Source organism: Punica granatum, chromosome 2 (genome assembly GCF_007655135.1).
Source record: "Punica granatum isolate Tunisia-2019 chromosome 2, ASM765513v2, whole genome shotgun sequence".
Lineage (NCBI taxonomy): Eukaryota > Viridiplantae > Streptophyta > Magnoliopsida > Myrtales > Lythraceae > Punica > Punica granatum.
The window spans coordinates 12017707-12089795 of record NC_045128.1 but is presented as its reverse complement, the minus strand read 5'-3'; the positions used below and the strand labels follow the sequence as shown (position 1 = coordinate 12089795).

At 37.3% G+C, this 72089-nt stretch overlaps 4 protein-coding genes and 1 pseudogene across 4 annotated transcripts; 3 read left to right on the top strand and 2 right to left on the bottom strand.

The window, feature by feature from the left end:
* Positions 1-4395: 4395 nt before the first annotated feature.
* On the top strand, positions 4396-6825 carry LOC116196311 (profilin-1-like). Its single transcript, XM_031525968.1, has 3 exons — positions 4396-4677; positions 5313-5450; positions 6357-6825. The coding sequence occupies exons 1-3, from the start codon at positions 4411-4413 to the stop codon at positions 6489-6491; spliced, it is 540 nt and encodes a 179-aa protein (XP_031381828.1). The 5' UTR covers positions 4396-4410; the 3' UTR covers positions 6492-6825.
* Positions 6826-7229: 404 nt separating this feature from the next.
* On the bottom strand, positions 7230-8807 carry LOC116193658 (anaphase-promoting complex subunit 11). The gene is made up of 3 exons (XM_031522399.1): positions 8740-8807; positions 8272-8390; positions 7230-7638 (listed from the first exon to the last, which is right to left on the bottom strand). The coding sequence occupies exons 1-3, from the start codon at positions 8805-8807 to the stop codon at positions 7523-7525; spliced, it is 303 nt and encodes a 100-aa protein (XP_031378259.1). The 3' UTR covers positions 7230-7522.
* A 22404-nt stretch (positions 8808-31211) lies between these two features.
* On the top strand, positions 31212-34994 carry LOC116196680 (annotated as a pseudogene).
* Positions 34995-43250: 8256 nt separating this feature from the next.
* LOC116194252 lies at positions 43251-44900 on the top strand. The gene is made up of 2 exons (XM_031523015.1): positions 43251-43714; positions 44208-44900. Exons 1-2 carry the CDS (start codon positions 43473-43475, stop codon positions 44494-44496), a joined length of 531 nt encoding a protein of 176 aa, XP_031378875.1. The 5' UTR covers positions 43251-43472; the 3' UTR covers positions 44497-44900.
* A 3469-nt stretch (positions 44901-48369) lies between these two features.
* On the bottom strand, positions 48370-50629 carry LOC116194471 (protein IQ-DOMAIN 14-like). The gene is made up of 3 exons (XM_031523282.1): positions 50062-50629; positions 49321-49524; positions 48370-49225 (listed from the first exon to the last, which is right to left on the bottom strand). Exons 1-3 carry the CDS (start codon positions 50467-50469, stop codon positions 48614-48616), a joined length of 1224 nt encoding a protein of 407 aa, XP_031379142.1. The 5' UTR covers positions 50470-50629; the 3' UTR covers positions 48370-48613.
* Positions 50630-72089: the final 21460 nt, after the last annotated feature.

The window sequence follows — 72089 nt, the reverse complement described above, 5'->3', positions numbered from 1 at the left end:
CGGGAGGAAACTATATGTCAAGGTTGCAGACAGAGCTCCCAACACCGGGATGGTTACGTGTGGAATTAGCCCGACTCCGGGTGGAAACCATTTTGCTAAGCTCTTGAAAGTAAAACTGGGAAAAGCATGAGCCTTACGTGTTGTTTCCCACAAATGGCGCCAATTTTAGGACCACAAAATTCGGATCCAAACCACGAGTGATTCACGTGCGTCTCGTTGATGAAAAAACTTGGATCCACAACCCACATTTAACCTCGAACACTTGCACAAGGGGAGATCCGGGGTGGTGCTCAATTTTCCTTTTCGATGCTCAATAAACGAAAAAATAATGAATTGTTGATCAACCCTAAAAACATGTAAAGTGCATATATTCAGAGAGAGTTTAAAGATAGATTACGTTACCATCATGATTTTATTATAACTCTTACTTGATAGGCCCTTGCAAGTGAGCCCGTGAGTGGGCCACGCTGGGAGGACTAAACTCGTCTTGTGAGTGACCGAATTGGACCTTGTTAGGGCTCGCCTAGGTCGCTAGACCTTACGAGTCATATGGGGTCGTAGCTCGAAATTCTATCCCCAACACATAGTATGCAAGTTACCTCTATATATTCGATCATTCCAAAACTTCAGAGACGATTAATTAAAGGAAATGAACAACCAGTTTTGATAACTACATTTTAATAAGTTTTGATAAGTTTTAATCTTCCAGAAAATGGGCAAAGTTCGTAGAACATGAACTTGTAAGTATAAAAATCAAGCGGTCCAAAGATGTCAAAGTCCAAAGCGAGGCATCCCATTTTCAATTATATAGTGGAGAATCTCTTCAATTATACTGAAAGTTAAAACATGGATCGCTAGTATGATGAAGAAAAAAAAGAAATAGATACCTCCTAAATATAAGAAGTTGCTTACCTGAGTTAACAACAAATGAAAAGGATAATGGATCTGCCAACATAACACATAAGAAATCAGTTAACAAATTACCTGAAAGCAATCAATTGAAAATTGAGTAAAATAGAACACACATATTTACACTAAGTGAAGCTCATCTCAATGAAGAAAATGCGATCCCACAATGGATCAAAACGGGTGGGTGTCATGCAAAACTAATCTTGAACAAACAATACTTAGAAGCAAATCCGCAAGAAGAGCTTCTCAATCATAATTGGCTCCGTAGATTTAGGACATACAAAGCTGAACTCACCTAGATCCATAATATGTGTGATATACATTAAATCAGTCTCCCATTGGCAATGATGGCATTTATTAGTAAGCTCTTCTAAGTATAGGAGAACAACAAAAATAAAAGATTCAAGATGCCCCTTAGGTATTTGACATCAGATTTTACTCTAGATATTTGATATCGAATGGTAGAAAGCCAACCCTAAAAGTTTCGATTGAAAATCCATAAAAACTAATCTAAGTCCATAAGGCTCGCCTTTATTTGTGATACATTCCCTGTCGAAGGATTCACTTGGAATCGTCACCACCATCACTCTATTCCAAGTAGCAGTGGAAAACGACTAAGCCAGCAAATATGATGTAATAAGTTGTTAAGAAGATTCGGCTAAAAGAGACAATTGATTCATTCGATATAGACGGCACATCTAGAGCTTATAGCATTACAAAGGGCTCGGTCGCCCAATACATATTAACGATTACATGGAAAGGACCTCCAAATGAACGAAATTCCTCTTATTAACAAGCTTTGATACATATGGCTGCTTGAGCTTGCGTTGAATCTACCTATATGCTTTCCAAATTGCTGTCAATTGTTCTATTCTTTTGCAGAAATAGACAAATAGAACAACATATATAAGTCATTAAATACAATTTAATCATGAAAATAGAATTAAGCTCACCATTGACTATAGAAATTAGAAAGGGAATACTATGTAAATATTATCATGGGATTTCAATTTATTCAGCAAATTGCAAAATTCTCATCAATCATATCTAAACCCAAGTTAACCTTAGCTGAAATCTCAAACAGAGAGGGAAGGAGGAGAGGAAGGACGTATAGCGATGAAAGTTAGAATCACTGTAGGCGTGTGAGTCGAGTAGGTGGGGCGCTGATGTGGTTGTAGGGGGTTGAAGAGCAATATCGCTGCTGGGCGTGCAAGCCTACTATACGGGACTCCTGGCTGTAGACATGTTGAGATCGAGTTGATTGCTAGAAGTAGAGCCAATGATTGGAAGAACATCTGCCTCTTCAACAAGGATTACGACTAAGCCATGGGACGGAGAGAAAGGGCAAAAACAGCTGAGGGCAAGCGATAGGGAAAGCACTGGGGAGAAAGAGTCGAGCACGGGGCAAAGAGAAGTCTTCTTTTGTTTCTTGACGGTGAAATAAGGAGACTTCACTGAAGAGTTTTGGTAACTGATCGGAGAGAATATGGGAAAACTAAAAGAGAGGATCGTGGGGAAGGATGGCATTTTTGCAATTTTCGATCGAAAGTAACCTGCAATTTTGGTAACTTTTGCAAGATAAACATTACACAAGAGTAAATTGACAAATTGGTCATCCATAGATTGAATGTACATCAAATTTACCTCGAGAAATTTTTTACATCAGTTTAGACCTCCACCTAATAATTGTACATCACGTTCATCCTTTCGTCCAATTACCGTCAATCAGTGGAGGGCTAAAGTGATGTAAAAAAATTTTGGGGGTAAATATGATGTATATTCAATCTCTGGAGGACCAATTCGTCAATTTATTGAAATTTGTCTTTAAATTTTTTATTCTTTTCTACTGTCTCCTCCGATCCTCCCTTGCTTTTCCTCTCCCTCACCTGTTTCAGAAAAGTGTGGCAGAGGGCGAGAAAACGAAACTCAAAGGAATTGGCTATATGGGTAGGATTAGCCATCAAATTAGCCAAGCATGTGATAGCAGCATATATAGGGAGAGGAATAAGCTCAATTCCTTTGTTGTTAAGCATTTCGATTTTTGGATTTCATAGAAGATTGAGCTAGGTCCTATGTATACAGAGGTTTGGTGTGCTACTAGCTTTAGAAATCTAAAGGGGTAGGGTTCCGTAGTTCTTCTGGCCTTTCTTCACGCAAAGTCAAAAACACTCCTTGCCATTGCCAAAGATGTATGTTGAAGTCTTGATCAAGGTTTTTCGATAGGTGCTGCCCCACCTTTACTTCTCGGGGAAAGCCTTCGTGAGCCTTTTCTTGCATTGCTTTAGGACGGCCAATCTGAGATCTTTTTTCAGACAATAGACCTTTAGCTGTTGATTGTGTGGGCAGTAACAAGGTAGCAACAATATCTTGGCCGGATACTGAAGAAGAGAAGTTTGACTGGGAAGATATGAATCTATCAATATATAGAGGCAGCACAAATCAAAGCATGGCTTCTCGCTTTTCTCAAGAAGCAAGGATGTTTGCCGACAATCGTTCTCCGACTTTGCAACACAATGTTAACTGAGGAACCAGAAGGAATTTTGCAACAAGTTCCTGGGTTTCCTATGGTCTGGCACTAGCCCGAGCTCAAGCACGGATCTCATCTCCGCTTTGATCCGTTCCCGGCTCCAACATGGTCTCACGGACTCCCTCCTCCTTCAATGGCATCAACGGTTGCAGGAGCTTGGCTCCTCCACCTCGATCTCGAAGCATCAACTCAAATTCCTAGAGGTCCGCCACGTTACCCCAGCTCCTCTTGCTCCACAGCCCACGAGCTTAGTCATGCTCTTCTGCCTCTTCCCTTTCCCTTTCCCTTTCCCTTTCTTGCTCCCTTCTGTCTCCATTCTCTGTCTCTTGCATGGTCGGGAAGGCAGCGACGCTTGACAGCACTCGCGATTCTATGATCGCCTCGACATTTGAGAGAACTCTTCAGTGGGAGAGCGAGAGCTACAAAGAGAGAGAGTAAACTGAGGAAAACAAAGAAGAAGAAAGGAGGACAGAGTAAATAATACAAATTAGGTCAACGTCGGATGGGTCCATTAAGGATTTGGACGGAATTTGACGGAATGATGAATGTGATGTATAATTATTAAGCGGAGGTCTAAATTGATGTAAAAAATTTCTCGAGATAAATTTGATGTACATTCAACTCTGAAGGACCAATTTGTCAATATGCTCCATTACACAAATTAAGAAAATGGTTAGAACTTGAAAGTTTTCTTAAATAATAGTATTAGATTAGTATACTAATTATTATTATTGTTATTATTATTATAATATGTTTTGGTTATATCATTGCAAATTTCACTAATATGAGGCCGAAACTGAATGGACAATTTTACGCTTGAAAATTCGATAAGAACGCCCTGTAATGTCAAAAAGAAAATTATAATGAATAATAAATGGACTAATAATAAAAGTAATATTTTATTTTTAAATTCTTTCTCTTTAAAAAAAAAAGAGAAAAAGAAAACTCCCTGCGTATGCGGTCCCTATGGCTGAATGGTCAGTGGAGCCTTGTTGGCTTTAAGAACAGACCAAACCAGAGCTTTTCTCAATTCTCAGCTCAACTCAACAAAAGATCTGCAAAGTCAGTCAAGGAAGGAAGGAAGAGGAAGAGCTTCAAGCAAATCGAAGGAGAAGAAGATGTCGTGGCAGACGTACGTTGACGATCACTTGATGTGCGAAATCGAGGGCAACCACCTCGGCTCCGCCGCTATCATCGGCCACGACGGCAGCGTCTGGGCCCAGAGCGCCTCCTTCCCTGCGGTACTCACCCCTCTCTGCACTACAACCCCCCAAGCTCATGTTTTCAGTTCACGATTTCGCGATCTTTGATGGCTGAGTGAGATCTGGGCATGGCCATTTCTTGCGCGTTTGCTTCTGGGCACGGTTCTCTTTGTTTAAGAAGATTGGATTTGCAGGAAATCCGTCTGATCCGATTCGATGTCGGAGACTGTGTTCTGCTTTGAGATGTGAACCGATTCGGTGCAAATTTAGGTGTTTTGTTTTACTTGCTTTCAATTGATGATTGCTTTCTGGAAGTTTATTTATTGATCCGAATTTTGATCGGATTTGGTGAAGAAGGTAGTGGTTTATGTTGATTAGGATCCCTTGACTAGTAGTTTTGAGCTTTAGATTCCCAAGAAGAGAAAAATCGGAAAGCTTGGAACATTTCCGTAACCATGTATGCATTTCGCATTTGCCCAAAATCGGAAAACCAATGGTATGACAGCAGGCGGTGTTCTTGATATTTTGATCAAAAGGCGCTCTATGTTACGTTCAAAAGGGACAGCTTGTGGTCCTCTGTAATCTGTATGCCTTTGTTGAGCTGAATTTTACTGCTCCGTGAACTGGAGAAGAATTTGAACTGATTCCTCTCTTCTTCCTTTGTGATCTATCAGTTCAAGCCCGAGGAAATTACTGCGATCATGAAGGACTTTGAGGAACCCGGTTCTCTTGCTCCAACCGGACTCTACCTTGGTGGTGCTAAATACATGGTGATCCAAGGCGAGCCTGGTGCTGTTATTCGCGGCAAGAAGGTATACAAACTCTATACCTTATCTATTTCTCGCAATTGTTTTTGCATGTCTCTCTTTAGATATATTTGGTTGAAGAATATGCCTCAGGTCTTAATGAAAAGTACATTTATGAATATGGAATGAAAATATTCAATTAAAAGCCTGCTGAATGTTAAGGTAAACTTGGGCACATAGTCCTGTTCGTCTTCATTAGCCTGTTGGAACAGCTCTTCTTTCGTATCTCAGACATTATTTAAGTTTAGGCATATAAAGATTTGGTCTCAATCTAGTCTTCACTACGTAGTATTCCTAAAATACTTAAAAGATAACCGAGTATTCAGAATATAATTATCACAAACCTCTTATGATTGTTTAAGTTTTGGGCAATTCAGTCTAATTTTGTTAACCAAAGTTCTGACATCCTGTCGGAGCAATTTATATTAGATTGTTTAAGCCAACCTATGATTTGGAGGTTTATTCCCTAAACAATGGCAGCAATATATTCTTTTAAAATTTAATAGAAAGAAAGATTCTATGCCAGAACCTGAAGTCATACATGCACCCGTCTTTCCACTTTCTAATGTTGTTTGTAGTTAAGGCCAGCTGATTTCAAAGAAATGCAAAGCACGCTGCAGTGGGCAGGAGTCATATTTGTTTCACACAACTAACAATCATTGTTATTAATATCAGTGTTTCTCAACCCTCAAGACTAGAAATTATCCAAGCTTGTCTATGAGCGGAAACTTTCAATAATATCAACAAAAAATCCTTGTTTACGTAACATATTTTGCTTCTTCAACAGGCCATTGACATATAAACTAAAAAGGAATTTCAGGAGTGATCCAATATGACTATGAAATTGTAGTTTGTAGTAGTAGCTGATATGTATTCTTTTTGTCCCCCAATTGATTCCGAGTTCAATTCCAGGGTCCCGGAGGTGTCACAGTCAAAAAGACCACCGCAGCATTGATAATTGGGATCTATGATGAGCCTATGACTCCTGGGCAATGCAACATGATTGTTGAGAGGCTTGGTGACTATCTCATCGATCAGGGTCTCTAGGCATTTTCTGCACTTATCAATGGGTTTTTATTTCTTTGTTGATACTCGAAGTAAAAATTTAAGTCATGGATTTGGTTACTCTCTGGAGGTTTGGTGCTTGGGGAAGTGATGAGGATGATATCTTGCTTCTTGTATTTGTTCTCTAGTTCGACGCATACCTGATGACGGTGATAGAACTGCAAAAGCCAAGTTGGATGTATGGATATTGGGGTTTAATGTGATGGGTGTTTTGAGTTGATTGAAGAAACTTATCTTGAGTTTTGTTGTATCTACTGAAACTGGTCAGTTGATATATATCCTGTCCCCCTTTCTCTCTACAATGCTCATTATTCAAGATCGTAAGTGTGGTTATAAACATTATTGCACTACGTTTCCATTACATTGTATTAGCAGTGCTTTTGGTGCTGGTACACTGTAGAAATGAGAAACTCTAGTAAGAGTTTGGTGGCTGCACTATGTTTTACATGTTATTGTTTTAGGATATTTGCTCAAACACAGGAATATTCGTATTGAGAATGCCAGTATTGAAAGCACTAGATAATATATCAAAGCATATAACGATGTCTCTCTATGTTTAGCATAGAACTAGGAAGATCACATTCAAGGTTGGGAGGTAGTTAGGGAAAACAAAGATCATATTCTAGGGTTTGGAGGTAGTTACAAGAAGTCGGATGTCAGAGTAAATTGAAAAATCTGAGAAGTAACCCTGAAGTTCCGAGTAAATCGTAGACACAGATATCGATATCCAAGCTCCCGTCAACATGCTATTATATATAAGAAATGGATGAGAAGATAAGAGGTTACTGGGGCACAAATCAAAGCTCAGAAGAGACATGGCAATAGAAATCCCCTGCGAAGAATGACCATCTTACAATCACTCCACCATTTTACACCTTAAAATAACTTGGAACCAAGAAACATGCTGTACTGTATTTCCTAGGAACAAGATTGAGACTGATGAGACACCGAATTTTTCTTGTCGCAGAATGGAATCGAGAGCAGGAATTTATAATCTTCACTTGTGTCTTTTTTCACTCCTTGAATTGCCATTCTCTCCGGCACATGGGGCAATGAGCTTGAGAGGTCTGTGAATTCACCCACTTTAAGATACAATGGAGATGGAATGCATGATTGCAAGAACCCCATACTGCAAATAACAAAAACAAATCACTTGTTACGAGAGAATACCCGTGAATTCATCTTCCAGGATGCTATGGGTGAAAAGAAAACCATAAAATAGATATCGAGTTGAAGAGGGAGCGGAGTATCAATCAGCCAAAGAGGTATTAATAAACATCAAAATCCATCATCTAAATAATTAGAACTTAAGGGAAGGGTAACTGTAAATGTTTCCGTGCTCTCAATTAGCAGATATCTCATCATCTGTTTGCATCAACAAAAAACGCTTCCACAATACTCAACCTCTGATCTAGGAGCTTGAGAATTCAGATCATGTTATGCTGGCGTGTGGGTAAGAAATACATAATCAAGAAACGTGCTCGATTAAACTGACTGTTGATCAGAGTAGATGCTGCTTTCTGAATCAAGATAAGAGGTCTGAACTAGCAGGAACATTACTCTACTATTTCTCAGTCTAGGCATAGTAACATCAGTTCCGAATTTTACTCCAGACAAGTTGGGAGGAGCTTGAAAATAACAGTGGCGCCTTCACATTATAGAATGAATATGACCATTTAGGTATTTTCTTTCGAGCAAGATTTAACCCAAACAAAAACACAAGGGTTTCTAGTGATCCTTGAGGGAAAAAAAAAAAACTTACTGAGGGGGCAATCATCCCCGGGGAGTTTACAGTCAGGACAGCAGCCATCAAAGGCCATTCTACAAATTCCGCAAGTCTCATCCTGAGCATCCCATGTCCATGAAGCGACAGCATGCCACCTAATTAAGAATGGAGAAACATAAAGTGTCAACCAGAATGGTTCCTTTGCTATCCTGATCTAACAGAGCTAAATGGAGAAGGAGAACCTACTCTGTTTCAACAGTCCCAGCAAAATTCGAGGAGGAACAGTGGTCAAGGAAGACCGAATTTTTTTTCCGTTATCTACAGTAATATTATCTTAACTAATGAATGCAACGAGAAACGGAATCACATCTCGAAGGAGGAAAGAAGAAGAAGAACAATTGCGAAACAAAAATTGCATAAGCCACGAAGCACGGGCGGGCATCTAAACTGACATCAATTTCAACTGATCACATATATTTTCGCTTAAATAAACCAACTCCAAACAAGAAACTAATGCAGTCCTCACAGGCAAGTTCAAGACAAACGACAGCATCACCCGACAGCAACCACATTTTCTATCTTAGCCATGAAAAAGATGAGAGGGGAAAAATGCGGGGAAAAAAAAAACAGCAGCAGCAGGCATCATCAAAATCATGAAAGAATCCGATCAGCTGAAAGGGGAAAATCAATACAAAACATGAGCTCGAAAGCAGCAAGAGTAATAAGGATACTCAGGAGCTTGACTTTCATTATCAATCGATCTATCTAGCCCTGAAATTGAAAAATGGAACTGGAATCGGGGTCTCGAAGGACAAAGGAGCTACGAAGGTCGGGCGATGGCGAGTGGTAGACTGGAAGAGATCTGCGAGCTAAGAGCTGCAAATACCGGAGGTACAGAGCCCGTGGGTCGCCGAACGCGAGAGAGAGGTAGAGAGGGAGAGAGGGAGAGAGAGGGAGAGAGAGAGAGAGAGAGTCGGGGCGACGGGGGCTGAGCAGCTGCTGACCAGCCGGAGGATGAGAGGACCTTGCGACCTCGGGCCGTCGGGGACGCCGGCGAGGGCTGGGGGAGGGAGAGCAACGGCGGGGGAAGTGGGGGGACGGTGGGAGAGATTTGAACGGGAGAGAGGGGTTCTCGCTTGCACGCGTTCTTTTTCTTTTTCTCCAACACTTTCAATTTATTGTTTTGTAGCCCTCAAACTTCTGAATTCTCTTGCAAATTACTCCTTTCGTATATTATTGGAATTGGAGGAATAATAATAGCACAATTCATAGGCTCAGACACTGAGAAGCCCTTTGTACGAAATATTTTTATATTCAAGAATAAACGTTTCATACTCAAGAACAAACATTTCGTACAAGGTAATTGGTCGTGTAAACTGTAAACAGTATATATATGCAAATGTAAAATCTTATCTTACGGAGATGAAGAGAATATGAAAGCAATATTGGTACTTGACTGATATCATAATATAAATTCCAATTTCAAAAAATTAATTAAAATCGTGTTAGAACTCTAATAATAAAAAGAATAGTAGTAATAATATTAAAATAATATCAAAAGAACTTATCACCAAAAAAAAATTGAAAGTGGGGCTTGTCTCATATTTCAGATTACCATAATATACATGATAAATTTAGTATCTGCGTCTACGGATATAATATAAGTATATAATAGATTGACCATTCACAGTTAAGTGTCATTTGTTAAAAAAATGAAATGTGAATTTCTTTTTCATCTAGATTTCCCATGCCATATGCAATAAATTCATGCAGCTTCCACGAGACTTGACGACGAGGACGTCGACGATGATTATTATTATTATTGTTGTTGTTATTATTATTATTATTAGAGAAAATAACTCCGTATGCCCCAATTTTTATCTCAATTCTATTCCATGCTTCAAAAGTTATCTAAAAAGGTCCAATGTTTGCACCGTGCTCCAAATCTATCAAGCCTTGATGGCTCCTGTCAAAAGTTGATGGAAAAAACGTAGAAAATAACGGCCAATGTTTTTCTAAGGTAAAATAAAAAATTGAGAAAATAATTAATAGTAAAGGAAATCTATATATATATATATTTTAAAAGATTTAAAATTTTGTTTTTATAAAAACTTAAAAAATCAAGAAAATTTCATTCAACATCTAACAACATGTTTGGTAGTAAGGAAAGGAATTGTCGAGGAATAGAATCTATAAGGAATTGAATTAGTAAAGAATAGATGTGGCAAAGAATAAATGTGTTTCCGTAGTTTGGTAGTACGGAATGAAGTTATGGATTAGGTAGAGAATGAAAGTTGAAAGACCCAAATGACCTTAGACTTTATAAATATTTTTTCACAAAATATTAATACAATATAAAAAAATCAGCAGCACTACCATAAATATTAGCCATGAGATATATCATAATGATGTGTTGTTAATTTAAAATATAAAAACAGGAACCACTATGAGAATGTTAGGTGAGTGGCAGTAATTTAAAAATTCGATGAGATGCGACGGGCAAATTAGGTAAGTCAGTTTTATTTGTTTTCGGCTCAACAAGAATCAGCCCGGAATGCATATGCCTTATTGCACCAAACTGAATGCTGCTTCTGGATCGGGCCGGAATCAAGTCTCCATCCGGAAATCCCATCCTGACATTAATTGCTCACCAAACTAAGGAATAGGCTTTCCGTACGGAACCGGTCCGGATTCGAAAAGCCCATTCCTTGCTACCAAACTGGCAATAAGGTTTTGAAGTCATATGGCCGACACACTAAAAGTTTACTTTACACTAGACTTCTCTCCCGTGCTATGCGCATACTTTTTTTTTCCCCAAATATTACTTGATAACTTTATTACTTTTTATAGTTAACTTGAAATATTTCATATTTCATTAACATAATTTTATTACAAGTAATTGATAAATATCACCAAATGACATAACTTCTCAAACTTTCAAAACTTCCACTGTCATGTATGTTTATAAAAATTTATATTCTTAAGATATTAAAACACATATAGCATAGAAAATTAAATTTTGCTAAACTTTAAGAATGTGTTTGGTTTTTGAGTTAAGTTTAGTTGAGTTTTGGTTTTAATTGATTTGTAATGATTGTATTGTTGAATCATGAGAAAAAGTATGAAAAAATAATGAATAGTTGAGAGAAAGTAATGATTGTGTTGTTGAATTGTGAAAAAAATAATGAATAGTTGAGATAATTTAATATTAAAAATTGAATTGAATGGTTAAAAAATTTTTAAAAAAATGGAAAAAGTAATGATTGTATTATTGAATTGAAGATAAATGGAGTTAAGTTGAGTAGAGTTGAAAATTTTTTAAAAACCAAACACACCCTTAGTCATTGAAAGTATTTTATTTCATATTTTGATGTCTTTTTTTTTTTTGCTTTAAGTCTATCAATCATATGTAATCCATTATAATTTCAAAGTCCTTTTTTTCTAAATAAAATGCTGGGAGGGGGATAATAGCATAGTAACCCCCTCTGGAGACCAAAGGGGCTTCACAACCGCCATGTAATATTCTATTCGCCCGAATGGGTAAAGGGCTTGATGAGACATAGCCCATCTAAGTCACCATGACCCTACCAAAGCGCACAATGGACTAGAATAGCTCACATATGGTAGATGACAATGATCTACTAACGCAAACGCTTGCTTGTTTAAGTCGAGTTTCGACTCTTTGACCTCCCTTTTGGAAGACGAAGTTCGTTACCAACTGGGCTACCACCTTAGTAGTAATTTCGAAGTACTTTTAATAGTTATAAATAATTCTATGAATCCAACTTATTTATTATTGTAAGTATATTCTATAATTATGTTTTGTGATTAATTTTTTTGTTTTATATTTTTAAATTTTAGTTGTAATCAATTGTCCTTTTTTCATGTTGTGATCATAAATGCTATATTCTCTATGAAACGGTTATTGCTTATTTCTTAATTTCTTGGTAAGTATTTTCCGTTATCGTATATAATGAATGACATCTGTCAGCACCTAATTTCTATCCATCGGCTCTGGGGGGGTAAAATTGTCATTTCCTAATTTTATCACCTTTTCTTATATATATATATATATATATATATATTTTTAATTAAATTAAATTATGTATGTATAAAAAAAAAAAGAGATTCGGGCAGGGCCGGGCAGGTCCAGGCAGCGTTGACCGACTGCCCGTGAACCGCCGGCCCTAATTTAAAAAAAAAAAAGGGTCGGGCAGGCCGGGCAACGCTCGCCGGCTGCCCGCGATCCCCGCCGGCCCGGAGAACCCCCAAATCGCAGTTTTCCGTGATTTTCTCCAAATCGGCGGAAATCTTAAGGGAAAAAGGAAAAAAATTGCAATTAAATGGACAGAAATGGAATTCGGAGGGGGGAGAAACGGAGCCTAGTGAGAGAAAACGAGAAATTGGCTCTTGTTTTAGAGAATTTGGAGATCGGTTGATTCGGGAACCGTCGCTGGAAAATCGCGAAATTTCCCCCGATTCCGACCGCCTAAACTCCGGTGAGGCCTAGATCGACCATGGCGAGGCGTCGGCGGTGTCCAGAACCGTCACCCAAGCCCTCTCGTGCCGTCGTCGCGGCGTCCAGGGGTGAGAACCGCCGCCCCTAGCCTCGTTGCCGCCGCTTCCCCCGATCTCGGCCGCCCTTCGGATAACGGGCCTCGGCCCAGTTCGTTTTTTTTCTTTTTTTTTTTCTTTTCCTCGCAGGCCCAGCCCAAGCCCAGCCAGGCCCAACTTCCCCAGTCCGGCCCAGCGCCCTTCCGGGCGGTTTCTCCTTCGGGCGGTCCGGTTCGATCCGATCCGGCCCGATTCATCCGGCGATTTTTTTTATTTTTACAGAGAAGCCCCTCAACTTTCCGGATTAGGTAAATTCTCAACTTAGTGGCATGATTAGGGCTCCTTTCCTGAATATTATTCCTTGCTTGATGAATATAATGTGAAATGAGCGTTCTTGGGTCGTGTGGGTGATCGGATTTGTCCCGAACTCGATTTTACGAACTTTCTATTTTGTCACATTTCAGTCCAGATGACGTATTTTATTTTTTTAAGATCCGCCCCGAATTTCAAAATCATTTTCAATCAAGCCCCGGTCATTTTATTATTTTTTCAAATCAGTCCTTGGATTTTCCAGAATTTTTCCAAGAATCCCAAAGAACTTTCCAAATTGTTTCAATTTAGTCCCGGGACCATTTTTCACCCTTTTTCAGATCCACCCCGAATTTCAAAAATTCTTTTCAATCAAGTCCCAGTCATTTTACTATTTTCCAATTAGTCCTGGAATTCCCAGATTTTTCAAGCATCCTAAGGAACGTTCCAAGTTGTTTCAGTTTAGTCCTGAGGCCTTTTTTTGTTTTCAGATCAGTCCAGATTTTCAAATTCATTTCAAATAAGTCCTAGGACATTTTCAGTAATTTTTTTACACAGTCCCCATTTTTTTAGAATTTTCGGATCAGTCCCCAATTTTCTAGAATTTTCAAATCAGTCCCCAATTTTTTCAGAATTTTCAAATCAGTCCTTGCTCTTTTAAAATCGTTCAATCCAGTCCCCTGGACATTTTCTAAAAGTATCAGGCCATTTTCTACTTGGATCACCCACCGACAATGTATGTGCCCCATTTAAATATTTCATTTTTGTAATTATATACAATGTGACCATGTCGGAAATTAGAGTTTATCGGGCGGTCAACTAATGGCTATCTCAACTGCTCGAAATCCGTAAACTAAAGCATTCGGCAAGTTTTTTTAATTAACATAAAATTCTACATACGGAATAATCAGGATGTTAAATTTGGCTAAATTAAATCACTTGATTTCTTTAAATGGATTGCACGAATTGATTAATAATTTGTAATCGCGTCGACAGTTTAAGAACTGTTAATCATGCCCTTTTCAAAATTCGCAATTTCAAAAGCACCGAGATACGTACAGCGTAATCTTGATTTTCATGCACACACATATTTACCGATTCAAGGGCATGATTACCGGTTCTTGTCTTGCCGTAATCCTAGCGTAGGTTTGTGCATAGAATTGCTCAAAATATGGGAAAACAAATTAATCACAAACTCGGCTTAAATCAAACATGGGCAATAGTCAATTAGAGGGTTAGGTTTTTGGGTTTTAGGTGAAAATACTTTTAATCTGAAAAAGCCATATTGTCACGATACAGAATAATCTAAAAACAACCCACACATTCGAGACTTGACTATGGACATCACGTCTGTCGGGTCCGTTAAAATAATGCCAAATGCTGCATACCCTATCCATCACCCCTTTTGTTTGTTTTAGGGTAAGATTTGTATGCCAAGATACCCCGGATGATAATTGATTAACTCACGTAAATTCGGCAATAACAAAATCTCATTGTTTGTTTATTTGCGCTTACTTGTTACAGTTTTACACTTATTTGTTATGCGGGTCGAGCCCAATCCTTTAGGATACGATTCACATGGAGTCCAACGCCCCAATCGTAGATTACGGGATCTAATCCCCTAAACACCGAGTGCGCACCTTAATTTCAATTTCAGTCTTTTCAAACCACACGGTGAGCACGAGTAGGATAATGACCGAACGTGAACCGACCGGGATTCAGTTATTGTAATTTGTATTTTATTTATTTGAGAGGACAATGTAAGGATTTATGTTGTACGTTTATTCATGTAAGAATCCCGGTCGGAGAGCGGACGGTCGGAGTGTTTCTTCGAATTTACGGTGTCAAAACGCGTAAGATGAGCAGAACTTAATTAAGCAGTAATTAAATAAAAAAATGGCAAGTCTAGACAAGCTAGAGTACCAATAGGGCATGCGAGATATATGCTCGCATGTAACAGAACCCCCGAATTCTGAACCTCAGGTTTCGCAGACCATATGCCTTAGCAATTAGGTGTACCCCGTACCCCTAGACCCGGGCAACTCACCGGCCCTCGACCATCGGGTCGTAAACAGGTAGTGGCGACTCCTTCTCACATGCGTCCGTCGCGTGTCCCCGGGAAGGTGGACACTCCCAAGCCGCGTTGCATTTAGGCGCGCGCATGCGTGCCCCGACGAGACAAAATTTGGGTGCGCACAACATTCTTTTAATTTTTTTCTTTACAATTATAATTAATCCATTTATAAAAATTTTAATTACTATTTGTCTTTAATTTTAGGAATTGATCATTATTTTTTGTTATTAAATATATTTAATTTTTATTCTTTGTTATTCTTTTAGTTATTAAGAAATTTAGTTACTTACAATACTGCATTGAATTGTATTTATATTGCCCCTAGGTCAATTTCATATACAACAATATATATATTCAGTAATTTCAAATACCAAAATTAAGATTATTCTTTAATAATTTATTAGCCTTATTGAGGAACTTAATTAGTTATTTGAAATGCTACATTTGATTGCTTTCATTGCACTCAAATTAGTTTTCATATACATATACATATATATTTAGTAATTTTTAAATTCATAATATTAAATTATTCTTTAATATTTTTTTCAAGTAAATGAATTAGCACATGCACACACTCTTATATATGTATATTCATTTTAAAAATCACTATAAAATAATTTAAATTAGTTCAAACAAAGTTTCATTTCTAATTTTAATTTTGAAAAATTAAATTTAATATAAATTAGATGCGGAGGTAAATTTTATTTAGATATTAACATTTCTAATCCTATACTAGTAAAAATTTACCTTTCTAGGTAAGTTGGTGTAAATATAAATATATATATTCAATTATTTTTTTCTATTTGCGGCAAATATGTTAAATACAGCTATAATACCTTTTTAGCCCCAAATATTGTTTAGACATAAAAAAAGTCTATGATATTTCAGTAGAATAAAAAGTTGAATAAATAAAAATTATAGGACATTTTATAAATTCATTATTGTAAATAGATTTATTATAAATAAATCAACGATACTTCCTTGCTTACAATGACAAAATAATTAATAAATATTTATTAGTTGTTTTATTATTTAAAACATTTAATGCAAGAATTTGACTTACTTTTCCCATAAATGAAAATTTACCCCAAATCTTATTTAAATATTTACATTTATGACCCTATATACTCTTGATATTCACTTTTATAACCCTATTTAATGCATGGATTACAACTTTATATATATACTAGCTTTTTTGTCCCATGGCATTGCACTGATTCGTTTTTTATATATTTTTATATTATTTATTATCGTACTTACTTACATTTTAAAACATTAATTTTCTTACTAAAAATAATACTAATTTCCAATTATTAATTTCAATTTACAAATAATAACCATCAATAACTTTTATGTTATAAATTAGAGTAAATTAATTATTATAATAATAATCTAAAACTAATTATTTCAATAAATATGTGTCATATTTTTAAATAAACTGTTAATATAGTTCCGTTAAATATATTAAGTTGTGTAATTAGGATAAATTTTTTTTTGTTAAACATTATTTAAGAGATCCTTTATTTTAAGTTTTATTTTTATTTTATTTATATCCTTTAAATCAAAGTGCTATGTCATAATATATAGTGGGATAAGATTGTCCATAACTTTTATATGTTATCAGTTAATTCCTTTGGAATATTTGTACCATTTGCATTCAGTGTATGTATATGTGTATGTTCATTTTAATATGCATACACATATATACTTATTTATATATATATATATATATATCATTTTTTTACGACAATTAGTCTGAATATTGAAATATATATTTACCTCTTAACACCATATAAAATATTTTCAATATTGATCTTAAGTTTCCTATGATAATTAATTAATAAATTTAGACATTTTTACTGCTTTGATGAGTATTTTCAATTAGCAGTCTCAATTATCGTATATTCTAGTATTTAATTAATCGTTCTATATTATATACTTACACAAATTTGATTAGACATTTTTGAAATATGAAATCTTATGACTCCCTTATTTCAAATATTTAGTTTCTTTATTTTTGTTGTTGCAATAAGTTGATATATTATAATAAGAAATGCTTTCTCGTTATTTTTTTCATAATTTATTTTTATTTTTTATGTTGCAATTAGTTGATATATTTTAAATCATCTCGTTAATCTCTTATATAATTTATTTTAATAATTTTATTTTGTTAATGAGAAAGCATTTATTGTTAAAGAAGTCAATAGACTACCTTTTATGACCTTATATTATTTAAAAAATAACTCTTTTGACCATATTTATCATGCGAGTCACAACTTTATATATACTAACTTTTTTGTCTCATGCGTTGCACAAATTTATTTTAATATATCTCTATGCCATTTATTATTACAATTATTAACATTTTCAAACACAAATTTTCTTATAAAAATAAAAATAATTTTAATTATTAATTTTAGTTCACAAATAATAACATTCAATAATTTTCATGTCATAAATTAGAGTAAGTTTATTATTGTAATAATAATTTGAAACTAATTATTTTATTCATAATATGTCATATTTTTTAATAAAATATTAATATAGATTTGTTGCATATATTAAGCTTGATAATTAGGATAAAAATTTGTTTCGTCTTTTTGTTAAACATTATTTAGGAGATCTTTAATTTTAATTTTAATTTTATTTATGACCTTAATTTCATATCGCTATGTCATAATATATAGTGAGATAATATTTTTTCCGTCCAATTGTTTGTTATGTTTATATTATATGCATTTAGTATATGTATATCTATGTGTTCATTTCTTACAACAATTAGTCTATATTTTGAAATATATATTTACTTCTTAACATATTAAAATATTTTCAGTATTAATTTTAAGTTTCATATGATAATCAATTAATAAAATTAGACTAATTTCCAATGGTCGATAAATATTTTCAACTAAATGTATCAATTACCATACATTGCGTATTTAATTAATCGTGTTGTATTATATTCTTACACAAATTTGGTTAGAACTTTTTCAGATATGATATTTTATGACATCTTTATTTCAAACACTTGATTTTTATTATGTTACAATAAGCTGATATATTATAATGAGAAATTATACAAGACATATGAATTATATTAAATAATCTTGTAAATCTTTTATATAACTTATCTATATTTTTCATATGTACTAAGCTAATATATTTTAAATCATCTTGTTATCTTCCACATAATTTATTTTAATATATTTATTTGATTAATGAGAAAACGTTTATTATTAAAGAAGACAATAGATTTACCTTTATGACCTTACTATTTAGAAAATTACCCTTCTAACCCTATTTGTTATATGGGTTACAACTTTACATTTATTATTAAAGAGAACAATAGATTTACCTTTATGTATTTAGAAGATTACTCCTATAACTCTATTTATTATTTGGTTTACAACTTTATATATATATATATATATAGATATATAGGTTATATATATAGCGAAATAGATATAAATATAAAAGTTACGTAGATATAGATGTCACATGGGCTAGCTGGGCCTGGCATAATCAAATTGTCAGTCCATTGGATTCATTTGCTGACTTCATGTAATATATACACTTAATTTCTTCTCTACATATCAATCGTATAATTGCAATGGAATATTCACTTGAGTCCTCGATCGATTGATCATGAGTAATGTTTGGTTTTGGGTGCAATGGACAGATCTTGGAATTCAGTCCAAGAGGGACGGAGTTCTAAAGAAATAGTAAAATCGTAATCTTACACCGGGCGAAATAGGATAATGAGAAAAATAATAAATTCAATATAAAATATAATATAATAGATTTCGACCCCCAGGCGCACCCCTTTCATCGATCCCTGTTTGGGCGTGTACAGAGTATGCCATATGATGAATTTATCGCATTAGCCATATAGTACTATGATGACCAAGAAGACCAAATGTGCGGGAAGGTCCAAATTAGATGGAAAGTTCTCCTATTTGAACTATGATGATGGGTCGTCATTGTCAAAGCCAAACATCTTTTGATCTTCGCCTACATTTCACCCTAAAATGTTATCTATGGATCTTAATTATCAAGGTTGGCAAATTAATGTATCTTATGATTTGGAACGTATAACTTAGAATAATTATATATGTTGTTCTTTTTCTCCTGCGGTCTCCGAGGTATGGAGACAATTATGACTTGCACCTGCACATGTCTCGATCATACGTGCACTTGACCGGAGCCGTACTACAAAGCATGGATTAACGAGGAAGGTAAGTAACCTGATTTCTGGCAAGAGATCCAGACCAGAGGTGAAGTAAAAGAAATTTCCGGATAATAAAAATATAACTGTTTAAGAAAGACTACATGCCAAACTCAACATGATGATCCAAAATCGATTGGGCATGCAGTGACCTAATTGCCCTGGCCTTCCCTGACTTGGCCTTGAATGAACTCGATCGGGTATAACTATGATCGACAGATGATCTAATAAATAGCATCAGTCCTTTACGACAACTTATCATGGAGGAATCAAAAGCTTATATGACCTTCATCAATTTGTTGGAATATACGTACCTCTGTAAATACATATAGACAAATTGGACGAAGTGCTTTTCAAGGCGAATGAATATTATACAAGTCAAATGGGGCACGTGTTAAAATAACCAATTACGAGAACGATCAGGATTTTTTTAAAATTTTATTTAGGGAAAAAATCGGAATTTTATTTGGCTTAAATCATATGCAAAACCGAGAAAGGGGAATATCTCTCAATCATATCATGTCCTCGAACTGAAATTAAAAATATTTAAGTCGATTTTATTTATTGGAATTTTTCATTCTTTTATTTTTATTGTCTTTTCCTCTATTAGATTTATAGCCGCGAAACATAAATCAAAGATCAAAGTGGGATAATTGAATGGAGAGTTCGGGGGAGCAGCCAGAGCTGAACAAAATATGGTTGTCGAATTAACTATTGGGTACAAGGCAATTTTCATTTATTATATAAACAGAGGATGATGATATAAAAATAGATAATAGAAAAGTAAAAAAAATTACTTCAGAATAATGTTCAAATACTGATTTAGTAAATGTGAGAGAATCCCTTAAATTTTTATTAAAATTTTATTGGACATAAAATATAAAAAATCAAAATCAAAAGAGTAAAACAACATTTTTTTTATAACTAAGCAAAAAACCGTTGAACTGGATGGAAAAAACGAGCAGGAGGTGAGGGGGAGAGAAGAGGAGGAGAGAGAGGAGTGGGAGAGAGAATATAGGAAAATGAGTAGTTATCAAGATAAAATTACAATTGTGTTGTTAATTGTATGGTTATTATTAATTATTATAGTATTTATAAGGGATATTTTTGAAAAGTGAAAATGAAACAAAAATCTTCCTTCTCCTGTTTGAGTATTATAGATATAGACAGATAATCAAAAGAAAAGCGTTATAATAAATTAACCAAAAAGGAGGAAAAAGTAGTTATCTCTTGATTCCCTGCTGCTTCAAAAACTTGTTGGCCAGCTGGGCCCCCAACCCTCACTCATATAAAAATAAGAATAAAAAGGTAAATTGCATAGAGTAAATATGTAATTTGGTCCCTGACTTTATAATGTTGTACCAAATTGGTCCCTAGTTAATTTTTTACACCAATTCAATCCTCGACTTTTTCAATTTTCGTCAATTTAGTTCTTATTACATTATTCAGGTCCCTCAATTAGCAAAATTGCATCAAATTGATCCTTGTTACATCGCTTGAGTCCATTACTTAAGAAAATTACATTATGTAGGTCCCTTGGGTACATCAATTTAATTCTTCATCACATCATTAAAATCATCGACGACATTGCATCAACTATAAATGCTGATTGCGATAAATGAGGGATCATTATTTTATCATTTTGGTCTAACGTTACATCAAATAAATCTTTATTTATTTTTCTTTTTTCCACCAAAGCTCTGGCTAACTAGAAGGTCTTCTTCGGCACGCCTAGGGCTTGGGAGCCCCGATATGGGTAGGCAGGGGGCTTGGGAGCCCAGACTCATCTAACTAGGGGTTGGGAGCCCCAGGTTTGAAGAGAGAGAATGCTCGAGTTGGAGTTTTCTCTCTTTTCGACCCCTGGTTCGATGAGCATGGGGCTCGCGAGCCCCCTGCCTGGGTTTGTCTCATGAACCCAGATCCGGGTTTGACGTAGGTAACCTGGGGTAGATAGCCCCTAGTTTGATGTGCCCGTGGCTCACGAGCCCCCTACTTGCCTAGATCGAGGCTCTCGGGCTCCCATTTGCCCAAATCCTAAAGAGGACCCTTTGGTTAGCCGGAGCTCAAGCGAACCAGAGGAGAAAGAGGAGCAGTCATTCTTCTTTTCATTTTTATTTATTTTAAAATAGTTTTAATTAATTTTTTTTAATAAGTAAAGTATTAATTAGTTTTAATTAAAATATATCTTTATAAAGTCTTAATCCTACATCAGTTAGATCCATGATAGTTAATGGTAGTTTCACGCCGTTTGCCTAGAGACATGACTCCAAGGTATAGAGACTTAATTGATGTAACTTGGGACCAATTCGATGTAACTCTGATCCTTGAGGACATCATCGATGCAATTATGCTAACTGAGGGACCAAAATGATATAACAAGGACCAAATTGATGTAAATTTCAAAAGTCAAGGACTGTATTGACGTGAAAAATTAGTCAGGGACCAATTTGATGCAACCTCGCAAAGGTAGGGACTAAATTGCATATTTACTCTTTTCTTATATCTATCAATTTTCAAAATTTTACCCGAAAATGCAAAATGTTTCACTCCGTTAACACATCTACCAAATTATCATTAGCCCTGTCAATTTCGCTGATGTGGAAGGTAAGGAATGATGATTTGGTAGATCGATTCATACGTGGATTAACTCTTCCATCTACATGGACAAAATACCAACACTGCCTTCTACCTATCCATGGACAAGCCTAACAAACCGAGGCAGTTTGATCATTTCATTTTGGGGAAAATCCCCCCCCCCCTTAAAAACCCGCGCCTCTATAAAACACTTTTTTTGTCTGACTTCCCTCCTCTGACACCACCTCCTCTCCCACATTTCTCCAACACCACATTTCTCGCTCTGACTTCTCCGATTTCCGAAGTGATTACGGTTTGTCGGTGCTATATTCAGTTGAATTTCTGTTTGTGTTCTTCGATCAATCCAGCTGAGTAATAAGCAATTTGGTCATTGATTTTCGCAAGTTACGTCAAACGGTTCCTTGATTTATTTTTTGCATCAATTTGGTCATTGAGTTTGTATCGATTTGGTCCTTGTACATCAATTACATCCTCCATTGAAGGAAATTACATCACTTACATTCTCTGCCAAAAGAAATTCCATCAATTAAGTTATCGCTACATCAATTGTGTCATTTTTTACACAAAATGCATAAAGAGCTTCTTTTGGTACATCAATTAGGTTCTTCCGTCATCATGATGTTAAGTATGATGTTAATTGTGGAGCATGTTATATCCTTTAGGTCATTTCTTTGTTTTCTCGCTCTAACTTCTCCAACTTCCGAAGTGATTGCGGTTTGTCGGTGCTAGATTTAGTTGAATTTATGTCTGTGTTCTTCAATCGATCCAACTGAGTAAATAGGCAATTTGGTCCTTGATTTTCACAAATTACGTCAAACGGGTCCCTATTTTGTTTTTTGCATCAATCTGGTCCTTGTGTTTGTATCAATTTGGTCATTGTACATCAATTACTTACATCCTCCACCAAAAGAAATTACATCAATTAAGTTATCTCTACATCAATTGTGTCCTTTTTTATACAAAATGCATGAAGAACTTCTTTTGATACATCAATTAGGTCATCCGTCATTATGGTGTTAAATATGACGCTAACTGTGGAGCATGTTACATCTTTTAGATCATTTCTTTTTCTTTTTTAATTTTCTTTTATTCCTTTATAATAGAAAAAAATGAAAAATGGGGGCTTTAGAAAGAAGACAAAACGGCGTCATTTTGAGGTATTGACCCAAAATGACGTCATTTTGTCGTTTTAGAAAATGTTGAAATGACGTTGTATTGAGTCCATCACTCAAAATGACGTCGTTTCGTCGTCTTTTTTTATTATTATTTAAATGAAGCGAACCCCTACCAAAGCTCACCCTTATTCACTTTATTTTTTGAAATAGAGGAAAAAAGAAAGGAAACAGTAAGGAGAGTTTCAGTGGGGTCTCCCCCGCTAACGACCTAGCCGTTGAGTATTGGACCCTCCGGTGACCTCCCCCGCAGGGCTAGGTCGCTGGCGGAGGAACGCCCACCGGCCCCACTATTTTTTAAAAATTTTATGTTATAAAAAGGAAAAAAAAAAAAGAAAGTAAAGATATAAACGATGTAACGTACTCCTTAGTTAACACTATCATACAAATTTTGATGGAATGACCTAATTGATGTACCACAAATGACATGCTTGATGTACACTGCGTCATAAAGGACCCAACTTATTTAGTGAAGGATGTAATTGATGTAACTTCCTTAAGCTGAGGATGTAATTGATATTTCATTCAATGGAGGATGTAATTGATGTAAAAAGGATCTATTTGATGTACACTGGAAAAGTAGGGGATCAAATTAATGCAAATCGACAAACATAAGGACCAAATTGATACAAAAAATAATGAAGGAATGTAATTGACGAACCTACGAAAATCAGGGACCAAATTGTCTATTTACTCTTTCATTTTGGGGAAAATTCTCCCCCTCAAAAACCCCCGCCCCCATAAAACCCTTTTCTGTCCGACCTCCCTCCTCCGACACCACCTTCTCTCCCACATTTCTTCGACACAGACATGTCTTGCTCTGACTTCTCTGAATTCTGAAGTAATTGCGGTTTGTTGGTGCTAGATTCAATTGAATTTCTATCCGCGTTCTTCAATTGATCCAGCTGATTATAGTTTGAGTTGCTGATAGCTATCAATCGAGCTCGATTTCTGAAAAGCAGAGTTCAGTAGGATCGGTTGAGTTTGCTTGATCTCGGTGTCAGATCATTTGTCTGAATTTTGCTTGTCGGTTATGGATTTAGTTGAATTTCTGTCCCATTTCGTCATTTCTGATAGCTCTATCGAGAGAATTTGTTCCATTTCACCAAGTCGAGGTCGGTTGGAGCATAACATTAGTTGCGATGTTGGATGATGTTAGCACCCAATTTCGGTCCACCGGCTCCAGAGGGGCAAAATCGTCATTTTGTCTTTCGTATGAGGGAAGTATTTCTGGTTAATTGCTCGAGCACTCACGACTTTTGGAAATATGACATTTTCTCAATTTAACGCCAATTTGCCATTTTTTTTTCAAAAAATACTCAACGGATAGTTCTTGAATTTCACGTGCGTCAATGTCAATTTTCAAAATTCAGGACTAAAATTAAGGCCAGAAAATATTTTATTACATAACGTTGATTCATGAATTTTTCTGAACGCAATGCCGGTCCCGGATCATTTTTTGGACATCTAATTGCAAAGACGAGAATTTTAATCTCCACGCGCGTTAAATTTGAATTTTCGAATTTCTAAAAAAAAAAAGGACGAAGAAGGACGAAGGGGCAGGGCTGGTCAGAGCCGATCAGACGGCTCTGACAGACCGTTGTTTTTTTTTTTAAAAAAAGAGAAAAGTCAAAGTCAGGGGCAATGGTCAACTCATGACCATTGCCCCCTCCCCATTTTTTTTGTCTTATTCCCTCCTCTCTTCCTTCTTCTCTTTCTTCTTCCTTTTCTCCCCGACTCAGCAGAGAGGAACGGAAAAAAGGAAAAAAAAATCGAAGAAGGACCCTAATGCTCCCCACGTCCGAAAAACCCTAGGGTTCCCTCTAAAAAAAATCTCCAGCTCACGCTCCCTCACCTCCAGCTCGTCACCTCACTCTCCCACACCAACCCTAGCCGCCACACTCTCTTCCCTCTCTTTTCCTTCTTCCTTCTTCGAAAAAATACGAAATGAAAAAAAACCCAAAAAACCTCAGCTTAGTAGCCGAATATTTTTCCTTCAGCTCCATTCTCCAACAATCTCTCTCCCTCAGCTAAATCCTCTCAACTTCTACCTCATTCCCACAACTCATTCGGACGATTTCTCACCTCATTTACCCTGAAAAACCCTAGCCAACTCGGGTTCTCACACAATTTTTTTTTCCATTTCTTTCGAAAACTCCCCCAGCTCCATTCTCCAGCAACCTCTCTCCCTCAGCTTCTCTCTCACTCTCAGCTCATGCCTCCCTCACCCTATGACTCTCTCCTAAAAAATCCAAAGAAATCCGTAGCTCGCTCACGATCCTCCTCGGGTTTTGCTTTATTTCTGGTTCTCTAATTTCATTGATTTTCTTTGCAGTTATTCTCCACTCTTGACCTCCTCGAGGACAGCCCAACTCTTCCTAGACGTTTGTGCATGTCTGTGTTTCCTCTCGGTGCTCAAGCGGTCGCCTTAGCACCCGTTCGGGAAAGGTAAGTTCTCGACTTAGTGGCATGTATATGACCTCATCTATGTATATATCATGCTTGTTTAGATGATGATGACCTGAAATGAGTGTTTATGGGTCGTGTGGATGAACGAGATTATGTCGAACCCGTTTTATTGTAAACTTTCTGGTTTGTTTCAGTTCAATCCTGACCACATTTCTCACTTCTTTCGAATCATCTCCAAACTTTCGAATCCATTTCAAACAGATCCCAGGGCATTTTAAGCATTTTCTGCACAGTCCCTAAATTTTTCAGAATTTTTAATCATTCCAGAAAACTTTTTAATTTGTTTCACTTCAGTCCCTGTGCTATTTTCCACTTTTTCAGATCAGTCCCGAACTTTAAAATTCGTCTCAATCGAGTCCTAGGCCATATTTAACACTCTCAGTTCAGCCACAGAATTTTCAGGTCATTCAAATCAGTCCAAGGAGCTTTTCAATCTGTTTAAGTTTAGTCCCTGGGACATTTTCCACTTTTTTCAGATCAGTCCCGAACTTTAAAATTCGTTTCAATCGAGTCCTAGGCCATTTTTAACACTCTCTGTTCAGCCACGGAATTTTTCAGACGTTCCAAATTAGTCCAGGGAACTTTTCAAGCCGTCTCAAATCAGTCCTCGGAAATTTTGACCGAATTTCCAAATTAGTCCCAATTTTTCTTGAAATTGTTCAATTCGGTCCTTGGACATTTTTAAAAGATTTTCAACATTTTCTACTTGGGTCCCTGACCAACAATACGCATGTTCACTTTTAATGTGTTCTTGTCTCGTTTATTATGCGTATATAACATGACAATACATGTCCTCTTTATGTTTTCCCGTTTCCATGAGTCAGTGCCGTTTTATCGATTCCGTTAACACTATGTTTGTGTATGCTTGTGTGCGTTTCCCGTGATCATGGCGGCATCGACTATGTAAAATATGTATGTTTATCATGTTTGATGTGATCATGCGTTCTTGATCCGTGCCTAGACGTGTTCTCATCGCTTTAATCGAAACCTCACACGAATCGATTTGATCATGTAAACTCGGCCCGAAATCAATCATTTAATTTCAAGATGGTAGGAAATTAGAGTTTTATCGAGCGGTCCACCAATGGCCATTCCGACGGCTCGAAATCCATAAATTAAAGCATTCGACAAATTTATAATTAACCTAAAATTCTACATACGGAATAATCGGGCGTTAAATTTGGCTAAATTAAATCACTTGACTCCTTTAAATGAATTGCACAAACCGATTAATAATTTGTAATCGCGTCGACAGTTCAAGAACTGTTAGCCATGCCCTTTTCAAAATTCACAATTTCAAAAGCACCGAGATACGTGCCACGTAATTTTGATTTTTCATGCACACACATATTTTTCGGTTTAAGGGCGTGACTACCGGTTCTTGACCCGTCGACACCCTAACGGTGTCTCGTGCTACCATTTCCTTAAGTTTGTGTTTAGAACGGGTTAAAATACAAAAAAAAAAAACCTCAAACTCGGCTTAATCAAACATGGGCAAATAGGGTTAGGTTTCAGGTTCTAGGTAAAAACACTCTTACTCTGTAAAAGCCGCACTATCGCGATACATAACAATCTAAAAACAAGCCACATACTCGAGACTCGATTACAGATATTGTTTTTATCGGGTCCACAAAAATGACGCCGAATGCTACATGCATTCTCCATCACGGTGCTTGTTTGCTTTAGGTTAGGATTTGCATGCCAAGATACCCCGGTTAATAATTGGTTAACTCACGTAAATTCGGCAATAACAAAACCCCATTATTTGTTTATTTATGCTTATTTGTTACATTTTTGCACTTGTTTGTTATGCGGGTCAAACTCGATCCTTTAGGATACGATTCACATGGGGTCCAACGCCCATAACCGTCAATCACGGGGCCTAACCACACGGTAAGCACGAGTGGAATAATGATCGAATGCGAACCGATCGGGATTTAGTCATTGTAATTTGTATTTTTATTTATTTGAGAGAACAATGTGAAGGTTTTATATTGTACATTTATTCATGTAAGAACCCCGGTCGGAGAGTGGACGGTCGGAGAGTTTCTTCGAATTTACGGTGTCAAAACGGGCAAGTCAAGTGCAACCCTAAATCATGCGGTAAATAAATAAAATGGCAAGCATAGTAAGTTAGAGTACTGAAAGGGCGTGTGGGATATAGGCCCACACGTAATAGAACCTTTGAATTCGGAATTTCCGGTTCCGTACAAACCATTGCCTTAGCATATAAGGTGTATCTCATACCCCTAGATCCAGGTAACTCACCGGCCCTCGACTTTCGGGTCGTAAATAGGTAGCGGCGACTCATTCTCACGTGCGTCCGTCGCGCGTTCCCGAAAAGGTGGATACTCCCAAACCGCATTGCATAGGCGCGCGCGCGCGTGTCCCGACGATATTAAAATTCGGGTGCACACAGATGAGATGAACAATTGTCCAACACTGATTATCATTGTTTAATGATGGTGTTGAGGATATTAATCCCACATAGAAAAGATGTATCAAGATCCATTGGTTTATATAAGATTTGGAAACTACCACTTATCAGCTTGAACTTCTAAGTGGAAATAGGTCCAAGCCCGTATAAGCCCAATGGAAATTCAATATGGTATCAAAGCCTAGGTAACGCATGCGTGCCTACGCGCGTACGCGCACCCACGTCACGTTAGGCTCAGTATGTCGAGTGCAGCCAAAGTGCGCCTCGTGTTAGTCCCCTATCACAACTTGAGCACGAAAGAAGAGCCCGGTTTGAGATCAATTGTTGAGGGCGGATGTTTAAGAGCACGTGACAATGTGTAGGCAAAAATAGACTACACGTTGCTCGTGAGGGCGGGTATTGAGGATATTAATCTAACATAGAAAAGATGTATCAAAATTCATAAGTTTATATAAGATTTGGTACCATCACCTATCAATTTGAGTTTTTAAGTGGAAATTGACCTATTCCGTGTAAGCCCAATATAAATTCAATAGATGGATTCAGTTTTTTGTCTGGTGCTTCCATGGAGAATGAAGCCACAAAGCCGAGCAGCAGCTCCACCACCACTGAGTGGAATTTAGGTCTGCGTTCTTCAATTGTTTGATTTGAGTATCGTTTGAGTTGCTGATAGCTATCAATCAAACTCGATTTCTGAAAAGCAGAGTTCAGTAGGATCAGTAGACATGGTAATCAGCAGCACTTCATTTCCAGTTCTCATTCCATTCGAGCGGTGATGCACTGATTGTTGTCTTCCGGCTATGAGTTCAAGGAGTATAGGTTGTTTCCTGAAGGCGAAGACTGGTACAATCATTTGCGGAATTTATTGGACGAGATCAGGGCAAAGCAACACACTGCCATCTCTGCTACAAAACTCAAAGCTGAACAGGTATATTCCTGTGTTTTAGCACCTGCTGGGTTACCGATCGAATTAAGAGGTGATCCCGTGATTTCTAATCTTTGTTTGTTGGATAAGCCTATAGACATATGCATAAATCATCCTTCCTTTATTTCAGCTTAATTACATATAAGTAGAAAATATTTTGTTGAGTAGATGATTAATAATGTTTGAAATCTTTCCGCACTAGTATCGCCCGGTGGTTCTGAACCATCAAGGACAATAATTTTTTTCGGCATTCCTCGAGAAATTTCGACGAGGCATGCCCTCCTATAACGTCGGGATGCCTGAGGCACAAGATCTGCCACCTTATTTTCCCCAATCAGTGCAGCCATTTTCTCCATGGTCCAATCAGCCCTGTCATGTACCTCCTATGCTGATTTAGATGCCCTTGGAGCGGCTTCATCATACACAGTAAGATGCCAATACATGGTCATGCTTGAAGGATCATCCTCTTGCAAATTATGATTGTACGTGTTGCAATGTTTCAGCTTGCCCAGTCTAGTTTTTGCGAGCCACAGCCTCGGATGCATGCTCCCACTGCAGGACAGCCTCGGGGACCTGGAGGTCAGGGTGCTTCACCTGCTATGCCACAGTAAATTGCCCAGCAAGCTCTGCCATATGAGGTCAAATACTGTTGGCACTGGGAGGGGAAGGGAAGCTGCCCGTGCAGAGATAAACGTGGCTTTGCCCATGGCGAGGTGGATATGATCAGGCCCACAAACTACAAGACAGTCCCCTGCCGACACTGGAAGGCGGACAAGGGAACGTGCCCTTACGGTAGAGAATGCCACTTCCTTCACGACGAGACCTTGTACGGTCCTCCTAAGGAATAATCCTGCGGCTGTGGGATTAAATAGAGTAAACACTGTGACTTGAAACTACATGGAGTAAAAAAGAGAGAGAAAAAAATAAAAGTGAACAAACTCAGTAGCAGTGGCTTCGTGACTTTCAAGCCTAACACCATCCTTATTAACCAGCATCCTGATAGTCATCCCAGCAGCCTTGGCTTTTGTCATCTTATGGAGAAAAACTGGTGTGATGATCACCTAGAGCCAGCCGATTTACCCGAGATTTTTGCTTGTAGAAAGATTCCTCAGCAAGTCTAAGGTCTGATCAGCTCCTGCTTGCAAAAGTTGCATCTGTAAGCTAGCAAGCTGCTCTCCAGTCTGCTGTACCCTCCCAGATATATCAGAATAGCATTCCTCATTAAACTCCTTTAATGCTTTCTTCAGTGACTTCAATTTACTGTATAGAACGAACTCCATTTGGAGTTCCCTTAACAGTAATCCCCCAGGCTTTCTCAACCATACGATTAAAATTTGGGTGCTCACTCCAAAAATTTTAAAAAATAAAATAAAATCAAAAGGTCCTATTATTCTGCTTTACATCGAGTGTAATAGTAGTAAGGCTAGGGTTGATCAGATTTCAACGGAGGAAGAAACTCAACACTAGAGGCAGGAAATTGAGCAAGTCACCTAGCATTGATTAACACCCTGTCTAGCTTTCTGGCAATATATCCCTCTGTTCTTTTATTAAACCAGGTAAAGAAACTACCTATCCAAGGGTGATCCGTAAGCTCAGCATCAATAAGCAGCTTCAGAAAATCAGACATACCGGAGAGACTGCTGTCTGTGTCATCAGAGTTACTAGCTTCAGATGGGTCAGCAACAATATTGAAATCACCAGCTAAAAGCCAAGGAGCAGACCCCACCATTACTTTGAAATTTGCAATGGAGTTCCAAAGAGAGATTCTGTCAACAGGAAGATTAGCTGCTTATATAAAAGAAGCATAGAGTCTCACTGTGGTATTTCCCAGATTCACTTCACAATGCAAGCATTGCTTATGCCTTTCAATAACAGAAATAGCAATATATTTTTTGTGTATCAACCAAATCCTTCCAAGTAGAGAGTGGACATAGTTGTGCAGGAAATCCCAACCTTGGAGCTTATTACTAACCATCTTCCTGAGCCTTAGATTCTTGAACTCTGGTTTCCAGGATACACACTACGTCCATCTTGTGTTTAAGCACCAGTTTCTTCACCTCCTGATGCTTTAGAGGCCTGTTAAATCCTCTAAAGTTCCATGTGAGGATGTTTAAAATTTGACCGGGTAGAACTCGAGGCAACAACTGAAGCACCCTGCTTTTTATACTCTTTTCTTGCTTTGACAGGCTGAGTAATGTTTTGCATTAAGGTAGTGAAACCCTGCGTTGCAGCCTAGGCTTTTTAGGATTTGCAATGCATTGGCCTGTACAACCCACACGTTCTTTCAGAAGCATGGTTTCCAATACATTCACACTCTGATCATTACAACGAGTGACTGCGAGGGTGCCGGTGAAAAGCTGAAAAGCTGCTAAGCTTTTCAACTGAAGCCGACATCGAAGCTGCTAAACTTGCCATTGACGAGAAGGGAGCAGAGGTTTCTCAGCTGAAAGCTGCTAAAGCAGGCAAATGAAAGATTGATGCAGCTGTGGTTGAGTTGCACAAGGCCAAAGAAGTTCACTCGAGACTCGAAGAGAGATCAAAACTTAAACCCAGTGTCCTCCTAGTGAAAGATGGGAAGATTTGATTATTCCAAAGATTTTTTCAACTGGCAAGCCTTCTTGACTGTCTCAGGGCAATTGCAAGTGGAGACTTTTTGCTGGTGCTGTCAGTAGCGTGTATACTTTTGGGCCAACTTTCCATGCCGAGAACTCGAAGACATCGAGGCATTTGGCAGAGTTCTGGATGGTGGAGCCTGAAATAGCTTTTGCTGAGCTGAAGGTAAAAAGTCCGGGCTTTTATAAGCTACTTAATCATAGAGATACTGCCAGCTGATGGTCGCATTAGTTTTTATTGTAGTTGGAGCGTGTGCTCGATATTTGTCAGGCATGAGTATGGGAAAATTTATTTATTACATTCCTAATGTTTTTGAAGGACCATATGAACTGCACGGAGGCGTACATGAAATTCCTGTGCAACTGGTTGCTTGACAACTGTCTTGATGACATGGAATTCTTGGCCAAGAACTATGACAAAGGCTGCATCAATCGACTAAGAATGGTTGGTTAAACTCCCTTTGAGCGGGTTTCATATACAGAAGCAGTCACCGTGCTAGAGGAGGCTGTAAAGGGTGGTAAAGAGTTTGAGAATAAGGTGGAATGGCGGAATGGATCTAGCATCTGAACATGAAAGGTACGCTTCTTGATTAGAACAGTGTTTGCTCTCTTGATAGGTACTAAAGATATTATTGTCCAACTACAGACACTTGACCGAGGTGATATTTCAAAAGCCCGTTATCGTATACAATAACCCTAAAGGAATTAAAGCGTTCTATATGAGGCTTAATGATGACGGGAAAACTACGGCAGCTATGGATGTCCTTGCACCCAAGGTTGGTCCACTCTTCTACTGTAAAAGTCAAATATTAAGAAATCAGTCTTACTGATTCCTGGGACTGTAGGTGGGAAAATTGATTGGTGGAAGCCAAATAGAAGAGCGCTACGCGATTATCAGGACAGGTAACAAGTCGCTTTTGCTTGTTATGGAACTTGACATAAGGTGCTGGCTAATTTGGGATATATTGTTTTAACTGCAAACTATCTTTTCTACTTTCAAGTTTGGTTTGCAGAGCGGTTTGAACCTTGAAGTTTGCATGTCACTTATCTTTGCCTTGTAGTCTTCAGTTTAAGGTCATGCATGCTGAATAGTACATAACTTTGATTTTTATTTGATTCCGCGTATAATCCACAACATATTTTAGAAAGCTGCGCCAGGAAGAAAAGAGAGGGTGCTGCGTAGTCAGGAAGAATGGTGTTAGTTATATTGTGCTAAGTAGGACAAAAATTGGCAGTTGAAAGTACCAATGCCAAAGTTGTTAAAAGAAAAAAAGGGTCTCAACACCAAACTTAGAACAGCATAATAAAAAATTATTAAAACGTGTACAAATTATGGAAATATTTTGGTAATTAAATATTTAAAAAATTACGGTCGTTAATTTAGGGGAGGAAGAGAGAAAAACAGAGAAAAGAGGACGGGGAGGAGTGAAAGGTGGAGAGTGGATGGTTAGAAGTGCGTGAATTGACAAATTTGTCATTAATATTTTTTCCTCATCCAATGACTTCAAATTTACTAAAATTATATACTATGGGATGCAAATCCTCTACCCCATTGCTTGTCCTCATTTCTCGTCCCTTTAATCAGGAGCTGATCCATGTCATATTGAAATGTGCAAACTATATATAACCATCTAACATTTGTCTTGTAATTAGATAACAACCAACTCCACTTCGGATGGCAACGTCTGCTTGAGCTTTAAGGCACATCTTCTCCACTCTTCGATTTTTCTCTCTGAATAAGCGTACTTGGCTTTTCTCTGTGAAAAACCATACTCGCTGTATGTGTCTCCCCGTAAAAGTATATCTCGACAGTCAATGATAAGCTTCTCAAGTGATGCAGCACACTTGATAATGTGCACAGTGAGCTTACGCTCCACCTTCCGCCCGTGAAACCCGACAATCTCTATCGCCCGTAGAAACTGAAAATCCAAGTTAGTAAACTCCTCCTCAATCTTTAGCTTTGCATCGAGTGGAAATATCTATTTCCAAGTAAAAAGGAAGATTTTACTTTTCATTATATATCCTTATTGAGTTAAAAGTAGAAACAAGTGGAAGGACTTAATGAGAGGAAATTATATACACCATATAGATCAATCACTGGCTCAGCTAATTTATATGTGGCCATATGTACATCATAACCGGGGGGCCTTTAGCTCCATTGACCGGTCGAATAAAGGTAAGGAAAAGGTTCAACTACTCACCAACTCCAGCGTCAACTGTTGCATGCATCGGGCTGCCTTTATTAGGGAACACAAATCACGGAGGTGCTGCCTTAGAATATATCAATTATGAAAACCATATAACCTCAACTTCAAATGCTTCAGTCCACTTAGGTCCGGAAGATGAGGCAACCAATGTTCTGCCTGCAAAATGGGATGCGAAGTGGCAGGAGGGGAGCATCTATATATATATAGACAAATAGAACTTACAAATTGTAATTGGGACTAACCTCGTTCCAACCATATCTGTCCAGGTACCAACGATATGTGTCCAGGTGAAGGGTCCGGAGCTGAGCGATGTAGCAAAAGAGTGGGTGGGAAAGAAGATCGAAATATCTCCCAATTGGACCAATGAATAGATCAACAAGCCGAGGCGCATGCTCCACATGCACGGCAGCTACCGAATGTGGGTTTGTGAATGACACAAGGTCAGGGGTAGGAGCTGATACCATGATCGATTTCACAAATCTGCATAGGAATATGCTAATGCATTTCAGTCTCGACACGGAACCGGTGACATTGATCTTGGTTAAAGACTTCAATTTGCAAAGGTTGAGTCTCTCAAGGAACTCGCATCCCAGCAAGAGATGCTCTAGAGAATCATTAGTTATGGCCACCTCCCTCAAGGAGAGGGATTTAAGTTATCTAAGTTTCGGAAAGAGACCGGGTTGAATGGAGGGAAATGTGTAGCGGGGATCCTTGTCCAGGTAGGGTAGACAGCAGTTGAGCTCAAGCACCTCCACTCCCTTCCCTAGGGGAGAACATAAGCCAAGAGTCGATTTCGTGCGAGAAGCTCTTGTCCAAGCAAAAGCGAATACTGAAGTGACGCAAAGTACCCAAACACCTACTGCAAGCATTGACGACACGATTCACCCATTCGACATAATCGGAGGCTGCTTTGCCACCTTTGCGCAAGTTTTCTGTTTCGATCATACGATGAATGCCTGCAAGCTTTTCAGAGGCGTCGAAATCCAAGTCTGGACTGCGCAACCAGAGGAACCTCCATCTACGTGCCAGGATGCTGGTTCTCGCTGCTTCTTTCATTGGCAAGAGGGACAGGATGTTGTGAATGATAATGTCATCTGGTAGCAGGCTCAGCCGATCCTTAATTTCGTCACAAGATTAAATGTTTGATTACATTAAGTAATGGAAGCAGATTACAACTGAAGGAAAAGAAATCAAAATCTCTTGGCGCGAGTAATAATGTTATCAACGCACGTACCACCCATCTCAACCCTTTCCGCCATTATTTGCAACCAAGTAGCAGTCACTTCTCTGTGACAGGCGGACATTGCAGAGCAAATTAAAACGCAAGTTGAGGATGTCTTTGGCAATATAAATTAAAAAATAAAAGCTGTAGAGAGAGATCAATGAAAGATCTTCTCATTGAGAAAGAGAACTACCCGGTCGGAAGAAGGATGGATGGATGACCCTGCACTGCTTGGCCTCGGCAGCCCGTAAACCTCCTTTATATATACGTATATATGTATCTATGTGAGATATACAAATCCATCCTTGTAAATTGACATACTATTTGTTGGAAAAATAGATCAGGAAATTTTACTCACTGTAGAATATATATGTATATCTGATATATGCTAGATTCCATATTTGTTGCCCTCCACTGCCATATAATATCAGATTAGGAAATCACGCGATGCACCGCGATGTTTCCTTTTCTTGACAATTACGATTGAATAAACTCTTTGTTGAGTATGGCCCATGCTTTCACTGATTTTTCAAATAATCCGTTGATAATAAGATGGCAAATACATACTTATATATATACTAGCCCTCATGCCCGTGCTTTGCAAGTGCGCGACTGCTTTCGGGCTTGGGATTAAATTCTATTTTTGGTGTGACGGTCTAAACCAAAGAACTATTCCGTTTCACATTGGAATAGCTATCTTAACATAAATACCTAAACAATTTGCTATGAAATTGACTATACATTGAGCACATTATGTACCCACATAAATTTTTTATTAGGTCCTTAGGAAAGAGAATTTTCAATTTAGCATGTTTATTTCGAGTATAATATTGCAATAAATTAACTGTCATTGAACTTATTATACTATTACTCCATGACATATCATTTGTACATACATACACACACACACACAAAAGAAAAAAGAAAAAGAAGACATAAAATGGCAGAATGAGTACAACAAAAAGTGAGAAAATATATATGCCTCAAAATTGGCCCAATTCTTATTTGACTTTCACCTCATTAGAATATATTTTGGAATCTCTGAAATTACGTGCCTTATATAGTTGATACTATATCAGGACACATCGATTGTATCTATATGTATCTATAAATATAATATACCATGACCCAATTGGATTACCGCCTTAATTATCTATATGGTATCAGAGTCTAGGATTACAATTTGTCCCCACAAACTCTAAGGCTTTGTTTGGGATTCCAACTATAAATAATTATATTTATTTTGGATTGTAAAGATTATGTTGTTGGATTATGAAAAAAATGAGAAAAAAATAATGAATAACTGAGAGAAAGTAATAATTGTATTACTAAATTGTGAAAAATGTAATAAATAATTAGGAGAATTTATTTGTAATGCTATATTAGAGTGTATTCATTGAACTCAAATTATTTTTCATATACATATATATTTAGTAATTTCTTATTCGGAATATAAAAATGATTTTTTTGGTGAAGTAAAATGATATTTTCAGGTGAATGAATTAGCACACACATATATATAAACGAAATGAATTGGCACATACATATACATATATATATATATATGCATGTTCTTTTTTTAAAATCACTATAAAATTAAGGTAAATTAATTCAACCCAAGTTTCTTTTCTAATTTAAATTTTTATATATTAATTTTAATCTAAACTGGATATAAATAAATTTTATTTAGATATTGACCCTTTCAAGCCCCCCATCAGTAAACATTTACCTTTAGGTTGGAGTGAATATACGTTACTTGGCAGGTTGGAGTGAATATACATATTCAATTATTTTTCCTATTTGTGGCAAATATGTTAAATTTAGCTAATAGTACTTTTTCAGCCATAAATATTATTTAGACATAGAAAGAGTGCATGATATTTTGATAGAATAAAAAGTTGAACAGATAAAATAAATTATAGAACTTTTTTATAAATTTATTACTACAAATAAATATATCATACTTCTTTTCCAACAATGAGTAAAATTAATTAACAAATAATATTTAATTATTTTACAATTTAAAGCAAGAATTTTACTTTTTCTTCAATATATTTTAACCTTACCTCTTACATAGACATTAAAATTTGTGATCCTATTGACATTTACTTTTCTAATCCTATTTACTGCATGTGATACAATTATATATATGATAAAATACTACAACTGTGAACTAAAATACTAAATTTTTAAAATTTCAGTACTTTCGGTTATTAAAATGTTTTTAATAACTGATAAAATACTAAAGGTTTTGAACTGTAACACAAAATATTTGGAAATTGTGGCACTTCAAGCATTGCTAAAGTACTGAAATTAGATATACTTTAATAATTTTTCTTGTACCAAATTTTAGTATTTTTAGTTATTAAGATTATTATTTGTATACACTTAAAAATTACTAAATGTTTGGACGAAAATACTAAATTTATTGAATTGCAGTATTTCAAGTACTAATGAAGTACTAAAATTAGATCAAATTTAGCACATTTAGCTTTAAGGTAAGTATTTGCATTTACTTGCAAAATACTAATGTTTGAAGTAAAATAAATATTTCGAAACTGCAACACTTCATGTACTAATGAAGTACTTAAGTTAGATTTATTTTAGTTTTTTTAGTTATTAAAGTTAGTATAATTAAGTATTTGCAAGATACCAAATGGTTGAACTAAAATACTAAATATTTATTACACAAAAAAGGCAAATTATTTGAAAGTGCCATTACTTCATGTGTTATTGAAGTACTGAAATTAGACTGATTTTAGTATTTATAGAAAATTAAATAATTTTAAATATATAAAAAAAAAATGAAAAGAACGAAAGAAAGGAGAACGACTAGAGGAATTTTTTTGTTCGATAGTTTACAAGAAATTCATTTGGATAATAGACCTTTTCCCGAGTTAAATATTCTAAAAATCTTATAAATGTTGTTCATGGAATTCATTTTATGCCTCACTTTTAGTTTTTTGCTATATCTCAAACTCATACAATATAGTTTTCCCTTCATTTGCACTTATACAAACTATATATATACCTTATTATGACATACTCCCCGAGTTCTTGCAACCAGAAGCCGCCGTTCGGGGCAATTAGAGCATTTCACGTAAGATTCTCAACCATTTTCTCAACCTACTGTTCATCGTCTCTTCCTCTCCCCTATTTTAATGTAATACATAAATAGTACATGACGAATTTTATTTTTGGGTGGAAAAATGATGAATTGAGCAAATCCTAAATTCCCCCTTTTCAAACACGACACATAATTCAAAATTACCCCAACATTTCTTTTTCTTACTGTTTGAGATAGAATTTGCAATTTCTTATGAATTTAGTTTTACGCAAAGCAATACATTTATATAAAGAGTAAATAGGCAATTTCGTCCATAACTTTCGCAAGTTGCATCAATTTCATCCCTGACTTATTTTTTGCATCAATTTCGTCCCCGACTTTGCACGATTACGTAAAATTCATCCCTGAATTTGTACAGTTATATCAATTTAGTCCCTGACTTTCGCAACACATGTCCCTGAGTTTTGGCGTTACATCAGATCGATCCCCGATTATATAAATCTAGTCCGAGGGGCTGAAGGATAGACGGCGTTACTGTTCCGTTAATTTGTTCAAGGACTGAATTGACGTAATGTCTGGGCAAATTGATGTAACCTCAAAATTAAATAATATTCGTTATATTACTGACACCTAAAAACTTGAGGGTATGTTTCAGCTCTCCCGAGACCCAAAAACCAGACAACTTCCATTTATTTCCAAAAATACATTAAATACTTATATTTCCAGAAAATTCCCATAAAATTATTGAAAATAGGAAATTGAAATACGAGTTCTTAGGCACAAACATTAGTAAAAACGGAGATCAAAGCGCATTACGCGAGCCTCCCGAAGTCGCTGGGCGTCACAAGCATGAACAATACAAGACAGCCTATCGGGCCAACTTCGGTAGAGTGTTTTTATCTCCATAGAACTCGGATTTCTATGTTCTAGGTGTCTGTGGAAACCTCAAGCAACATGCTACAGTTTAGAATCAAATGGAAGTGAAAATATTGAGAAAACAGGTCGAAAAACTAGCTCGAATCCTCTAGTTCATCATGTCCGTAACCGACTTTAGAATGCGATATTTTTCAAACAACTCAACCAAATTCGGTTCTGTAAGATCCTATAGCATCCTAATGATCTAAGCAATGAAATTATACAGTATTTCGGTCAAATAACATAGCTATGATGATCTGCCATTAACGAGCCTTTAAGTTTCTTTCTCTAGAACCTAACGAGCTACACCTCAACTTCCGGAGTTGAGGGTCACCCCGGTGCCCACCGCCCCAAAATTATTTAGATTGAAGGCAGTCGCCCTCAGCCTCGAGAATGGTCAGGCCGCAACATGTGAGATTTGTGCCGAAGAAGAAGAATGAGAATGAGAGGAGGAAGAAGAATAGTAATTAGAGACATATGGGTTAAAAAAAGTCATGGACTAATTTGATGTAGCACGGTAACCAAATTGATGTAAAAATTTGCACCATTTAACACCGTCAGCATTAATACTTAACGGCAGGTACCAAATCGCATTAGAACCTGATCGATGCAACAACCCCACATAAGAACCAAATTGATGCAACTGTAGCACTAACTGATATAACTGTAGAAAGTCAGGCACTAAATTGATGTAATCATGCAAAATCGAGGACCAATTTGATGTAATCGAAAATTTAGGGACTAAATTGATGCAACAGTGCAAAGTTAAGGATGAAATTGATGCAAAAGTGCAAAGCCGGGGACGAAATTGATGTAAAAATTAAGTCATGAACGAAATTGATGCAACTTGCGAAAGTTAGTGATGAAATTGCCTATTTACTCTTATATAAACTATAGATCAAGTTAAGGTGACTCATTAATCTCAAATTGAACCATGAATTTCTTTTCAATCAAATTCAGCGGTTCTTTCTTCATTAATGATCGAAAAAAATACATATACAAAGCCTACTAAAATCGAGGCCTTAACATAGGGAAAGCCCAAAAAAACCGAGGACATAGGCCCAAGTATAATAGGCACGTAGACCCAACAGACTAGAAAAGCATTAGATAGTTACTTCCCAATTTGCCATGATCTGCATCTGAGCATTATTCTTTATTCTAGATTGCAAATTCCCAACCCCTGGAGACGACCTCAAACAATAGTCCGTATAGCCTGCCATATGTTCTCAGTAGGAGGTGGGTCATCACCATTAATAACCCGATTTCGAGCCCTCCAAGTGAAACACAAGTAAGCATGCCAGCCAATCATCAAAATGATGATCTTAATTGACTTCCAAATCTTTAACTCCAAATTGAACTATGAATTTCATCTCTATCATATCAGTTGATTAAAAGTCTTATGTGAATTATAACATGTTAGTTGAGTTCCTATAATTTTTAGAGTTTTGTCGTATAGAAACGTGCCCCACATAACACCTGGAGATTCCATTGTAGCCATTCAATTTGATCCTATAAATTTTTACAAATTCATTTTACAAAATGTTAACCACAAAATGCAAAAAGTAAATTTCCACACAACGGGCGGCAACAAGACTAGTTATTATTGTTTTACTTTCCATATATACATGTTATCTCCGCAGGAGTCTAAGGTAAGTATTTGTCCACACAATGATTTTCACCTTCTTGATCTTTTAGGCTTGGTTTTGGAGTATTGTTGCGGATGAAAAAGTACTGAAATATAATTATTGAAAATAATTATGATTTCTAAATAAGTGAAATTGTTTGGAATGTTATAATGTGAAACTACTAAAATTGAAATCCGTGTTTGAAAAAAGAAAATAAATAGAAATAGTTTTCATAAATACCGATGAACATGTTGGAGAAAATTACCTTTGAAACCGATAAAATTAGCCAAATCATGTTTTTAAATGACTTATCAAATATTATTTCTATTTAAAATTCAATAAAATTAGAAATACTTATACAACAGTCGACGCACTCCCAAACAAAGCCTTACAATTTATAGTGTGTTATTTCTGTAGTCCATATATATATATATATATATATCGTATTTATCCGGATTATTTATCTTTCCCATACAAAAATTAACATGGAAACTCATGCTCGAGTATCATCTAGTTAAATAGATATAATGAGTTTGGAAGATACAGTTTTCACATGAAAATAGCATGCCCCATGGCGCGACATTCTTTTTTAGTTATTATTGTAATAGAGTTTGCAACATGTCTAGATATGTTGTTGATGAAATATTCGAAGTCAATCTAAATAATGGAATTTTACCAAAGAAGGAGCTTCATATGAGTTGGGGTCATTGTTGAGAATATTAGGGGGTGTTTGGTTTCAGAGTTAAAGTAATTTTGATTTTGATTTTGATTTTGATTGTGGAAAAGGACAAATGAGATTATATTATAAATTTGACTTGAGAAACGTGTGTTTTTGTTGTGTAGTGGGTAGAGTTAAAATCAAAATCATGATTCTAAAATCATTTCCACAAACCAAAAAATTAAAGAGAAAATCATATATTTATATGAGATTTGGGTATCAATACTTATCAGTTTGAACTTTTAAATAAAAATGAGCCTAAGCTCGCATAAACCAAATGTAAATTCTTTATAGTCTTAGAGCCCAAGTTACGCGTATGAGCGCCCACGCACGTATGCGCACCCCTACCACACCGAGCCCAGTATGTCCAAGATCAGGCAAAAGAGCCCCTTGTGTTTGTCCCCCTTGTCTGAGTACGAAAAATGAGTCCAGCTCGAGGTCAGTTGTTAATAGTGAATTTTTAAATGTCACGTGACAATTTATAGACAGAAGAAAAAGACAGCACGTTACACGTGAGAGCGGGTGTTAAAAATATTAAAGAGAAAATCATGAATTTATATGGGATTTGATAACCAATACTTATCAGCTTGAACTTTTAAATAAATATAGATATAAGTCAGTATAAATTCATGAAAATTCTCTAGTTATTCCCCAGGCATACCATCAAACTCCTCCGAGCCTAACCAAAAGAAGGAACCTCATATGAGTCGGGGTCATTTATCGTCACTTATATATTTTTCTAGACTAGATGGTCGGTCTTTGTTATTAGTAAAGAAAACATCCGTTTGAAAATTAGTTAAACGTCCCACCCCTAGACATATATACCTTTGCTTGTGAGACATAAATTCTGAGCGGCGGGTCTAGCATGACAGGCGGACACGCTAACCCCAACCCAACCGCTTCAGATCCATGTGGGGCCCGCGTCGGGCAATATATCGGACGGTGGGGATTGCGGGGTGACGCTGACATCCTATCATATTAGAAAAACCCAAATTAATTCTGAAATATGACTCGTTGAAAAACAAAACACACTGGAAATGTGTCTGATTTTGTGAGGCAAAGAAGCCATGACAATGACATAGCATTCAACCCCCCCAAGAAAAATAGAAGAAGAAAGAAAATGAAATTAAAAATATTTCTTAAAATAAAGGAGATGATGAATCGGATATGTTCTTTCCGAAATTAGGTCTTATCTACTTTTCCCAGCAGAATGAGAAACGCCCGCAACACCATAAATTTGAATTAAGGAAAAATTAGAAATAGATAGATAGATAGATAGATGATGATGACGAGGACGAGGATCATGATGATGACAAATCTGATCCGCATTACCAATACAGAGTGGAAAAGACAATTTAACAACTCAATCCCATAAGTAATTAGCACATCACATTGCATTCCCGTCCCCATATTTACATAAAACTTCATATCCACCCCTCTTCGTAAGAGACCTTTTCCTTCGGTTATACGGAGGAACTTGTGTGACCGTAGTTAATGGAAATAGAAACCTAAACCAAGGGACACACTCGTTATATAAGTCCTACTAACGAGAATCGAACTTAAAATCTTTTAATTAAGGCAAACTAGATTATATCACTGTACTAAGCTTCGTAATTAACCCGTACGATGCGTTTTTTAAATGTCATTTTCGTAAATTCATGTGACAACTCCCGTTAATAAAACTAATAACCTTCTCGTTATGGAATTGATCCAAGAGGTTACTTTCCCTGTAAAAGTTACGATCCCTACCTCGTATAAGAATTCCACGGACCCTCCGAGGCACGGGGTCTTCGTGGAATTTGAGTAGATACTAAGGGGCAATGTGAAAATGTCTTTTAATATTTTTTTCTGATGGAGGCAAATATCAATTGTTTCAACCAATCTCTCTTTATCTTAATCCAACAGCGTATAAGATTGTGCCGCGTACGTGTGCCCCATTGTCGCTGCTTTCTCAATAGAAGACCTCAAAAAGGAAATCAATTAAACCCACTCTGAATATATATACATATATATGTATGTATACATATGCAAGAGCATATATATATTTTTATAGTTCTTGAAGATCAGAGAATTCCTTTCATCCCCCGGACGAGATTGTTGAAGAATCAATCATGGGTCGAGATCAGAAGGAAACCTGTGAAGCTGAATCCTCTATCGGAGAATATTCTTCGGACTCCATTGGGTCGTCTTGTTCGTCGGAATTGGTTGAGGATGCATCCTCTTCTTCCCTGTCTTTCGCTTGCTCGACGTCCAGCTTTTCGTCAGGCTGCGATTCCTCGGCTTCTCCTCCGGATAACGGCTGCGATGGGCCGCTGTATGAATTATCGAAGCTGATGGCTCACCTCCCCATCAAGTAAGTAATACAAGTATTTAATTACAATAATAAGAATCTCGTGTTTTTCTTGATTAGTTTTCTCAAAACAGAGTTTAGCTTTTTATTATGAAGCTGATTCGGAAAACTGCGCAGGGAAACGCCTTTGTTTGCAGCATGCTTTTTTTTTTTTTTTCCCATTCTTTTATTGTGAAAAATCGGGAACCCTTTGCTTCAAATACAGAATTTGTGTTTAATTTCAGAAGATTTTCGTCCATGAAAATAGAAAAACAGAGAACAAGTTCGAAAAATGTGTCTTTCATTGGCCCATCTCATTTATATGCAGTTGGAACACAAAGAGGATGAAACTTATCGATGAGATGATGCATCGTTGATGATATTGGAAAGTAGAACACGGAAACAGTGGATGAGAATCACACCCGGATGCTGTTTTCCGGGTTGCTTCTTATGATTCTTCTAATTTTATTTAATGGTCTGTTCATTGTATTGATAAAATGGATTCCTTTTTGTGCAGGAGAGGTCTTTCCAGATTTTATGAAGGGAAGTCCCAGTCTTTCACATCCCTAGCAAGTGTGAGGAGCATAGAGGATTTGGCCAAGGAGGAAAACCCGGGACGGAAAAGGTTGAAGCTTAGTAAGAGCTACGTCGAGGATTTAGATCACAGGCACAATTCATCGTTGTATAGTCCAAAGTCCGCGAGATCGAACACCGCTTCACGCGTCAACTCGTCGCCCTTTTCTCCGTCTTCAAATAGTACGAGAGGTCGACCGAGTCCGCTGGCCCTTCACCGTCCTAAAAATTAGAACCTCCTCCAAGTATTGCTTCTCATTAGTTTATCCTTTTGTAATGACATAATAGCTGGTAGCCTGTAAATCGAAATTTCGGTCAAAGGTCAATTTTACATGCAACTAAATTGGCTTGTCATACAAGAAAAGGGCTTGCAATTTCTTGGCAAGATAATGGAAGGAAAGCTCGGGGTTTAGACAGGTAGGGAAGATTACAATATTATCTTGTTAGGAAATTTTGCATTGTAGATTATGGTTGTAAAATATTTACGGCTGTATAGCGGTCCAATTAAATATTTTAACGTAAGAGCTTTCCATTTGTGAATTTGTGGAGGGAATTCTTAAAGATCTAAGTAAAAGATAGCCATCACCCTCTCCTGCTTCGTAGGCCTCATTTCTTGGAAAGAAATATTTTACTTTAATTTTCTTTCTTTCTTTTTATCTTTTAGTTTTAACTTTGGCTTTCCTTTGTTACTGTCAATTCATTCTAGCTGGTACGCCCTCTGTGCAGCTGAATGGGATTGACATCCAAGAAAAGGATCTTAGTGTTTTTGGCATGATAACAAAAGTAAGGCTCGGATTCAGATGATTACAGAAGCATTAAATTTAACACGTAAAGAAATTTGGATCATCTTAACGAAAGTGTGTGAGATTTATATCACAGGTATTGATTATGTGAATATACCTATAATATATATGTATATGTATATCCTTTCAAAACAAAGTGTTTCTTTATATTTTATAATTTCAATTTCATCCTTTCTAAATATTATTAATTATAATTTTAATTAATGTCATTGTTCACTTTTAGTTGTCTAAAAAATGTACTATAAATATTCATGATGACTTTCAAAGTATAGAATACTATAAGAAAGTGCATAATATTACACGAGATGCAATTTTTTTTTTACCCATATATCTCAATTTCCTTTTTATTTAACCTTTTGATTTGTCACGCTAATTCTCTAACTTGGGAATTTCCCAGCCATATACAGAAGTCGAATTCTTCCTCATCATGTGCAATATATGTTTTGTTTCATGTCTTTTATTGTTTTACATTTGTTGAGATCTATCTATACATTTTCGACATTTTCTCCGTTATTAACTATGGTATTTGAAGGATAAATTAATAGGTGAAATATTTTACAGTTCATGTAAGATTCAAATTACAAAGATGTGTAAAAAATAAGCTATCATTAAACCCATATATAAAATATGAAATTTTATATGGTGTGAGGAGTGATTTATGCTAATCGACTCAGGGATTTTTTTTTTTCTAGGCACCGGATCGGAAGTTTCACATCGCAAGTTCAAACAGTTTCATGATCACCCATAAAATGCAGTTGCAATTACAATGTGTTTGGATCGGAGGGAAATCGAGGGAGAAGGATTCTCCGTACATCTCCTTCTCCCTCAATTTCGGTCCATCCCGAACGAACCCCAGTCTTGTTTGTGGGCGCTGGAATTGCGAAATTGGGCCTTGGGTGCAAGCTCAGATGGGCCGCAGTATCGAACGATGTGGCCCAAACAGCTTGCTTTGGTTACGAATTATTGAATTGTGAGATGAAATGATTCGTTTGGTTGGGAGAAAGTGTCTCATAAAATGATGTCGCAATCATTGATTCCAGTTCCAAATGTCTGGTTTGGGGGAATCAATGTAACACCTTGCATCAATTCCGTATCGATAAAATACGGGAGAGGTGCTACTTATGTATGGGAAATTCCAAAATTTACTACCAACTCATAATATCTCATATATTTTATTATAAACAATTATTTTTTTTTATAAACGTTCCCATTTTCATAAAATATTCTGTGATTCGAGGGCATCCATAGGGACTGAGGGGTTCGAAGATCAAGAAGCGAGTTATTTTTCAGTCAAGCATTGTTCTTACAGTTAGATTCAATCTCCTGATCCTACGGAAAGGAAAAATAATTTCACGTTCTTGCTCCTTTCAGAAAGTGAGGACTAAATATTCTTATTGATGATTGCAGATTTCTCCACCAAATTTTATTCCACCTTGAAACTGACCCAAGTTTCATAGCCTAATCATCCTCATCAATTCCACCGCCATGTTATTCCCCTTTAAGTTTGACTTTTCAATTATTCTCGCCATTTCATTCCTTTGCCGAATTTTCGAACACAGAGAGAGGTCGGCTGAGAGAAAACAAACTGAGGGGTTAAAGACTTATCACGGCGAGTAATCTATTCTTACGAGCTAGTATTTTTATGATCATTAGTTCATAATTTTTAGAATTGCATTCTCATATGATTATTAATTATCTCTAAAGTATCGAATGTAATTAGTCAACCCAAACATGTATGATGATCAAAACTAGCATATTTCCTCAGGTGAGTCATCATTGGTGAGCTGATCTTCTAGTCTTACATCACCTATCTTTTATCATTGCCAAATACCAAAACAAAAAAAAAACATTTATTTTTTTCCATGTAGCCATGAATCTCCATGCAAACTATAATTGATTATTTGATATATAGGCTAACAAATTAACAACAAAAGATGGGGAATTTACATTGAGGCTACACGAATCACATTTTGCTTCATTGTTTAAGTGAGCTTTCAGCAAATTAGCCCACTTGAGGTCGCTACATACCCCTTACTGCCAGAAGGTTGATTACCGATCAGCCATAAGAAATTATACTTAAAGATACACGTCTTGCTTTTATTGTTATATATATTGGGAGTTACCCCACGTATTGAAAGAACTTTCTTCCCCTTCATAAGAATTCTTGCTTCTAGGAATATATCTTATAGGAAAGGTAATGACATTAACAATTTCCACGTGAAAGCTCCTCGTCTTAGAGCTAGTTACCTAACATACTTTTTGATTCCCTGCATCTACGAATCGAAAACTAAAGTTTCCGTCCGATCCTTTTGAAGCAGATATTATGAAAGTTAGGAAAAATAGGGCAATATGCACATTACTATTGGGATAACTTTCATCTTTATGTCCATGTCCGTCTACAGATCATTTCCATAGATAGGAACATCCCTCACGAATTGGATTCGAACCAATATCAAGCTACTTTCCTTGTTAGTGAATTCCACTCCATCCCAAAAAAGCTTGAGCCAACATATATTTAAGAATTTCCTTTTTATTTTTCTGATTTTTCACACCAGCTAAAGTGCCTGTGATATAGGACTTAACGTGGTATGAGCTTATACATGCGAATAAAATCTGTTCTAATATCATGTGGAATATCTATTGGCCTCATTGGTGGCTGAGCTCATACCTATCCCTAATTAAAACGCGAGCCGACGGGATATGAAACTTCTTTCAACTTTTCCCTGGAGGCGGCAATCAAAATGTAAATTCTTGTGCAAACGACACACATCCATTTAACTATCATGCAAAAGAACATATATAATTTTCGGAGAGATAAATTATACGTGTATGTGTGTGTGTGTATATATATATATAGTTATTCTCTCTTCAATCTATGAAGCTTAGAATCATTAGTATATTGACGTACAAGCCCATGAAAGGGACTCATTACGAAAGAGGACTACATCTTCGAGAAGCCATTAACATCAATACTCTGCCTCGGTGTACCAGAACAATTTCATTCTGCAGTGTATCGTCAAAAGGAATAGGTCCACGCCCGACATGCCTATAGATCCAGATCACCACATGGTGTATTTAGGACTGAAAATTTATAAAGAAATTAAAAATATTTTTATTAAAATATTAATAGGACAGACAATAAAAGTTAATAAAAGTCCCGCTAGTGAAAATTAAATGCGGAAATGTAGAATTAATTTATGACAATGACAAGTGTCATTGTACTAATTAGACCTTTGTCTCGACAGAAGCGATACAGATTTCTCAAAGCTTAGGGAAATGTTACGAACCAACAATACTTCAAAGTGATGTCAAGATAATGATCCAATACTATTCATTAGGGATCCAATTATCACCGAAATTTTCGACAATATAATAAAGGATCAAATATCATTCGAAATGTCTTTCTTATTATGATGACATACTCAAGTCAATTCTGTAAAAAAACGAGAGAAATTCCTAGTGTTAATTAATCCTAATATTGATCCGAACCTATGATCCATCTCTCATGCATCATTATATCGATACCATATAGGTATTTGTAGTCGATCTATTTATAACTTTCAAGCTTCCCGATCATGGATTTTTCGATATTAATGGCCTCCCGAGCCCGAGTACATGACCCCTGCATCCCAACCCCACTTAGGCTACTCCTTGAGACCTCCATCATGTCATGAAGCGAGAGCCTACCATTCATATCACCCAATTGAGGCCTCTTCCTCGGGGCACTGAGTGACCTCAGTTTGGCCTTATAGGATTGAGTACTAGCCATGTAACCCGGAAGGTATCTCTTATCCAACGGCTTCCGGAGAAAGTAATTATTTGAACTGATTGAGTCTGAGAACCGGGGCGTGGTCTGGGCGCTTGAGCACCTGCACTCATCGAAGGTGAACCCTCCATCGAACTCCTGGAAATTCTGTGAATACTCCGGTGTGGGTGGTACGAACTGAATCTGGCTGGAGGACAGCGGAGAAGAGAAACTCGGGAAACAGAATTCGGACATATTTGCCCTACGAGACCTTGCGACCTGCCTCGCACTGTCTACTTCTACAATTTTCAACCTCTCATGAACAGTTTTGAGTGTCCTCACATCAAGGGAAGCTGATAGCCTTCGGCTGTGGGTCGGGCCTACGAACTCATGTCTCATCTCATCGAATTTCCCCTGAAAAATATATGAACTAGACTATAATATGAATAAATCCAAGCGACTGGAATTGGAAGATTGGAGATTATATATGTCCATGATGCAGGTCTGACCATGGATTTTTGTGATCGGGACTGATAACTGGTTGTGTTTTCGGGCAGAGGACGGCGACTTCTTCGAGATTGAATAGTGGCCTGAGCTCTCATGAGCGCTTGCACACTTTGGAGGGTAGCATTCGCTTGCTTGCGCACAAGATATCCTCTAACCAGTGCTTGTAACTTCACTAATCCTTTCAGAGCCCTCAGGGCTTTTCTTGCCTGTAATTCCAAGTTTAGTAGCGCAAACATGTAAATTTCCAAATAGTCTACGTACTATTCAATTTTTTGTACAGACGAAAGTATTAAGTAACTTGTAATAATGGAAAAGGCCAGAAAAATATCAAAAAAATAAATGGTATAACGTATCTAACTGAAATTCCTTAAGATTGTTGGAGCTGCAAAATCTCTAACATAGTGTAATTAGTATTCGAGTATATATGGTATTTTAGGTCCCATGACTAATGGATCTATGGAGACTGCCTCTTGCTAATCAAGGGAGGCTTTATTCTAGGGCGGTCGAGTCTCCGGTATCGCACTTAAGCAGTACGATCCCATTGGAACTGTGTCATAATGTCTCGAACAACACATGAATGTAACGGTGTGCCCTCATAATCATAAGATCTTGGCCATCCCTAAAATCAATTTGTTCACTAACGAATATCGAAGAATCATTGCCGGAAAATTTTTATAAAGTGCTGAAATGACAAGTACTAAAAGTTCTTGACAAAAAGTTGGCTTCAATTAATTTGCACTAACCAGATATCCCCTGAAGTTGGTCTGAATCTTGATAGCAGCCAGCGACCTCTCATTGCTGCCGACCCTACTGACAGCGTCCATTACCCCTCTGCTTTGGCCGGTGAGCTTCACAACTGCCACTGCGGCCATAGCAGCTGCCATGGCTGCATCAGCCGCAGCAGCAGTGGCGGCGGCCACAGCGATGGCTTGCTTGCTTTGCTCCTTCTCTGTCTCCGAATGGTATGCCCTTAGCCAAGCAGCCTCGCCCGCAGAAATATCTGTTGGTGGGGCAGTCTGAGGATCGTTGTCTCGTGATGGAACACCGATGTTACGCCGTTTTGAGTCGTGCTGGCAGTTCGAGTTTCTGGTGTCTTTGCTGCTCTTGGTCATGCCAAAGAGGCCCTTCAGCCACCTCGTTGCTCTGCCCATGTCCTCACTACAATGGAGAATGTGTGAGAATGGAAGAGAAGTAATTGGAAACAGGGCTCTTTAAAGGATTTGAGCGAATCTCGAAATAAGGAATAGAAATAGAGTAATTATGGAGATGGAGGAAACGATGGTACGGCTAAAAGTGGTACTACTAAGCAACGAAACTCTCGATACACTGATTAGCCTTTTAATGGGAAATCTTATGGTACAACTATTGTATAGTTTGATCACTTTTTTGCATGGGTACACGAATAAATATCTATGTAATTATTTATTTATTAATAATCGCAATATAGCTGTCCAAACAAATGATTGCATCAAAGTGTGATTAATATGGACCTTCATGCAATTGCATCGCCTCAATGAAAAAAAAAAGAGTAGGAGAAGGGATGATCCAACAATTGCAGCCTTCAGGGACTCGGTTCTTTGACAACACTATAGAAGCTCCCTTACAATTTTTTTTGGGTCTCCATGAAAGGATTGCCGATGAAGTAGGACGATCCCCCAACTAGAGGTTGACTAAAACGATAAGAGAGTTTGTATTTATTCTTTGTAATCTAGGAGTTCCAATTTTTGTCCCGGAGATTTTAAGAAGTAATTCGATAAATGCGTCTGGTTTAATATAGATAGTATGTACATACTATCCAAACATGTTTGGATCACTCGGACAGGAGATTGTGCTGAATTATAACCTAGAATGCCTAGACAAGAAGTAGTAAATTTCTAAAATTAGTTTAATGCAGTGGCACGCTGTACACACTCTCAACTTAAAATTAAAATTAAGAGGAACCAAATATGATTTTTTATCTGTGGGAAATCTGGTGACCATTTTTCTTATCCCTTTCGAAGCTCGGGAGCATTCTTAATAATCTAAAAAGGAAGATAACAATAAAATTCATAGAAGTTAACCCAAAAAATAAAAATAATAGAAAGAAGGGTCAAGCTTTTGAATGATAGAAGTTGCAAAAAAAAAAATTGCTCTCTCCCCTATAAAGATTGGTTAAAAAGGAAGTGGCAGTAAGTGCATGATGTGTGTATAACCTACAAAAGTATGGAGCTACTTAAAATATGCGTTTACGCAGTATGTGGGCTTAACGTAAGTTACCCTCAATATCAAGAAAGTGAATTACTATAGATTGTACTATATATAAGAGAAATAACATCATAACTCAAGAAAGAATAACTCCATATGACTAGCATCGGATTCATAAGAAAATCATAATTGACGAAAATCAAGGAAATGAAAAAAAAAAAGAGCAAAAGATTTGCACTAAGTGAACGTTTATCACAATGAATAAGTGGTAAATAGAAAAATTTCTCAAGTTTGTAACTAGAAATACTAAGAAGCCTTAACAACAATAAATAGAAGCAACTAAATAATTTATAAAGGTCAACCCTGAGAAATGCAAGCTGTAAAAGAGAGAAAGATATGTAAAACAGTGACACATATTCTCGTCTTGCAACCTATATATTTTATATTTAATTCTTATATGAAACTGCTCATATTCCTTTATTAAGTTTTCTATTTTGTTATATTTCGCTCATAGACATCCTTTACAATAAAAAAAAAACTTTGTAGCTGTAGAAGTGTGTCAACACCAATGATAGCATTCCTCCTATTAATTATTTAATTTGTTGCATAAATACAAGATTGAGTATATGAAGTAACATAGGAAAGCTATATATATGCTTGTTGAAGCATAATCGCGGTTTAATGCCTCCCTAGTGATTAGGTCGAGGATATGCTAAAATTATTTCAATTTCAGTTACAAAATAGGCTCATGAATTTAATAAAATAGAAAATATAAAAAAATTGTTCATAATAATTAAATTGAAAATTTCTTAATTTCAAATAAAAAGCAATTGTTAATGCACTAAACTCTCGTTAATCCGTGCAAATTCCATTAAAGTGTGTTAACTTATCGCTCCAATGAGGAACTCGAGAAAAAGAGACACTTTTCTTTCTTTTAGTAGTTGCAAGAAAAAGTTTTCGTTTCTTTTTGCTCGGCTTTGTTCTTTTTATTTATTTATTTTGCTCGGCTGTTTTCCTTTCTTTCTTGAAAGAAAAGGAAACACAAAGCAATAGTGAACCTTTTTTTTCTCTTTTCTCTTTTCCTTTTTTTCCTCCTTTTTACTTTTTTCATTTTCTCTATATATCCTAATTTGTGTTGATTCAGCCGTGAAGCTCCTAGAAAGAGAAAAACGCACACCTCAGCGTCTGACACCCTCTCGTGAAACTCCACGCAATTTCATGCAAAAGGGAAAAAGGAGCAACTAATTTCCTCCTCTATCAATTTTTTAGAGCTCGTGAGATTAGGAAAGTGGTGACAACATGTGGAATTTGCTTATCATAAAGTGATAAAATTCTCAAACAATTGAAATATTTTTTAATTAATCAGTTCAATAGAATTGGTTTGACGATTGATTGAACGATGTGAACGTTTAATAATGATTGAAATTCAAATGGCGCGATTCATATGAATCAGTTCAGGTATAAATATAGTCTCTGTGTATATGTCGATAGATCTATTGCTTGTAAGGGATGATCGGCTTCTTAGTATTGTATGTTTGTAGTATGTGTTTTATGTGTTCTGATGGGGGTCCATTTTGTATGTATTATTATGTCTCTGTGTATAATCCTGATGTGAAATAAATTTATCAGGACTTGATTTCTCTTGATGTTCCCTAGTCCAGAAATCTTCCACTGGTTTTTCCGCTAATCTCTCCTGTTTGCCCTTGGTTAATAAGCGTTAGTGGGGCTTGGGATTGATCCCGAGAAAGTCCCCTCCAACACTCAAGTGAGAACTTTTGTCAAATCAATTAGAATCTTTCTTGAAAAATGTGCCATTATCGTGAACAGCGAGCGGATTCTCTATTTATAGGCGTCTTACTTATGTGATTCAGATATGAGAATGAGCCGTTATTCTTACTTCTTCTCTTAGCGCGAGTCCTCATGGGCCTTGTGGAGTCCAAGGCCCATATTGGATATCTTGAGATCTTGCGACAGGACTGGCGGGCTTTTTTTTTTTTTTTGTCTTCGATGCTTGAACCTCGAGGCCTCGAGTCCCTCAAGCCCTCGAGCCTACTATGCTATGGGCCTACAGGCCCTCAAGCCTTCGAGACCACGAGGCCACTGGTTCTTTGGGACCTTGGGCTTGCAAGGCCCCTCGAGCCCTCGAGGTGCTCGAGCCTTCAGGTGCTCAAGCTTTCCGGCCCTCGCAATTGGAGAGGGTTGAGCCTTTGAGGCCCTCGAGCATTGGCATGTCTGGGCACTTGGGTTTATTGAGCCCTCAATGCCATCGAGCCCGTGTGGCACCCGGGCATGGGTCCTTCCCTGGTATTGCGAGGTCACTTGGGTTCGTGTCTAGGGTATCTGCGCGAATGGTTGTTTCTCGATCTCATATTGATGCTTAATTTTCCCATGATAATGACGTAGGTTAATATTAACATATCACTTGCCCCCGATTTTCGGCAACGAAATCATTGGTGGGAATTTAGTGGGCCTCGGGTACTTGGGCGTGAATTAAGCGACAAGGCCAAGTCTTTTAGGGTCCAGCCCATAGGTCCTCTCAGTAAGGTTTTTGCTTTTTTATCTACCATTCAACATTGACTCTTTATCATCCTTCACCTTTGACTCTTCCTTCTTCCCATACGGGCGGCTGTTGTAAGGGATCCCCACGTGCTGGGATCGAGCTGGTGCCGGATCGGTGTCGTCTCTGGATTCCTCGGCGGTGCTAGCGGCTGTCAGGCTTGAACCCTTCCATCTCTTGGCTCTAGTTTGCGTGCCTCATCCCAGGTTTATTCGAGACCTCCATTCACCAATACTCCTTCACAGCGCAGTTCAAGCAGTCCTCATTGATGGCTCTGCCTCCACCGACGTAGCAGCTCGTCGTCCCCATCCTTGCTTGGTGTTGAGCCCGCCCATTTTCGAGATCGTGTGTAATAGAACCCCCGAACCTATTTTTTAGTTCAAAATCGCTAAATAAAGACTTTTGTGGTATAGTTGGGTACAAATCCTTTGTCTTTGCGCAACTCACCGGCCCAAGGTTTCAACCACCCTAAATAGGTAGTGGCGACTTCATTTCAATTATTTGGTTGGAGTATGACCCAAGTTTCATTCTATGTGCGGATCCAACGTTTGTACACCTGACAAGCAAGTTGTACTTGAAGCACCGATTGTACCAGTTATAGATGAGTCAGTGGACCTCCGTAGATGATCATGTGGACCTCTTTAATCAGATCGTGATGGATCTCACAAACGTTGAGGTCAAGATTGAAGACGAAGATCAGGTTTTATTGTTGTTGTGTTCTCTTCAGAAAGCATATGGGAGTTTCGTGGATACCATGCTATGTGGTAAGACTAACATCACTTTAGAAGATCTCAAGGCATCGTTGAACTCGAAGGAGTTGTAGAAGAAAGTTATGGAGCACCATGGAGGCAACGGTGAAGGCCTAGTAACAAGAGGCAGATCGAGCGAGAAGGGGACTCGTGGCAGGAGCAAGTTAAGGGGTAGAAAATCGATTTACTGGAGTTGCAACGAGGAAGGCCATCTCAAGATGGATAGTCCAAGGTGAAGAAGCAAGAAAGGCGACTTCTCGGGGAATGAGGTATCGGTGGAAGAAAGGTACGAGGAAGGAGATATTCTGACAGTAATAGATGTTAAGAGCAAGTGCCAAATTTTTCACTACATCTGGCTTGTTAGGTATCACATGGATTCTTGATTCGGGATGCACTTTCCAGTTTGCCATGATAGAAGATTATTTTTTTACTTATCGGTCCATATGGCTAATGGTGACATGTGATATTGTCGGGATTGGTGAAGTGCGGATCAAGTCGAATACTAGTAGTGAGATGTTGTTGGTGGATGTTAGGCATGTCTCAGGGTTAAAGAAAAACTTGATCTCGCTGGGTACACTTGACAAGCTTGGCTATAAGTATAGGTGCCAAGGTGGAGTTATAAGAATCCCAAAGGGTGCTCTTGTGGTGATGAAGGGACCATTGCAGAAGAGCATATATGTTGTGCAAGGAATGGCTTCAACAACAGCGATCGAGTGGTTGACTCTAGAAGAAAAGTACTTGGAGTCACTCGGGAATGATAGTGACTTGCTCAGGACTGTTAACACAAGTTACACTCGCGTAGTAAGGCCTTGAAATTTCTTATCAATAGTGTGACTTTTGATGTTCTTGCTTTGGTCAAGTAGATCGAGAGCACATGTCCATGACAGGTGGAGAGGCCTGGGAAGAAGGTAGAGCTTAGGTCGAAAGTTTCGGTAGCTTAGCTTAACGTAGAGATTATTTAGGATAAATATGAATGAAGGCTGAAATCTCTATGATGGAATAGCTTACAAGCGGAAGACAGGTAGAGTAAGTAGTTGAGACTGTATGAACATTGTGGGCTTGCGGAGTTGGTGGTCTCATGTGATGTTAAAGTCGGAAATACGACTTGTTGAAGGGTCAGCTTTGGAGGGTGCACCATAGTAAAGTTGAAGAAGCTTCGGTACTTCCGATGAGACCAAGGGTGGCTTGGACTTGAGCAATCGCACATGATGAAGTGGAGCTCATGAAGAGCTGTGACAAAGCAGATTGAGTCTAGATCGATGTGAACTTGGTGAAATATGAGCCAATGTGGAAATCTGTTGAGTATGTCTCATATTTAGTGAAAAATCTAAAGACCCGAAGACCAGAGCGGTAACAAGATCGGACGAAAAAGGAAGGGACAAGATCTCAGATTCTACTGAGATTATATTTCCTATTTTGTATAGATTCCATTATATTTCTTAAATCCTTAAATAGGGAAATTATCTCTGGGGATATTAGAATTAATTCTAAAATATCTTTAGAATATTTTAAAGGGGAAATATCCTAGGATTGTATAATGATATATTTGAGTTATTGGGAAGGTATTTTATCTATTTAAAGATGATAGAGTCTTGTATCAAGACAACACATTGTGTGAGAATCATGAATAACATTCTTGGAAATTATCGAGTTCACTCTCTTTGAGTCCTAGGGTTCATAGAGTGAGAGAGGGGTGAGAACAAAGAGGATTGCGAGGCTCTTCTCAGGTTGGGTCTTGTAATGGAGACTCGGAAATACGAATGTGATCTCGAGTGTGTAATATTTGGTTTATTGATCTAGTGGAATCGCTTTGCTTTGTATGTGGATATTTCCCAAACCTTGAGGGTTTTACCACGTATATTCCAGTATTATTTCTTCTCTCTTTTCGATCTAAATTACTCGAATTAGGCATCCTCCACAATAGTTAAATACGCACTAAATAACATATTTGATTAATTTGTAAATAGTAATTACATATGATAAGTTTTGTATTTGATTAGTTTATAAACTGGAATCATATTCCCATCTAATGGAAATTGACTGGAAGGAAATCGGCAAATAGGTGGGAAACTAATCAAGAAGGAAGAATGAACATTAATGTTTATTTCAAATATAGAAAATCTTTAATATTTATCTCAAATATAGAAAATTATTTTTCTAACCCTATTTATTAGTCCACATACAAATATATATATATATATATTGATAAAGTTATGACTATAGATAGTGAAAATCTTTTATTTGAATCACGAATTTCCCCTTATTATTTCGAATATTTTTAATACCTAAATAAGTACAGTATTAATATTCGAGATCCTAAAATGCCATGTGCCCATTTAAGGGCAAATTTGGAATTTTACCATATAAATATTTGGTGTTAATTGATTATCTAAAATAAACAAATTAATTTCGGATAATTAGTAATCGACAAGATCAAGAGGTTACAAGATATCTTTTAAATAGATAATAATCTATTGTAAATAGAGAAAATCATATTATTATCTTGAACCAGCCAATTAGGTGTAAGTACAAAGATTCATGACTTCCTCCTCCACACCTATAAATAGGAATCTTCACAAAGGGACCTTTTGGAGGAAAAAAGCTTCATAGAGTTCTCAGGAAAAAAAAAACAAGTACTCTGCAAATTAAAGGAGTACGTGAAGATCAAAAGGTCTCAGGATCTCAAAATCGCTTCACATTTAAAAGAAGAATGTGAAGAACACGAAGAAGGATGAATAAAGACGTGAAGACCCCAACGAGCGTCACTATCGATTCGGATCAAGCACACATGCTCCGATGGTTTTAAAGGTGTTCGTGTTTAAAGGAAAGTCTCCGAACAAGCACAAAGCCCGAAGTTCCATTTACGCAAACACATTAAACGGAAGCCTAATCGCAGAGTTTCGAGATCAAGTCATGAAGACCCACTTAACAGAGTTTAGGTTAAGCGAAGAAAATCTGAGGATTTTCTTTGTAGTTACAAAAGCGCAATTAGAGATTGTAATTCACAAATTAAATCAATTTAAAAAATTTAGTGCATAAATTTCTTGTATTACTTTAGATTCAAAATTTGTTGTGCACAAATTTCTGGCATTCACAGTAGGACCATCTTTACCTCTCATCTCTCTTTATGAAAGAAAAAGAATTCCACGGTTGAAAACAGAGACATTGTCCATTCAACTCTCAACACTTAGTCAAAGCAGGCAACTCTCGAAGTTGGCAAAGATGAGGAAAGTTGCTTCAAACCCGGAGTCATGCATGTTATGCTGACAAACACGTCATCATTGGAGGAACAAGTCTCAATTATGACTGAAATTCTTGAAGGATTCGTAAAATCTGTACCAAGCTAGGATGCCAAAATAGCCTACACGATGCAGAAACTCGAGAATAAGGAAAAATTGAGCCAAGTCAATAACACTCTAGATCAAGTGAAGACTTTAGAGGATGTTGCTATAAGAGTACCAATAATACAAGTGCCTGCTAGCCACGGAGAGGCTTCTGAGATAACCGTCATGACTTTAAGAGTGTCAACTCCAACTAGGACAATCCGAGTTGCTGTTGACGGGTCCATCATCTGTAGACCAGTTGCAGGAAATCATTAAGGAAACCCTGAGAAATCAAGTAGGGGCAAACGGTTCGTCTCTGGTGACGTAAAAGAAGCCCTACACTCAAAGGATCAAGGTCCTAAGGATGCCCGTCAATTACCAACCACCGAAGTTTGAACAGTTCGACGGAGAAGGTAACCCACAACAACATATGACCCGTTTTATCGAAACTTGCGATAACACTAGGACTGAAGGGGATCTACCGATAAAACAATTTGTTTGCTCATTAAAGGAAAATGCTTTTGATTGGTTTACTGACCTCCAACCCGAGTCAATTGACAGTTGGGAACAATTGGAGCATGAATTCCTAAATAAATTTTACCCCACAAGGCAAATAATGAGTATGATTGAACTCACTAGCACACGCCAATTAAAGAACGAGCCTGTTATGGATTACATCTAGCGATGGAGAAACTTAAGCCTCAATTGTAAAGTGATGAATTTCATATAATTAATAGGAGAGAGTAGAGATAAAGAATACGTGGTGGCGATAAAGTCAAAATCACGGGAGTAAAATATATTGATTTAATAGAACGACTCAGTAAATATCATAAAGAATGCACATATTTATAGGCTACAGGAAATCTAGAAATAACTATCAAAGATACTGAATAATATCAAAATCAAATTTAGAAAATCCTAAAAATATTAACTACCTAATTAATCGAAACGATCTTATTCTGAAAATATTCTATTTCCTAAATAACCTTATAATATCTTTAATATTCCCTTCAAGATGAGCATGTAGCGTTGTGAAATGTTCATCTTTCATGTAAAGACAAGTTTGATGATGACAGGGGCTTCTCATCATTGCAAATAATAAGTATGGATTGTCTTGCGTTCTTTGCCCAACAATCATCGAGAAATTAACTTGAGCACCTTGGCTTCAAAGGCCAAGGAATAACGTAACAATCGACTTCAGACTTTTGTCTTCAAAAGTCTAATAAGATGGCTTGACCATCTTGGCTTCAAAGGCCAGAAAATATTGACTTGAACCTTTTGGCCTCCAAAGGTCCGTTGTTGTCGTCTTTGTCGTCTCATTAGGTCTCAATATCCCGCTTGTGCGCACCCGAATTTCATCTCGTCGGGGCATGCGTGCGCGCGCCTAAATGCAACGCGGCTTGGGAGTGTCCACCTTCCTGAGGACACGCGACGAACTCACGTGAAAAGGAGTCACCACTTGTCATTTTACGACTCGAAGGTCGAGGGCCGGCAAGTTACCTGGGTCTAGGGGTACATGGTACACCTAATTGCTAAGGCATATGGTCTGCGAAACTCGAGGTTCCGAATTTGGGGGTTCTGTTACATGCGAGCATATATCTCGCACGCCTTATTGATACTCTGGCTTGTCTAGTTTTGCCATTTTAATTTAATTACCGCTTAATTGAGTTCCGCTCATCTTACGCGTTTTCAAACCGTAAATTCGAAGAAACACTTCGACCGTTCACTCCGACCGGGATTCTTACCTGAATAAATGTACAACATAAACCCTTACATTGCTCTCTCAAATAAATAAAATACAAATTACAACAACTGAATCCCGGTCGGCTCGCGTTCAGTTATTATTCCACTCTTGCTCACCGAGTGATTAGAAAATAATGGAATTGAAATTAAAGATGCACGCTCAGTGTTAGGGGGTTGGATCCCGTGATCTACAGTTGGGGCGTTGGACCCCTATGGATCGCATCCTAAAGGATCGAACTCGATCCGCATAACAAATAAGTGCAAGAATGTAACAAAATGGGCATAAATAAACAAACAATGGGGTTTTGTTATTGTCGAATTTACGTAAATTAACCGATTATTAATCGGGGTATCTTGGCGTACAAATCCTACCATAAAACAGACAAAGTGGGTGCAAGATTTGAATCGATCAAGGATCGCCTCGGGAAGGTATTTCGCATTTGGCATTATTTTCCGAGGATTTGACATACGTGACGTCTGTTATCAAGTCTTGTGTTTGTGGGTTACTTTTAGGATTGTTCTATGTTGTGACACTACGGTTGTTACAAGTTATTACCGAACATGAATTCCCCCATAAGTCCTAGAACCTAGTGTCTATCTCGCTATTGCCCGTTTTTGTCTTAACCAAGTACATAATTAGTCCGGTATTTGTATTTTTGAGCCAATCCACCCGAACTAACTACCCAAGACTATGCTAGAATAACAAAAACTCATCGGTCGGATAGAACGGGCTATGCAGATGAACCTGCGCCTAGACAAGTAGTCCATCCCTACCCTGATACCGTAATGTTTCTTTTATTCTAACCTTAGGGATGTCGCTAAGTTGCAGATAAACGATTTTGCCCTTGAGGTGAAAATTATTTTTGGAAAAGAGAGATTACGCGGTGCGGGTCACTTCGGCTTGTGACCGGCGCTAACCGATCCCCTAGACCTTCCACGGTTGTCAAGAACCCTAAAGAGCCAAATAATCGGTTAATCTATCCGAAAGTGATCTAAGAAAAACTTCAACGCCCCGACCTGAGTTTCCTAAAATCAGGTGAGGTCTCGAGTCAAGACGCGCAAGTCCTTCCTAGACATCCATGTCACATTGAGCCACGTGTCTCGGGTTTTATAAAATTTGCAAGTTTTGAGAAGGGCACCAACATGTGTTTGCAACCCATCGACGTATGTTACCAATTTATTACCAATTCGTGCAAAATTATTAGGGCCAAGTGAGTTAATTAATTGCATGAAAGTCCCAATTACCCCGTTAGTGGAATTATTGATTTAATTAATGTTTTGCCAAATGCTCTAAATATGCGGATTTCAGACTGTCAAGCCGATCATTGATGGACCGTCCGATGCGAATCCTAATTCCCGACCACCTTGGGATTTAAAAATTAATTTTATGTCGAGTTTGCATGATTAAATCGATTCATGTGAGGTTTCGATTAAAACGAGAAAATAAAGCGCTTAAACACGGATCAAGAGCACATTATCACGTCAAGCACGACAAACATACATATTTTACGCAATCGGTGCCGCCATGATCATGATAAACACATACAAACATACACAAACATAATATTAACGGAATCGATAAAACGGCACCGACTCATAGAAGCGGAAATTATATACATATAATTACAGAAAACAAAATATTTAAACGGGGCACATACGTTGTCGGTCGGGGATCCAAGTAGGAAAGGGTTGGGTGTCTTTAGAAAAAGTTCAGGGACTGATTTGAACAATTTTAAAAGAATAGGGACTGATTTGAAAATTCGGATAAAGTTTTAGGAGACTGATTTGAAAATTCTGGAAAATTGGGGACTGTGTAAAAATTACTGAAAATGTCCCAGGACTTGTTTGAAACGAATTTGAGAATTCGGGCTGATCTGAAAAGTGAAAAGATGCCCCAATGACCAAACTGAAACAACTTTAAAGGTTTCCGGAACTGGTTTAAAAATCTTGAAAAATTCAGGGACTGATTGGAAAATGCTAAAAATGGCTGGGACTTGACTGAAACTAATTTTAAAATTCAGGACAGATCTGAAAATGGTGAAAAATAGCCCCGGGACTAAATTGAAACAACTTGAAAAGTTCCTAGGAGTGGTTGGCAATTTCTGGAAAATTCAAGGACTGATTGAAAAATGGTAAAAATGGCTGGGACTTGACTGAAACGAATTTTAAAATTCTGGGCAGATCTTAAAAGGGTGGAAAATAGCCCCGGGACTAAACTGAAACAATTTGAAAAATTTTTTGGAGTAGTTGGAAAATTCTGGAAAGTTCAAGGATTGATTGGAAAATGGTAAAACTGGCTGGGACTTGAATGAAATGAGTTTTAAAATTCGGGGCAGATATGAAAAAAATAAAAACGCGTCCTCAGGATTGAAATGAGACAAAATGGAAAGTTCGTAAAATCGAGTTCGGGAAATTCCGATCACCCACGCAACCCAAGAACGCTCATTTCACATCATATCCATTCAAGCAAACATTAATATTCAGAAATGGAGCCCTAAACATGTCACTAAGTCGGGGATTTACCTAGTTCGAGAAGTTAAGGGATGGTTCGGTAAAATAAAAAAAAAATTAAAACGCTCGGCGAGTTGGGCCGGGCTGTGACAGGCCGGACTGGGCCGAATGGGCTGCTGGATTTAGGGCTGGGCCGATGGGCTACTGTTGGGCCTGACTGGACCGCGGCTAGTGGGTCGGACTGGATCGCGGCAGCTGGGCTGGGCTCTTGGGCACGGGCTGGGCCTCCATGCATCTATTCTGGCCGCTCACGGGTGACGCCTGTGCGACCCGAAAAAAGAAATTGACCCGGTTAGCTAAATCCGAAACACAGAGGGAGAAGGGAGGTCCGAGGGCGGCTGGCGACGAGTCAAGGCGACTTCCGACTCCTAGGGAAGGGGCCACGTCTGAGCTATGGGAGAATCCGAGCCAAGAGAGAGAGTGCTGGGAGTTGTGAGCGTGGGAGCTAAGGGCGAATGAGGGAGTTGGGGGGCCAGTGACCAGCCGGGAATGCGTGAACGAGCTGGGGGGCCAAAGCTCGAGCTGCCGGTTTTTTTTTTGACACCGAGAGAGAGAGAGCGAGAGAGAGAGAGAGAGAGAGTTCCCGTGTCTCCGTTCCGAGAGCTGAGGGCGAAGTCGGTATGGGAGCCGAGGGTCGCGGATGAGCTAAGGGCGAAAGCCAGTTCCGAACTGCCGGTTTTTGTTCGAAAAAACCGAGAGAGAGAGAGAGAGAGAGTTGGCGTGCACGGTAGAAGTTGGCGTGTGCGGAGGAAGAAGAGGACGGTGCAGGTCGGAGCAGAGGTAACGTGTGCAGAGGTCGGTGCAGTGGTCGGGTTCAGTCATGGCAGGGAGGAAGAGGAGAAGAAGAAAAAAAGAAAAGAAAACGAAAGAAAGGAGGAAGAAGAAGAACATGATGGTACGGGGAAAGGTAAGAAGAAGGGAAAGCCATGGTCAGAAGTCAGCAGTCTGACTTCTGACCGATTTTGAATTTTTTTTTTTCAAATTTGACGAGACTACAAATTGAAAATTTCGTCCTCTTGATCGGACGTCGAAAAAATAATTCGAGACTGCTATCATGCTCAGAAAAATTCGCTGATCAATATTATGTGATAAAATTATTTTCAATCTCGAATTTTGTCCCCGATTTTGAAAATTGACGTCGATATACGCGAAATTCAAAAACGTCCCAAATAGTATTATTTTTGACAGATCATAAAATTGGTGTTAAATTAGGAAAATTTGCTATTTACAAAAATTCGTGAATACACTAGTAATTAATTGGAAATACTTCCCTCACGGGTGGCAAAAATGACGATTTTGCCTTCTGGAACCGGTGGACCAAAATTGGGTGCTGACGCTACTCTGATACTATGATGAAATTAAATATAGGAGAGATTATTAGATATACTGGGGCGTGGTTGCCGCCAAGCCACAGGGATTTCTTATTCACAAATGACTCAATGAATACATGAAATAACTCGCCTATTTATAGGCTTCGTGAAGTAACGAAGCTAGGAAGCAAATGATATCCGAATATGAACATACTATCAAATCAGATATTAAAAATCCTAAAATATCAACCAACCTAATAGATCGATATGATCTTATTTCAGAATATTCTATATCCTAACTAACTGTAATAATATCTCTAATATAAAGATCATTTGTCAGAGGCCTCGGTCGACATGTGCATTCAAGGGATGCATTGGGGCTTATGTTAGATCTTGTAGGGACTTAAACCATGCACCTTTGAAGAATTGGCAACATGTGCACATGACATGGAGCTGAGCTTCAAAATCAGCGAGCCACAATGATTGCCTATTCAAGAGAATTGGGAAATTGACGATCAGCAAGAATCAAACAAAGGGGCAAGCCTCTCGTTGAAACTAAAAGTAAGCAAGTCCTGGAAGTAAATGCTGATCCTATACCAAAGGAGGTACAAGACCTGAAGAAGCTGTACACAGTTGAGACTTTCGATTTCTCTTGAAACTTTGTCGAACCAAAGATTCAAAAGACCTCAAGAATGACGCATTGGATCAAGTCCAAAGGCCCCGGTGGTTCAACTTGCACTCCTCGTCCGAAAATAAGCTACATAAGCCCCCACTCAAGACCTCCATCGGATCAAGACCAAGGGCCCCATGATCAACAAACACCCCTCGACAAGAATAAGCTACATAAACCCTCGTTTTGATTCCAATATTGAATAATAGCCTAAAGGCCTCGCTGATCCATGAACCTCCCTCGATTGAGAACAAGCTATGCAAGCCCTCACTCAAGATCCTAAACCTTTAAATTCTCACTTGGGCTTATTCAGACTTGAGCCAATCTGCAACCCAAAAGCTTAAACTGATAGGTTACTGGACCCAAGTCTCATATAAGCTTGTGGTTTCTTTATCAATTTTTTTTATGTGGGACAACATATCTCAACACTCGCCCTCACGTGATAACGTGTGGTTCAAAACGTGCCACGTTCGGACATCCTTTTCCGAGCTCGTGCAAGGGGGGATAAACACCAAAGTAGCCTCGAGCTCCACACTCGGGCCTAACTAGAGGTGCACCCTTAGCTACCTCGAAACTGGACTGAGTCACTATTGGGCCCGATTAACATGAGGCGTACTCTTAGCTGCCTCGAAACCAAATTTAACGTGGTATGAACTCACACGAGCACGTAGAAGCATAACACGTTCTAATACCATGTAAAATTCTCACTTGAGCCTACACAGACTTGAGCCCATATGCAATCCAAAACCTTAAACTGATAGGTTGCTGGACCCAAGTCTCATATAAGCTTGCGGTTTCTTTCTCAATTTTTTCATGTGGGACAACATATTTCAACAGAATTGGACCAAGCCCAAAGGCATCGGTGACCAACAAACATCCCTAGATTGAGAATAAGCTACGAAGCCCTTGGTTGAGGAAGACTTCAGGAAAAGAAAAAAAAAATTCTACAGGGACTACGTATTGACTTGATCCCTTACCAGGGGCACCTAAAATAGCTAAGGTTCAGTCAATGAAAAAAAAAAAAAAAGAGGCATGTGCAACAATGCCACGGAATATGGCCATAAGCCAAGTTGAAGGATTGAGCGCCTCAAATTAGTTAAATTATGCTCAAGTGAATGTCTTGATTTCTCTGCAACAATGTGACGTGACCAGCGATCCATTATTCCGTCAATTCACGAAATATATGCGTCAATTACTCCGCTAATTTGACGAGAATTCCGTTACAAGAAGGAAAGAATGCATTCACTCCGTTAATCACGAAATGTGATAAACGCTTCGTTAAAAAGGGGAAGCGAATACCACCATCTTCAAAATCACTTCAAGGGTGTTCCATCAATTGGCAAGAAGCTCCAGGAATACTCCGTTAAACGCTCCTTTAAAGTGCTCAATTAAAATGCTCCTGTGAACGCTCCTTCAAAATGCTCCGTAAGCCCGGCAGTTGGCCGAACTCAAAATTAAATCACTCCGTTGATTCGCAGTGTCAAGGCAGGATGATTGGTCGTTCGCATCAGGAGTTTAATTCACCGAAGGCACGTGAGTGTGAAATAGAAATAAACGGGAAAAGAAGTTGTGAATAGAGACTTACTCGCGACAACGATAGAAATCTCATAAACGATTAAATCGCACGAAGGATATGTCAGCCTCACTGGGGGGAGGAACAAAATTGCATGGATGAATTAAAATTAGATGGTACAAAAAAATGTATGGCATATACTTGTACGTGTATGGTTTGCATGAGATTTGACATATTTAAAAAAAGAAAAAAGAAGGCCTTCGCAAGTTGTGATTAAAGCTAATGAGGAGATTGATCCACCGAAGCAACATACAAGATTTGAAAAAAAAAAAAAAAAGAAGAAGAAGAAGAAGGGACGGCCTCACCTATGATTTCGAGAAGCTGCAAATCAAAGGACGCCCCACAAGCTTTACTGGCAGCACACGAAGGATCAGCTAGTAACACCCACACGAGAAAAATATACGAGAACGTAAAAGAAGAACGTAAAGAAGAATTACACACCGGCAGCATACCTCAAGAGAACGTCGTGTCTGCTATTGAATCGAAGAATGAAAGCTATGGGCCTATTTATAGAGCAAGAAGTTGTTGGATTCGAAATTTATATCAGATTGCATCCAAGGAAATCAGATTTATTTCGATACAATTCAGAAGATGTGATTCTTGGATACTTATATCACGGCCAGGAAGACAAAATTTGGGGATTTGATTTATAATAATCAAATTGAAGTTTGAAGAGAATATATGGTCATCTATCTGTCCCATGGAAGCTCAGATCAAGAGAATTTCGGTCTTGGATTTTGGAATTTAAAATTTAAATTCTTGCATGGAGCAGCATTGGTGGATATTTCATCCGGTGATCTCTTCTTAGGGCAGGCAATAAAGAAATCTCATACGCTCTATTCAAATTGGATTTGATGGAGAACATATTTTCTAGAAATAAATGTGGAGATGGAAAACAAAGAAAAATGTGCCATTATCCATTGAAGAAAGTTAAAAAAAAAATGCGTCATTTCAAATCGAGACTTGCACGTTTTTACACTCGGCTAAATCGAGTTGTGCATAGTCTCAAGAGGGTATTGTAGATGGTGAAAATTTTTTAATTGAATCACAAATTTCCCCATATTATTTCGAATACTTTTAGTACCTAAATAAGTACAGTATTAATATTCGAGATCCTAAAATACCATGTGCGCATTATGGGTAAATTCAGTATTTCACCATATTTGGTGTTAATTGATTATCTAAAATAAATAAGTTAATTTCCGATAATTAGTAACTGACAAGATCAAGAGGTTACATAATATATTTTAAATGAATATAAATTTATTTTAAATAGAAAAAATCGGACTATTACCATGAAATAACCAATCAGGTGCAAGTACGAAAATTCATTACTTGGGCCTCCACATCTATAAATAGGAGTCTTCATTCTTTACAAAGGGACCTTCCCGAGGACAAAAGCTTCATAGAGTTCTGAGAAGAAAAACAAGTGCTCTGCAAATTAAAGGAATACGAAAAATATTTCACACTCAAAGGAAGAACACGAAGAATGACTGATAAAGATGTGAAGACCCCGACGAGCTTCACAATCGAATTAGAACAAGCACACATGCCCCGGCGATTTTAAAGGTGTTCGTGTTTAAAGGAAAGTCTCCGCACAAGCACAAAGCCGGAGTTCCATTTACGTGAACACACAAAGCCTAATCGCAGACTTTTGAGATCAAGTCCTAAAGACCCTCTTAACGGCGTTTAGGTTAAGCGAAAAGAATCGGAGGATTTTTCTTTGTAGTTATAATTAGACAATTAGAAATTGTAACTCACAAATCAAATCAATTAAAAAAATTATTGCATAAATTTCGTGTCTTATTTCAGACTAGAAATTTGTCATGCACAACGAAACCGTAATAAATGGGTGCAAAATAGCAAATCCATTATTAATTCATATGTTAATGTACTACATAGAAATGAAAAGATAATAGTTAATCTTGTAGTAAAAAATAATATATGAATATAAAAAATACTCAAAAGAAGACATTTCAAATTTTTCGATCATTTATTGTCATTTTATTAATAAATAAATATATAAATAAGAAAATAAATAGTCATTTGTAATTATATAAGTTAAAATCAATTTAAAAATTTTAACAATCATAGTTAATATTATAAAAGATCAATTAAGTAAATGTTTCATTCAATTGATTGGGTCATCTTAAAGGATTTAAATTTATTAAAATTAATATATGAAATATCAGTTATAATAAATAACATCCAAGTAATGAAGCTAGGCTTTTAGAATATTATTTTTAATCAAATAATACTAATGATTTGATCTAAAAGTATTCAAATTTTAAATAAAATTTCTCATAAATTAAATTGATAACAACAATGATGTATGTAAAACATGAATTTCTTATTAAAATTTTTATATATATATATTTGATATATATTATTCTATCAAAACTCTGAATTTACCACATTAAAGTTTATAAAGTATAAAAAATAAACTTTTACATGTTGATATAAACTATAAATTTATACAAATTATTGCTTTTGTATTTAAATTTTTATATTAAAATTTTCTTTGCAAAACCATCAAGGGTGATGGTTTAGTGGTTCCAAACTTACTCCTATATGGTTTGGAGGTCTCCAAGTCTCGAGTTCGAATCTTCCAAGGGCATATGCTAGGGTGGGCTATTTGACTTGGGTTTGGGATCATCTCCGGCTTCTGTGAACTATACTAGGCCCCTGGTGGTGCTACGCTGGCAGAGTCAGTGCTTGTGCATGTTATTCAGTTCGTCTTATATATTCGCGATTGAAAACGAGAATCCGAACATTGCGTAGCGGAAAACGACAATGTTGTCATCATTGCTACCCACCACATTACCTATAAAAAAAATTCTATACAAAATTCATACAATGTATGAGTTCAATAAGCTAATATAAGTATATGAGAATAATTTTGTGCATCGCACGAGTATTAAACTAATGAAATAGTATTGCTAAGTTGAATTCAGACTAATCCTTGATGTGTTGGGCCAATGGGCCTTATCCACCCATGATGGGCCATTTACGCCTAAGGGCTTAGTCAACGAAATCAACCCCCCTCCACCTTTTTTTTTTTTTTCAGTTCTTTAGGGAGGTCGGTGGATCTAACATAATGAAATAAAAATCCTTATAGAGAATAAAGAGACACAAGTGGTCTCTAACGAGTATTAAACTTGGAATCACTTGGTTACCAAACGAAAGGTTGCGTTATTACGCTACGCTCTCTTTGATTCTTTCCACCTTTTTTAGTATGAACCATGGTATTTGGAAGCCTAATAGGCCTCAACTAATCCAGTCGAACCGAGTCGGCTTATTAAAGGGTAAAACTCTCACAGCGTAAATTCATCCATAAAACTCGAACTCGAGACCTCACTTAAGGGAAATAAGGGTTTGAACCACTTGAACCAACTCACATTGGTAATTCTCTCTGCCTTTCTTCCATTGCTGCACACTGGTATGCGTTCAATTTTGGTAACCTACACATTGAATTGGGATGACAATGAGAATTCATAGAGTTTGGCATGACTTTCCTTACAATAGAACACAAATATCCAAGGGTAAGCATTTTAGTGATAGATAGAGCATGACATAATAGAGAGTGATATATTGATTGAGTGATAGGATACATGATCGGGATGATGAGATTCAATATCTTAGGGATTTGCAATATCCTAATTAGTTATTTAGTATATGTCAAGAGTTGGGATTGGAATAAGAAATCAAAATGACCACCTTACCCTCAAAACAATATTTTTTATACACTTTTCAAAGAAAAATTTCAAATATAAAATAAAGAAATCATCATACAGAAAAAGAGATTGAACAATCAGGGAGGAAGGAGAGGCGTAGTGAGGGCCCTGATGCAAACCACCACCATTGGTGAGGTCATCGGTGACCTCGTCTGGAGCGGTGGTAGCCCCGGCAAGCCCCTGCCACCACCCCACAATTTGTCAGTTATGGTTTCAGAACCGTAACGTTTGACAATGCAATTATGAAAGTGTTCCTTTTTTGAAACAATTTCCTCATGGCCTGTTGATTCTCAATCCGAAATTCTTATGTTGTAATTTTGTGTGCATTTTGAAGCACTCTGTAAGACCTTTCAAAAGGTTCAATGAGGATAATCCTATTGACTCATGTGCATAGAGTGGGTAATCCATTGGCCTATTAATAACGGTTTTTTCTTTTGGGCGTGTTACTAATAACGGGATTGAATATTATTGGATTGTTTTACTCGAAATTGAAGATTTTCACGTCAACTCACCGTGACCGTGTTGATTTGATTAAGAACTTCGATCATGTTGTAATAGGGGTAGAAGCAGTTACAAGTTCTAAGCCATTGTGATTTAATTAATGGTAACTTCGGTTAGTTTTAGTTAATAAATTTTTTGCAATAATATCTATTTATTATTAGTATAAAAAAATTTTAATTATTGAAACAAAAGAAAAGATAGAACGAAAAAATGAGGCATTGGATTTATGAGGCTACACAACTTAGACTTTTGGGTGGATTTTGCAAGTATTATTATGCATTGGATCCGGATCAAATTTACCAAACATTAGATAATTTTTCTTTGGGTAAAATACACTTCCATCCCTTAAAGTTTTGTCTAATGACACTCAAACCCAATCTTAATCAAAATAGACACTCCACCTTTCTCAATAGTAAAATTGATAATCCACCCCGTTGTCCATGTTGACCTAATTGAAAAAAATTCATTCGAAACTTAATTTTTAGCTTATTTTTCAATTTTATCCTAATTCATATTATTTTTCAATATTATTTCAATGTGACACAGGTAATCCACGTTTGGGTCATATTATTTAAATCATCAATAAATCTGTTAACATGCAAATTTTTTGTGGATGAAAAACGTTTGAAAATAAGAAAATACATTAAAAAAAGAAAAATAATGTCTTTAATTACTCTATTAGAGATCATCGGTGATCATTAAGATCTTTGATTACCTATGGTGGAGTATTTGCCATTGGCGAGGCTCTACTTGTAATATTGACATATTAAATTAGGACCTCTAAAATCTCAGTATTGGGTCGATATTAATAAATTGTGAAAATAGTTATCTGTAACTTCGTGGGAGCGTTGATGACATTTACTACAAAACACGAGTATTCACTATGGGCATGATCTCTCGGTGTCAAATATAGTGATTCTTGATATCAATCTCAAGAAGTGGATGTTTGGTCGTCGGACAACCTTGCCTTCTTTTTCTGATGAATGAACACCCATACTTTATATTGTTGAGAGTTCTAATAATTGTTGACGAGTTGTTCTCTTCTCTTTTTATTTCAAAAGATTTTTTATTTTTAAAAATATTACAAATTAATAAGTTTATCAAAAATTCAAATAGTATAACCAAAAGTGAATAAACCTTGTAGTATCAATTATCAGAATAATTCAAAAGAACAAAGATAGGATGAAAGTGAACAGAAAATAAAGATTGATGGTCAAAAGAAGTTTATCTTATTAAGTCATCAAGGTCAACGGAGTAGAGCATCTATTTTGGTTAAGAATGAAGTGGAGTGTCATTGCGTAAAATCTTAGGGGAGGAGGAGAGTGTATTTTACAAATTTTCTTTCCTCTATTTTCTTGTCTTTTCGGAGACAAGGATTAGGCCGTACTATTATTGTGTTCTCTCTCGGAGGTACACGGTTGTTTTATTGATACCATGCTATATGGTAGACAAGTATTGCCTTGGAAGATGCCAAGGCAACATTGAACTCAAAGGAGTTACAGAAGAAGGTGATGGAGTACCATGGAGCTAAATATAAAGGCCTAATAGCTAGGGGCAGATTGGGTGAGAAAGGGTCATGTGATAGGAACAACTTTAAGGGCTGAAGGCTAATTTGTTGAGATTATAACGAGGAAGGCCGTTTCGAGAGGAACTATCCAAAGCAGCAGGGGAAGCAACTCAAGTCTCGGGGAATATTGTTGTAAAGCGGTAGAAAGTTAAGAGGGAGGAGATAATCTAATAGTAGTTGGAAGATTCTTATTAACTGATAACACGAATTCCTTGGAATTCACTTTGTAAGCACCCCTTTTCGACTTAGCCTAAGTCACCATCGGCAACAAACCCCAGGCGCATTATTAGTCAAAGAGCAAACCTAAAAAGGGAAGAAAACACGGGAGGATAGAGTAACAAGACAACTT

Bases quoted from the DNA above. Each gene is read 5' to 3' on its own strand.
- LOC116193658 (XM_031522399.1), bottom strand. From the start codon at position 8,807: ATGTGGTTGCTGTCGGGTGATGCTGTCGTTTGTCTTGAACTTGCCTGT. The intron at 8,391-8,739 runs GTTTGGAGTTGG...ATTCTTAATTAG, and splicing joins GAGGACTGCATTAGTTTCTT to GTGGCATGCTGTCGCTTCAT. The intron at 7,639-8,271 runs GTAAGTTTTTTT...TGTTATTTGCAG, and splicing joins CGGGGATGATTGCCCCCTCA to TATGGGGTTCTTGCAATCAT.
- LOC116196311 (XM_031525968.1), top strand. From the start codon at position 4,411: ATGGTCAGTGGAGCCTTGTTGGCTTTAAGAACAGACCAAACCAGAGCT. The intron at 4,678-5,312 runs GTACTCACCCCT...GTGATCTATCAG, and splicing joins AGAGCGCCTCCTTCCCTGCG to TTCAAGCCCGAGGAAATTAC. The intron at 5,451-6,356 runs GTATACAAACTC...GTTCAATTCCAG, and splicing joins CTGTTATTCGCGGCAAGAAG to GGTCCCGGAGGTGTCACAGT.
- LOC116194471 (XM_031523282.1), bottom strand. From the start codon at position 50,469: ATGGGCAGAGCAACGAGGTGGCTGAAGGGCCTCTTTGGCATGACCAAG. The intron at 49,525-50,061 runs GTTAGTGCAAAT...TTGGAATTACAG, and splicing joins CCAACTTCAGGGGATATCTG to GCAAGAAAAGCCCTGAGGGC. The intron at 49,226-49,320 runs GTCAGACCTGCA...TATATTTTTCAG, and splicing joins CCCGATCACAAAAATCCATG to GGGAAATTCGATGAGATGAG.
- LOC116194252 (XM_031523015.1), top strand. From the start codon at position 43,473: ATGGGTCGAGATCAGAAGGAAACCTGTGAAGCTGAATCCTCTATCGGA. The intron at 43,715-44,207 runs GTAAGTAATACA...CTTTTTGTGCAG, and splicing joins ATGGCTCACCTCCCCATCAA to GAGAGGTCTTTCCAGATTTT.